At 43.4% G+C, this 71,203-nt stretch overlaps 1 protein-coding gene and 2 long non-coding RNA genes across 6 annotated transcripts; 1 reads left to right on the top strand and 2 right to left on the bottom strand.

Moving 5' to 3' along the window:
• Nucleotides 1-19,160: 19,160 nt before the first annotated feature.
• On the bottom strand, nucleotides 19,161-27,792 carry LOC131582915 (uncharacterized). 2 transcript variants are annotated; one of them, XR_009278410.1, is made up of 3 exons: nucleotides 27,659-27,792; nucleotides 26,597-26,894; nucleotides 19,161-25,132 (listed from the first exon to the last, which is right to left on the bottom strand). It is a non-coding gene; the product is annotated as an uncharacterized LOC131582915 (long non-coding RNA). The 2 variants fall into 2 exon arrangements; XR_009278411.1 differs by having other exon boundaries at nucleotides 19,161-23,163.
• A 5,251-nt stretch (nucleotides 27,793-33,043) lies between these two features.
• On the bottom strand, nucleotides 33,044-46,364 carry LOC131582916 (uncharacterized). Of its 2 annotated transcripts, XR_009278413.1 has the most exons (4): nucleotides 46,237-46,364; nucleotides 38,354-38,387; nucleotides 37,682-37,844; nucleotides 33,044-33,176 (listed from the first exon to the last, which is right to left on the bottom strand). It is a non-coding gene; the product is annotated as an uncharacterized LOC131582916 (long non-coding RNA). The 2 variants fall into 2 exon arrangements; XR_009278412.1 differs by lacking the exon at nucleotides 33,044-33,176 and having other exon boundaries at nucleotides 33,401-37,844.
• On the top strand, nucleotides 45,455-60,315 carry NR2F2 (nuclear receptor subfamily 2 group F member 2). 2 transcript variants are annotated; one of them, XM_058846507.1, is made up of 3 exons: nucleotides 45,455-45,598; nucleotides 53,365-53,892; nucleotides 57,127-60,315. In XM_058846507.1, the coding sequence occupies exons 1-3, from the start codon at nucleotides 45,556-45,558 to the stop codon at nucleotides 57,399-57,401; spliced, it is 846 nt and encodes a 281-aa protein (XP_058702490.1). In that variant the 5' UTR covers nucleotides 45,455-45,555; the 3' UTR covers nucleotides 57,402-60,315. The 2 variants fall into 2 exon arrangements, with proteins under 2 accessions (XP_058702490.1, XP_058702489.1); XM_058846506.1 differs by lacking the exon at nucleotides 45,455-45,598 and adding an exon at nucleotides 49,907-51,535.
• The last annotated feature ends 10,888 nt before the right edge of the window (nucleotides 60,316-71,203 follow it).

Here is a 71,203-nt window from a genome sequence, read left to right as displayed (position 1 = left end):
CACAGCAGAACAAACTTGGGGGCATCTGAGTCTTCTGTTATTTTAAAATCTTGTGTTGGCTTAAGCCTTGGCTTCCCTTGTGTAAGCACCTGACCTGGAAACCTAAGCTCTCCCAAAGTGTCTAACTGTGGATGTCCCATCCCTGGCAGTGCCCAGGGTCAGGTTAGACAAAGCTCAGAGCAATCTGGTGTAGTGGAAAGTTCCTTGGCCACAGCAGGGGAGATGGAACGAGATGATCCTGAAGGTTTCGACCCAAAACATTCAGTGATTCTATGGCTGTAGGAAAGGACATTACTTAGAAAGTTACAGATATATAGTTAGCCACACTAAAATAGGTAGATTGCTTTATAGAACCAATAAACACTGAACTTCTGACAGTCACAAATAAAATTTTAGAGGATTCTTTATACATGGAGCTCCATTGTACAGATGAGAAAAGTAAAGTTCAGTGGGCACATTGCTTTTGCCTGGTTTCACAGTCTTCCTTTGGCAAAACTTGAGCCTGAGCTCTGGCTCTTCTACTCCCCAGTGCTTCAAGAACTCAACCATTCTCTCCTCAACTATACAAATAAAGACCTTAAGTGATTAAATGTAAGTACTGAAGCAAAGCTCATAGCAAGCAAGAGTGAATTGGCATGAAATGCAAACACAAGCATGAGAAAACAATCCATGTTTTAACCATAAATGCCTGTTTTCTACAGGAAAAGCTGTGTTCTCCCATAACATTTACAAGCCATCTTGTCCCCAGCAAGGATTAACATTTGGCATCGAAGTACTGATCTGGCAAAGGGCTGCCAGTAACGTAATCTTTTTTACAACCAACAACATGCTTAAAGTCTTGACAGACTTGACCTCTGCCCATTGCTAATCCCTAACTTTCTTGCCCACTCAGATATACATCTTTAAAGAGATGGCACCGAATGTATAGCAAACAGCTAAACTTTAACTGATGGTGAAACAAGAGCTGCCCAGGGAAAGTCACTGGGCAGAGGGAAACCCAACTGTGGCTTACCCAGCCTGGCTGGGATTTTGGATCCATGGTGGGTAGAGGTGCCTGCTCAGTTATACATTTGTGGAGACTTTGTTGCTGCCCAGATGGGAGAACACACCTTTTGGCAAGAGAGGATGTCATGTATTTTCTTGGATTAAAGGAGAGCCCAAGCTGTAATCAGACTCTTTGTGCTCAGACAGTCTGAACAGTCCTTGATCCCAAAGGATAAAGCTAAACAAAGCAGATGAAACTCCCTCACAGAAAAATGAGATATAAAGAGACCTTATATTTTACTGAATCAGTTTCTCAACTCCCAGTTCAGGCATCTGGTTGAAAAACCAGAGTGTTAGATTTACATTATATTCACAGAAAATAACAGTCAATCCAAAAAGATTCCAGCTGTCTTTTCTTTCATTTGTATGACAACCAGTCCTGGGACACATGCCAGCTCCTCAGATATTGCTGCTCCACAGTCTAGTTATTTTAACTTCTGGCAACTGGTTATTTGACCTCTTGGTGGCTTGTCATTTTAGTATCACTTTCTCTATGTGGATAATCTAGTGGGAATCCTTCCTTTATAAGGGAACGTGGTAATTGGCCAGAACACTGAAGTATTGTGCTGTTAAGTCCAGTCTTGAGCTACAGCTGAGGGGCTGTGGCTGGGAAGCACAAAAAGTACATTTCAGTGTCTTGTTCATGAATTGGTGGTCATCAGACACTGGGAGAAAACAGATTTTTTCTAAGCCATGTGTTATGTATCAGCTTTGGATGACTCCACAAAGCCAAGTGATAGCAACCTCCTTCTCCTGGCTGAGCACAGCCTGGGCTCCAAAGGACACACAAGGAGGAGATTTTAACAGCATCACCCTCAGCTTTCACTGCCTTGAGAATGCTGAGATAGATCACTTTGGTGAGAGAAACCAGCCAGGTGTAAGAACTGATCTATCCTTCTCTGCCCCACTGCCAGAGGTTCCAAAGTGGCACAAAAGCCATCGGAGTTCTCCGTATCCCACAGACATCCTCCAGTGACATCAGCACTGTTGGATGAGGGTTGCTTTTCAACAGTTTCCAAAGCAGCCTGAAAGCACTTCAGAAGAGTCTTGTGTTTGTAAACAGTCTCATCTTCTGATGAGAAAAAGCTGTGAGAAGTGTAAACAAAAGAGGCAGCCATATATCCTTAATTTAAGGCAATATTCCTTTGTCCACCTTGAGGAGTCAAAGCACAGACATAGATTTTTCCAGTAGTCTGGGAATGGGATCTTAGAAAATGGTGTACTCAGTCTGACATGGACTTAAATAGGTTTCAGAATAATCCATTATGCATCAAGTGTTTAATTGACATAATTAATATTTTTAAGGGGACCCATTTACATTGTAAGTTCTATACACATTATTTACAATTTCAACAATAACAGTTAATGCTCTGTGACAAACTATATTGTTTCCAGCTTGTTATCCATTCATAACAAGGTCAATCTATTACCATTATTTTTGTGAATGTGGCTGTTACCTTGAGGCAAAAAGTTAATTGTAAATTACAGAGGAGGGATTATTGAGTTGTTTTTTTAACTGTATTCACTGCAATGTATGGTAATGCTGCTATTTTATGAAACATTTACATTTAAAGGCATTTTGTTATTCATATCACGAATGCTGGAAAAATCCACTTTTAAACTTTTCAAGAACTTACTCAATGGGAAAGGAAGAGCCATTTGGTAAGATCCAGCTGAACACTTCATAACCACTGCAGTTAAAACCAGATGGAGCTTCATCTATTTTCCTCCTTTCTCTGAGGTTGGTCCCTCTGCCATCACCATTCAACACAACCCTGAGAAGTGCTTAGTGCTCTGAGGAGCAGGAGCAGATTGGATTGGAATTTAGAGTAACATCACAAAACTGAGCTGTGAGAGATGTATCTGCAGATTTTGTTCAGCCCCTGACACACAGTAAGTATGCAGGGCCACTCTGATGCCTGAACTCTTCTCCTCCCTTCTTCTGCACAATTTCTGCTGCACTGGTTGATGCCCTGGCAGGCAGAGTTAGGTTTTATATTTACACCCTGCCTTGTTTTCTCCCACCTGAGCAAAAGGCAAGGGTCCATAGCATTGCTGCTTCCCAGATGGCAGTAAAATTGTCATTCAGAGACTACACAGAAAAGGATGGAGAACCATCATAAAACCTGTCTTTCCCACATCATTTTAACAATGCATCTCAGGGCAAAACCCATCAGCTTTCCATTAGATCATGGACTTGCCCATCTTGATGGAGAGCTGATACCATTTAACTCCAATCTAGATCTGCCTGCAACGTTGATCTGCACTTTAGCTTTCTTCTATATTGTACTTGGAATTAGGTGATTTATATAATCCCATTCTATTCTGGCTTCAATTAAAATACTGTCATTTTATCTTCCCGATCACTTCCAGAATAAGAGAAGACAAACTCATAAACACTGAATATTTTGAGCACACAAAAGAATGTAAGAGACTGATCAGATTCAGAAATGCATTTCCAGTCACACAGAAATAAAAAAGCATGTTAGAGTTTTATCTTCCTTTCTCTACTTAAGAGCAGGCAGGTGAGAGTTGTCGGGATATTTCCTTAACCAACCTGTAAGAGATATGTTCTAACTTCTCAGTGATGAAATTTGTGTCATATGCTGAGGGTGTTTAGCTGAAATTTTATAGAGAATAATTTAAGTCTGTTAGAATCTCAGTTGCCCACTTGAGAAAATTCATTCTTTTTTTTTCCTCAAGACCTAAAGAAAAATAAATTTGTCAGGCTTGTGTCTTATATTTTGAAATATTTAATGTGCTGTATCAGTCCAAGGCTTTTTTGTACCTCATGCTCTCAGAAACTTCAAGGCATCATCAGGTATTAGCATATCAAGCTTGGAACGGGTTAATTAACATTATTTCTGTGGTCTCCTTTGCTGGTAGCATGTTCAAAGTGCACAAAGCTCAGGACATGTGCATTCTTCATCCAATAACTTGTCCAGTAATTGGTATATTGATTGCTAATGTCATCATGTTTTAGTATATATAAACCCTCTCACTCTATCACACAGCCGCCAACAATCCAAGAAGTCATTGTTTATTCATTGTAACTCCCAAACTGGCCGTGTCAGATTCTGCTTCAGGCCTTGCTGATAAAAATCAGCAGATGATTGGGCACACACATTCTTGACATGGCTGACCCATGACATCTTAGGGCCAGCAGGGAGCCTGTCATTATGTGTACAATACTCTTCTTTCTTCCCCCTTATCTATTCCCAGATGACTTTGAGATTTTTATTAACTCATTAATGACTGAAGATGTCATTAAAGAAAGTGGGGAGGAAGGGGGAAGAAGGACATTGTGTTTGTTTGTTTAAAAGTGGGGAGCAGAAAGCCATTGGCTCCACTTGGAGAAAGGTGAGGAACCTTAAAGACAAAGCTGATGTATATCCAGAGGAAAAGGTCATTAGTTCTTTAGGATAACTAAAGCCAATCTTTGAAGAGAGAAAAAAAAAAAAACAGTTCATCTTTGAAACAGAACTAAAAAGGGAGGGATTAATTTCTCCACAAAAGTAGCAAAAAGGGCTGGTCAGGTTTATTTAGCGCAATCAGGAGCCCTTACAAGCACAAAAGGATGTGCCCCTGGCACTGCCTAGGTGTTCAAACATTCAGTCAGAAGGAGTTTTGTGTTCAGGCTTATAATTTTATCATGTCTTTAAAAGAGCATCACTTTATACAGAGAAAATCTGGGTTTATGGTGGGTTTTTTTTTTAATTTTCTTGTATACATGTCAGTTGAAAGAACACTGAAAAGCATTAAATAGTAATTACAGCTGAAGTTTTTTCTGAGGGGCTTTTTATCCTAAGTTTATGAATACTATCTGTAAATGTAGAAAACTACAGCATATATAATTTTTCAGATTTTTACTATATTTATATATATATGTACTTTACTAATCATATATATATATTTACTAATTTTATTACATTCAAATATATATGTACTTAAAGTAGAATTTTCTTGTGAGTCTGTTGACAGACTATTTCTGATCCTACAGCACTTGGTCACAAAAAATTCAGGGCAACCAATTAGTCCCACCTTATAGATTTTTCTTCCACTTGAAAATATTGCTTAAATTTCTTAATTTCTCCATGAAACAATCTCAAATCTGATACTTTATTGGAAGCTGGATTCATATGACAACAAAAGCAGCCTTTTCCTCCTGAAATTTATGTGTTTCCTATCATTGGAGAGTCCTGTCAGTTTAGAACCAAGGACTTAATATTTAAAAGATTGCAATTATTTTATTTTAATGATTGCCATTTGTGGGTTGAGTGAGGGATAGTGAATGTTTTCCTTTCCTGGGCAGCTGCCCTCCATATGGCTGTTGATCTCAACCCAGAAAACTGCTGTGATTCCGTGGTACTGGGTGCTAAAGTGACACAGAGCTCGGTGTCATCTGCACTGGCTGGCCCTTGATATTCCTTGTTTCCATGTTTATCTGCTCCATGAGGTGAGTGGAAGAAAGATGAGCCTGTTTCCCAAAGGGAGCTGCAAGTATTGGAATAACTAATATTCCAAATAATAGATATGGATATATAATATCCATATATAATAATAATATATGGAAATAATATATGGAATAACTTCCGTGGATTGGGCCTGTGAGCTCCTGCAACCAACTCTAACAGGAATCTGCTTATTCCATCATATAAACTACAGATAATGGATCAGATGTATCAGTCTGATCTTACAGACTGAGTACAGTCAGTTTTAGTACTCCTAATAGGAGCTAAATTAAAATAATTTAATTAAACCCCATTGTTTGTGGCAACTCTCCATTCTCTCCACTCAAAAAGTGATCAGATCACCTGGGTCATAGGGCAAACATTTATTCTCAAGAATAATGATAATATTTGCTGTGTCCTGAGTCCCTGTGAAGACAGTGGACATTTTCTGCAATATTAGATGTCATTTCTGGTTTGCTTCTTTAAGAGTGATTTCTATTCTTCTTTTGTCTCCCGATAATTAACATTGTATTGTAGTGGGAGCTGGAGTTCTCCATCATAGGTCACAGACTTGTGGAAAATGCTGTTTGGGGCTTAAAAAAAACTGCACATACATTTATTTTTATATATCTGTAGTCTCCAAAAGGACACAGATGGGTTTGAAAAAGAAAAATAAAAGGCAAGCATTTGCTGGCCTAATCAGCAATGCCCTGATTAATCAAGGTGTGTCATTCCCCAAATGCACCTTCCTGAGAGGAAGCTTTCCTTTCTCCTCCCTTTCTGACATCCAGCCTCTCCTCCATCGTGTATCAGAGTGGGAACCTGTGATGAATCTTTGGATAATGGACTGCTGCTTTGACAAACTACTCCTGGTGAAACACGTGCCTGTCTTGGCAACAATAATAGCAGAGTGCAGATTTTGTGGAAGAAATAGAGGTTTTGAGGGCTACAGCGCCAGACTTTGAGTCTATAAATTGCTGGCCTGGGATGTTAGATGCCTTTTAATATTTTCAAGCATCCAGTAGAGTAATGAAAGAACTGTAGGACTACCCTGATGTAAGACCTCGGGAGAGTTGTTTTCAGAGATCGTGGGAGCTCACAACTTGTTGAAGAGCATCAAGTCCTATCCAAGTAATAGCTGGAAATAAGTTGCTTGATTCTTCTATCCCTAAAGACAAATTCTTGTAATAGCAAAAGTATAAAATCCAACAAAGAGGGGCATGATACTTTCAGATACTCCAGCCACTTCACAGTGGGGGGAGGGAAAAAAAAAAAAAAAGGCAGACTGACAGTGAAACTATTTGGGGTAAATAATGAGAACAGACTTCTCGGAAATAAACTGGTTTGGATTTGGCCATGAGATGTCAGATTCATAACTTGGGAAATGAAAGCCTCTATATAGTAGAGAGCAGGCCCTAGCCCAGCAGTGGCAATTCAGCCTTCTGAGCCACAGGGATTTCTTTATAAGCAGTGGTATATTAAATGTGGGATCGGGTAGGCCAAAGGGACAGCAGTAAAACAGAGACAACATGCAGTGACCAAAAATGAGCTAAAGCCAGACACTAATTACTTCACAGTAATTTTGTTTTCCTGTAGAGTTGACTAATACTGCTTGCTCCTGGAAAGTAAATGCTTTCCCTATCAGTCAGGTTTTACACCTAGCACTTTTTTTTTTTCGTTTAAGTGAAACTGGGGAGAAAGCAGGTTTTGTTTATTTATCTGATTTTGTGCCTTTTTTCATTGTGAAGATGAGGGGCGGATTGTTACACTGTGCACATAGCTGGAGTGGGCTGAGGAGGAGACAGGCCTAGGTCAACAAAACAGATTCATCCATCACATCTGCCAGAGTGGAAAGATAGTTGTCTGGATGCTCGGTCAATCCGAGAGCGTTCTGCTGAGTCAACTGACAAGATTGCAGATACCTGTGACAATGAGGACACTTAGCCACTAGTAAGTGGACTGAAGACCACCAACACGTTTGGCGGTGGGTCTTCAGCTTGGGAAGCTCTGAACTCCTGAACACCACCATTTGCAGCCCTCCTCTCCTGATCCCCTGAGTACCAAAAACTAAGATGGAATAAGATAAAAGAACAAAAGGAAGGGATTCTGAGGTGCTGATGGTGGAAGGTGTGAGAGTGGGTAGAAAGTACAGTAAAGAAAGCCATGACAAGTCATGATAAATGGGTCGTTATAAAATTCATGTTTAGGCTGCACCAGTCTGGGGATAATGCCATTCGTCATGGCAACACTGGGGCACTAATGAGCCCTCATTGCATATTCATGGCTTTGGCGCCTCTCTCCTCTCTCTGCCTCCCTCCCACCCCGAACCAATGCCTGGTAAATATCTCCACCTCAAGCTGAAACTCGACTTAGGCTGCTTTTTTTTTTTTTTTTTTTTTTTTTTTTTTTTTTATTTGTTATGTTGCAGCAATTACACTGTAAAAGTGCTGCACAAGATTGATTGCTCTGATCTGTAGTTCAATTGTAAATTAGAATACACATCCCCCTGGGGACACACGGCCCCTATTTGTGATTAAGAAAAAAGCCCCATAATAGACTAATAGCTAAAGTTCTCTCTCTTTTACTTTCAGGCAATTAGCTTGATGAAATGGCCTCTTTTTGTGTACCCTGGAAGTGTAAACCGATATCATAATGAAGTATATGATGTTTATTCTATTATTTTCACCTTGCCATGTATGCAGGAATGCATAAATAATGGCTGCTTTGTCTAGTACATTTACTGATTCAGGAGTAAACTCTGTCTTAAAGATGCAGCCTGTGATCCTGTAGCCTTCTGTTAAGCTGGACACTGTGACTAGTCCCTATAAAAACTCACATTCTGCCCAAAGAAGTTGGAGACCATTTTTAGCCAGGTGATTAAATACTGCTTGCAAGACACTTTCATTTATGATGAACCTTAATTGGAAAATCCTCCTAATAACCTTATGAGGGAAACAGGGTATGTCCACTTCACAGAAAGGAAAAGTGAGGGGCAGATGCTGAACGTGTTACACAAGGCCACACAGGACCTTAATAAGCACTTAAGAAATCCTACCTCCTTGAAGGTTTTTTCAGGCAATCAGAAGCTCCCTTTCCTCTCTCTTGTAAAGTTATTAATGCTGTCCTGGATGGGTCATGGAGTGTCTCTGACCTCAGTCTTCCTCAAAGACGCACAACTGTGGTGGTTGCCTGCATTCCCACGTGGCACACACGGCTAAAGGCCCTTCACCTGAAGCCAAGGTGGGTACGGTCATGCCCATTCTCAATGTCATGTGCTGGATGTTGGCTTTCCCAAGGCTCAGTTTCAGCTGTCAGTTTGAGCCAAGGAGTGGTGTTGTGCAACAGCGCTGTAACCTGGGGATGGTGTTCGTGCAGTTGAGCTCCAGATAAATATCTGGGAGGAAAACTGCCGTGTGATGATAGCTCTGGGCATATCTGCCTGGTGAGGAAAGGTGCTTCTGTCTTAGCCTTTCACTTTGGCCCAGGAGTGCACTTTTGAAGAGAATCCTCCAAATAACCCTGCTTACCCCATCCCACCGGGCAGGGCAGCCTTGGAGCACTCAAATGGAATTCTTTTGTGTGGAATTAAAGCAGGTGATGTGGTCTGGGAGCTGCAGCAGCTAACGGGAATTGTCCACAGGGGCGTGCTAGGGCTAGTCTGAGTAAACTTCTGCCATGCAGTGACCTGGGGTCAGTCCCTGCCCCTCAGAGCATGCTGTAGACAAACCTTCCTTTGCCTATTTCTGGGTGGAGCAGGGTTCCTATCCAAGGAGTTATGACAAACTTGGATAGTATGGCAGGGAGGACGAGTGAAATGGCCTGAAAATCCTGTCTGAGGAAGTGCACTGCTTTATGTATAACCCCACTGGTTTGTCTGCAATAGAAATGTATCCATTTAGTTTGAATTCTGTATGAGAGAGGTTCTGTAGGGGAATATAACAGAGTTTGGAAACATTTTTCTAAGAAGCACTACCAGTGCAAACCTTCAAAGGGTAACTCTGTACATGGCTACAAAACCATATTCTGTTTAAACTTGTTCATCATTGTCTTCTTGCATGACAGCCCTGGCATTTAAAATATGTTAGGGGTGACACAATACTTTCACCTGGTGCAGACATATATCACTGGAAGGATGTTCTCATAAACAAAGTGCTGCAGGCTATGATCTTATCATTCTCCTCTTCCTTCTTCTCAGCTCAGTTCAATGACAAACACGTATTTCTCTTCTTTGCTCCAGTTTCTGCTCTACAGGAGCCTGGTGTTGGAGCAACAGGTGATGTTGCAAATCAGGAATGACAAGCGTTGGTGGTGGCCTGGTGGGGGGAAGCATCAGAGGGGGCAGAAAACAAATGCAACACATTTTATCCTGGTCCAGCTGCTGCAGCTTCATGGCAGGGGCAGAAGTGCGCTCGCGTGCGTGCCTGCACACGCGTGGGTTTTTTGAGAAAGACAAAGCAAATTAGAGTGTTCATGTGTAATTAGCTGACTATTAGTGTGGTTCAGCCAAGGCAATAGGCAGACAGTTAACTTGAAGATAGCTCGCAGATAAAAAGGCTGGGGAGGGTGTTCTGGGGAAAGCTGGAGGTAATAGTTCAGAAGATAAAATCCTGACAAATTGAGCAGGCATTTCAGAAGTTCTTTCCCCACACCATTAGCACAGTGAAGCTACACAGGCCTTCCCTCTCTGTCCTACAAAGCTTAACCCTTCACCCCATCTGGGGCTCTTTATCCTTGGATAGCTCACTTATAAATTATTTAAGAATTATAATTTTCTGTTTAAATGCATTAGTTTGAAATAAAACTGTGAAATTTCCTGCTCGTGCTTCCTGTCCTCTTTCTTGTGCTAGCATATGAAACAGAGATTATTGCCCCTGTAGAGGTTGGGATGCCTCCACCTCTTTACCTGAGAGTGTTGGTGACCAGGTCTAGTAAAAACATTAAGCATCACACCTGGGGAGAAACCAAAAGTGTGTCCGAGTTCAAGTCTTTGCAACTTCTGTGAAAATGTGGGTGTTTTAGTAAATCTCTGTGCTAAATGAAAATGTCATTATAATTTTCAGTCATTTTACAGCTGACAGGGAAGTGCTTTTTTCTATCCTTTGGGAGTTTTCAAGATTTCATTTTTTTTCAGCTAATTCTGTGGCTAACCAATAAGCTGCTAAAAAGTGAAAAAACTAACTGAGCCGTTTGCTTTAGTAGTTTCAAAATATTTCATTTTTTTTACTTTCACTTATAAATTAAAAATTAAAATCAAAATATATTTCGAAGCAAATATATATTCACTTAGAACAATATATATTGGGACATTTGCAATGATTTTGAAAGGTCTTTAACATCTTTTTTTCAGTGGAGAAGCTTCATGAAAACTTCATTATTCAGTTCAAACCTTTTTTGCTTGTTTGGCATTTTCCAGGACAAAGTTCTCATGGAAAACCCTAGACATAATCCACATTTATCATTAATTCAGTATATCAGGGTGTTCTTGTTTAGGATGACTTCCAAGAAAGAGTAATTGAGAACTTCATGCTGAGTTGATCCAGCAGTGAAATTCTCAAATACTGCTGTAATTATCCATACTTCTGAGTATCCATTCATGGAAAACGTACTTTTCTCAAAGGTTTATATGCCTTTGGCTCCTTCCACTCCTCTCAAACAGGATTGATTAAAAGTGCTTCTGTTGAAGTAAGAGTTTATCATAGGTATTGCACGACTTGTGCACTATTTTCTTTGTCAGTGTGTAAACTCTGTAGCAAAACTGTCAGAACTGTTTCCTGCAAGGAAAATGCACTCAGAGTATTTCAGATGAGATGTTCTCTTCTGTCATGCCAGACACAGAATTCACCAAACAGACTGGAAAACCTGCACTCTTGGGGTGGGAAAAGCCATGTTCACTGAAGAACATGCTATTTTTTGTAGGCAATAAATCACCTCTCAGGGTACAGTTAGCAACTTTTGGTTCATAGATATTCCTTAACCCCCAAAAGAAAATTCCCACTGCTACTTCTAATGCTTGTTTGTCCAAGCCTTGTGCAGGCATTTGCCACGAGCAAAATTTGGAGTAAATTCGCTACAGAAGAAATGTGGAATCAAGAGCGAGCAAGACTGTGTTGGTGTTTCTGTTCATCTTGAAGGAGGGAACCTTCTGCTGCAGATCTCAAGTGATGCTCGAGGGGAAGAACAGCATGTACAAGGAGGAGAGCCAAGAGCCTGCCACTAGAGAGAAACCCTGGGAACAGTGTCAAGGTAAGGGCCCTCACCAGCCACTCAGCAAATGTTTTCTTTGTGACTTTTGCTGCCCCACTTACCTTCTTCCCACGTCCCAACGTTTTCCTCATCCCATTTTGCACAGTGACAGGAAAGCCTGAGGTTTTACACAGGTTTCTGGAGACAGGAGCAAGCTTTCCAACAACTGCTTACCTTGCCTAGAAACAGCAGCTGGCTCACAGCAGAGGTCCTGCAAGCCCCTCAGCATCTCCTCTGGGGAGCAGCTGGAGGGACTTGGGGTGTTCAGCCTGGAGAAAAGGAGGCTCAGGGAGGATCTGATCACTGCCTACAACTCCCTGACAGAAGGCAGCAGCCAGGTATGGGCTGTCTCTTCCCCCAGGTAACAAGCAATAGGACGAGAGGAAGACTCAAGTTGCACCAGGGGAGGTTTGTGTTGGATATTAGGGGAAATTTCATCACTGAGAGGGTGGTCAAGCATTGGAACAGGCTGCCCAGAGAAGAAGTGGTCACTATACCTGGAGGTGTCCAAGATAATGCGTGGATGGATATGGTGCTTAGGAACACGGTTTAGTGCTGGACCTGGCAGTGTTGGGTTAATGGTTGAACTGATGATCTTAGAGGTCTTTTCCAGCCTTAATGATTCCATGATTCTACAGCCCCTGTGGCAGAAACTCCCAGAAGATATAGAGAAAAATGTCACAAGTCAAACTAATTCTTCTCATGAAGTATTTTCCAGTGCATTAGAGACTGGCAATAGAAGTTGCATAAAACAAGAATGTTTAATGGTATCTTAAGTTGATTATATTTTTGGTATTCTTTTGGCAGAAAGTCCTGCAATTTAATTAACTAATTGTGCTGCATGATAGAATTTTATTCACTTTAAACCTCTTTTGCTCCTTGTATTAACACAGTCTATAAATATTCCCCTCCTAAGAAGGTTGTCCATAACATTTGCCATGGAATAAACCTCAGCCACCTCCTTCCAAAGAGTTCTAAATTTATCTAGTTTATCCTGGCATGGAAGCAGATACATACAATTACTGACAAGACAACCACTATCAAACCCAACTGTTGTTACTGAGACTGAAATGCTTCCAAAAATTAATTATTTAAAATAATCCAAACGGTGCAAATATCCAAAGATCAGGCAGATCTATAAAACTTGCCTGTAGCAAAATCATGCAATTAGAATCATGCTCATAAGTGTTGCAGTCTTAAAACATTAATGGAAGGAGTTATTAAAATTGTATTTGATTTGCATTATTACAACACTGAATGCACTATGGAAAACTGAGTCAATGAGTGAGGTTCAGCACAAACCAGAGTCTTTTTATCTGAGTTGGAACTTTAAAATAGACCGTGCTCAACAGTTCTGCCTGGATTTTCTTTAGTTTTATTGCTCTTCTAAATTGATGAGGACTCCTATTTTTATATTAGAAATAGAAAATCGGGAGGAGGATAAGAAAATAGTTGTAGATAAAGACTAAAGAAAAGCAATTTGAGAAAAAGAAAATCCTTCCCAAAGCAAGTAATTTTTATCAGAAATAAGATGTGTTGTTGTGATCATAACTGCCATCAAAAGCCCCAAGAATTGCAGGGTTTCTGTAGACAATCTAGGAAAAAGTTGGCCCAAATGTGGAACCAATTATAAAGAAATTCATGACTCATAGTAAGAATTCCTGGTTTTATTTCCATTACAAATAGACTGTAATTTGTGGATCTCTATCTGACACCTTTTTATTGGGCACTTACCCTCCCTGACATGTTGATAAAATTACCTGTTTCATTAGTGGGACATCACCAGCAAATCTGATGCACAAATATTGCCTTTAATACAGTAGGAAACAGAGTTTGTTAAAGTCAATGTAATCATTTCAATAATTTCCAACAAAATTAGGGATAAACCTGTGAGGGTTAAAAAATATATATATTATATATAGCCACTATTACGAAGTGTAAGAAGGAATACAGGGAATTTTCTTTGCAGCTGAGATATTTTTAGGTTTTTTATTCTTTAGAATCCCTGTACAGGCACGTCCCTCATGCACAGTTGTCAAAAATAGTGTTTAGGCATTTAGACTCAAGTTGATTTAATCCAGTACAGAAGTGTGCTCTAAATTTTTCAGGGCAGTGAAAATGTGTAAAAATGGTGTCTTCATATTAAAAAGCTCCATTTCATTTAGAAGAACTGTGCCAATAAGTTAAATAAATGAGAGTATTGCTATTAGAAATAGAAATAGTGTCTTGTAGAAAAAAATACTCTTTCTTCTAAACTTAAAATATATTTTAAAATCCAGTATTCAGATCCTTAGCAGGTGTAAATCATCACAGAAATTATGCTGTTAAACTTTACATGATATTACCAAATTGTCTTGCTGGTAATTAAGAACACCCTCTATGGAATAAGGACCAATGACAGGAGAAAGTATAAGTTGATATTGTCTCAGCACGCATAAGTGGTAGACAGAAATATTCATGTGCATAATCTTACACCTTCCCTACATGATACCCAGTGGGCTAAAGTAATATGTGCAGAATTATCTTGGAGAAGGCAATTCTCAACAGAAACTAAAAAATCTTATGAGTTGTGTGTGTTTCTCATAATTATACATGGCAAAAAATAAAGATAAAACTAACTGGCATGCTCTTGGAAAATGTTTCTTTAAAAATGTTTCTTTAAACTTTCGGCATATTATACTCAAATGTTTTCCAAGCCCAAATTTTCTGTATTTCATTCCAAGAAAATCAGTATCCCTTTCTCCATTTCTTTTCATGGGTCTTTTATGTCTAGAACGTACAGCCCAGGGAAACCAATGCTACTCCTATTACTCAGGAAAGCAATGAAGCTGTTCAGATCAAAGATGAAATTTCTGAATTTCTGGTGCAAATTTCAGGGGAAAGGCCACCTCTGAATTCAACAGACGCTTCCACAAAGAGACAAACAGCCACTCTGTCTTCTACAACAGAGCATTTTCCAGAATCTAACTTTTCTTTAAAATGCAAGGGCTCTCCTTCCTCAGTAATAAAAAATAATCTCTTCTGATTCCTGTGAAAATTATTTTCAGCAGCTTCCTTAAGGAGATGTCCATTATGAGCAGCAGAGGCTCAGGGCTGGAATTTCAGGTGTTCATGGAACATGCTCTGCCCTATGTGCTCAGCCCATGGCTCTCCCCAGTATGCTTCGGGCTTTAGAAATCACTTTTCTTCAATTCTGGCTAAGTTACTGTGAAGATACAAGGTCTAAATTCAATGTAACATGATGTTACAGCCATGTAACATCAGCACACAGCTGATGACCAAGTCCCTGTTTTCTCATTTTGGATAAAAAGCGCAATATTGTTTTTACTATCACCTCCCAAAAAAATTTTGAAATACTCAACTGAGAGAGGATAATACAGTACATAGTGGTGAATGATGCTTGGAGGCAAGTGTTTAAAAAGTCTTATTAGGGCAGAGTAACCAGAATCATGATGTCATAAACATATGACATATATTTATAAAAGGCCAAATATATTAAGACCAAAAAAATATTCTGTATAGATTACTTGTGGGCATCCTTATGGCAGATACTGAGGCATATTCTAAATTCTAGCAGGAATCAAGAAAGAATTAGGCATATATGTATATATGGGACGAGTTTTGATCTCATATAAAACGAAGAAAACATAAAATACTGTGTATCAGAGGTCCCCTGAGCAAGAACTATTATCTAGGCATCAACTGCAAACACATTACCATCGGAAGACTCACTCCAAGGTATGAAAAAAATCCACTAAGAGCAGGAAATAGAAACATTTGAAAGCTCCTCTGGAAGCCCTCAGAACCGAAGCAGGATGCCTCTGTGTGAGGCAGGCTCCAGCAGCACGGTCCCTCCAGGAGCTCTGAGCAGGCACTTTCCTGATCTTCGTGTCTGCACACTCCAAGCAGGGACATGCTGAATATTAGCATCTTTCTGAAGCTGCTTAATGTGTGAGGCTCTTTTTTAACCTCTTGGTATCCATCTCCTCGTGGAAGAGTAGTTTTTTCCTCATTAATATAGAACTTGCAAGTAAAACATCACCTGCTGTAATGCAGGAAGAATTTTGTACAGAGGGGACATTCTGTGTCCTGCCCACTAAATGACAGGCACAGGCAGTTCCTTCTGCATGCCCCCAGTGATCACATCCCATTTTGTGCACACTGGAGCTTTTCAAATCTCCAGAGTTCTGCGTTTAGCAAAGCAGATGTGCAAATGGAGATCCGGGTGACCTCCCCTCTGAGAAGCAGGCCTTTGACACACATTACTCCCCTGCTGACAGCACGAGAAGTGTGGATCAGTTGGCATTTCACACCTGCAACTAATGTAGAAGTTGTAACAATATGAGTGAGCATTAGGGAGAGAAGGGATCCTTTGGACATAAACCAGCTATACTTAACAGGAAAGGTGCAAATCCACATTATGACTCAGGATATGTATTAGCTGCAGCCCTTCTTTAACCTAGAAAGAAAGAATTATGTCCAAGGGAACTTACCTCAAAGAGTTTCTCTTTTCTCAGGAAGAAGTGATGATTAGGCTAAAACTGGTCATTTGTTTTATCTCTGGGTCGGGAATAGACATTTAGACCCTGCAGCTTCAGCTGTCTTGGCTCAAGATCCTGATCTACAATAAATAGCTCTTCCAATCAATAGAGCACTGAACTTGGAGTAGAGCCGAGGACCTTTCCCGGCAACTTTGGCCTGGACTGAGCTGACCTGGTAAATCTGCAGGGTTTGGGGAGAGATCTCACTGAAGATCCCATGTTCTCCAAGTCCTCTCTGCCTTGGGAACTCTGTGCTTCCAGTTAGGCTGCTGGGGACAGGAATTAGAACAGCTTTTCACAGGCTATTTTCTTGTTGGTGACAGATGCTCTGCACTGCTCCTTGGGCTTTTTGGACTTTCCTAATGCTGCAGCACATATCCTACAGCTCTCATCACTGCTCAGGGCTCTCTTCACTGAAGCAACTCTAACAACTGCAGAACATTTGGGGTTGAATGAAATCTCCCATTTAGGAGCAGCCAATCTTGTTGGGTGGACAGAAAGGTACCACCATCCTTTGTACCAGCATGGTGTAGCCCTGGGAGCTCATCTCCTCTGGGTGAGTTCTGGAGGTTTCTTTGCCATGTCTAAAGGTGGCTGCTGTGATCCCTCCCTACAGCCTGGTGCCCTCTGCCTTTTCTCCTGCCTGAGAAATGTCACAGCTGTAAATGAGCAGTTTCAGTTCCTCTTGCCAGGGTGGGAAGGGGCTGCAGCAGCACATCTCCCCTTGAAAAGGCAGGGTGCAAGCCCCACCAGGACGGGCCCCTGGGCTCTTACGTGACATTCAGCTTGAGAAAGGAAACCGGTTTGTCACCTCTTGCTTAATGGTGTCACCTCAAGGCAGAGCTGAGGAGCACCTATGGGCACGAGAGATAAGATTGCGTTATTAACACTGTGTTCATCTTGTTCTGAAGATCATAGAATCATTGGGTTGAAGAAGACCTTAAAGATCACCTAGTTCCAAGATATTCTACTTTCCAGCCTCAGAATGTGATACAACATTAAAAATGTGGTGAGAGTCTCACTTACATAAATGTCAGTTTATAGATTCTCCTACCAAAGAAAGTAAAGCATCTCTCCCAACTCATCTCCCTGGTTTCTCTTAGAAGATACAGCAGCTCCAAAGGAGATGAGAGCTGTCACCATCCATGACCCCTTGGCCTGAGAACTGTATGAAAGCACAGAAAAGATGTTCTTAATCCAGAATAACATAAACTGCAGATGAAGTATGTGTGAATACTTTTGTGTCAGGTGATTGTGTGTATGGACTCTGCAAAATGCATTTTGGATGTAGTTCAGAATAGTAGTGTATAAAATTCAAAGTTCCCAGGAATATTAAAACAGCTGGGAAGGGCACAGAAGAGACAAGGGAAATTGTAGGTAAAGGCAGGAAAAAAGGAAAGATGATAGATGTGGAGACAGCTAAGAGGATGACAGGTGTGACAGGCAGGATCACAAAGGACAAATCCAAATGGTTCATAGGATGGAAAAATGCCTCTCTAGCACTTCACCTTTTTTGTTTTTCTGCAGTGGTGTTACAGTTCTTTTTCTACTGCTACTACAAATGCAGCACTGAAGTTCTCCTGATTAGTTTTTTCCCCCTGTGTAAGATGTCCTTTATGCTGTGATGAGATCATTTGTGTATTAGTTCATTTTAATCTTTTCAGAAGGAATCCAGGAACTGCGGTGAGGTCATGACTGCAGTAATGTCTAAAAGGATGGTTTTATAGAGGAGGGGAGAAATATTCTCCTCATTTAGCAAAACTGTAACAGAATTTGTGGCTCTCAGGTGTGTTGGATAAGTTAAGGTTTGGGGTTTTCTCTGTTGCACATGTTTGCAGAAGTCAGCCTGCTTCATCCTCTTGTTTTTTCCCTAAGTATTGCAAAAATCTATTAAAGGTTGCAGACAAAGCACCCTGTTAGAGCTCCACCTGAACAACCCTCTAGCACCATCCCAACCCATGGCACCTCCCTGTCTTACAGTCAAGAGCAGGGTAAAAAACCCCAGACTCCTCTGATGGCCTGAGTGTCCTCACATTAGACCTCCTGTACCACTGAGAAGGCAGATGCCTGACTGAAAACATCCTTGTTCCCATGTCTTTTAAGGAGAAAAGTCCTTGGGGCATCCCCCAGGGCCATGGTATCACTCTTTAATATGACCTGTTTGTGCCTCATGGATCAATGGAGCAATGTCAGGCATGAATCTGGACTATGACATTTCAGGCAACGACCCAAAAATAAAAGTGCCAAAATTTCACTGTTACTTTGATTTTCACCTCCAGTCTTTTCCACTCTCTGTGGAAGTGACAAGACTTAGTGATATCATTCTGAAAGGTCTCTGGATGGATTCAGCACTGGAAAGAGACATGTGGACCAATGGAATCAAGTGCCTTGCTTTGCCACGGCCAATGTATTATATTTTAATGTGTTCTAATGAACTTTAAAATCACTCCCCAGCATGCATTGGTCAGAGGAGTTTTTCTGAGTGTACCACTGGATCCTTGAGATCATTCCCTCTGGATCTGCTGGATCAACAGCAGAATGGTGATAACAAATACACTGCTGCTTTCCCCTCTTTGCTAAGTGGATTTGTGCAAACTAAGAGTTACCCTGCTCCTCTTTTAGCAACTTCAGGGCATTAGCAACGTGCTCAAAACCAGTTCCCCTTTCATATCTAGAGACCAAACATCTTGGATGATCCATGTGACACAGCAGACGCCACAGGCTTAGTTTTGCTTCAAGTGTTTAAGAGATTGAGTTACCCAGAGAGGAGTGGGAGGTTAATGGTGCTGGTTGGTGGTGACAGGGACCTGTGTGCTCCAAACCCCATCACAAGCAGAGAAGAACCCACCTCTACACACTACTAATATGCATAACTATGCATATTAGTAGTCTTTTAAATAAAAAAGACTAATTAATAATGCTTAGTGGTCTAGGTGTCTAAGTATGAATTGTCAGGGATTTCTGCAGGCATAGGGAGGTGGGGAAATGGGTTAACATCGCATTGTTTCAAATTACAGGGTTTTAGATTGTTTCAAACGAGAGGCAGAGAGGGTTTCCACGCCAGATTTCAGATGCTTGTTCTCTTTTATTTGCACTAAAATTTCGGCTTCAGCTCACATTGTCATTCTACCCAGGCTGCTTCCCAGACCAGCTAATTTGTCTACCTGTGTCCCATTTTAGGCCTTGGTTTTAATTTGAGGATGATTCCTGCTAATACCAAAGACTGGATAGAACATCCATTAAAAGTCTACACAGCAATTGAAATGGAAAATTCCAAAAGAAACCCTATTAGAGTTTTTCTCCATCAAATCAACATTACAGACTTCTTATGCATTTCTTAATTAGACATTGATATTAACTGGACTGTTGCATGATTTAAATCTAGCTCTTAATCTCAGCTATTCTATGCTGCTGTAGTTTTTATGACATCCAACTAGCGACTGCTTTATGCATTAATCTATCTGGAAAACCACCTTCACATTTTTTTTGTCTTTTTTTAGAAGAATAAAGGCCCCAAGAAGGAAATGAAAGCTTTTGGGTTCAGCCATTAGTAATTTTCTGCTTAGTATTTGAAAAATTGCTTATTTTAATTGCTTCATAGAAGAAAAAGATATCAAAGCTAACGTTCTTTCTCTCCAAACTTTGTAATTATTTCTCTCAGACTCTTATTTGAAATGCCTTGAAAGGATTTTCATTGAAATGTAGATTTCTTCTCTTTCAAAAGTACTTTTATTCCCCCGTGCTTCTTTCCCTTTTTTTTCCTAGTGACTTCCTCTCTAGATTTAGAGTAAAAACATAGTCTCCAATGTCTGGACACTGCAGCATGTGTCACACAGATGTCCCTAAAGTGACATCTTCTTTAAACCTAACCTTCCCATGGCCTATAGACTGTGCTGACAATTGCCTTAGGTCTTAGTCTGCTACCCTTGGGTTTCCTCCAGGGAGAGTGAAGAAAAGTCATAGGTGTTATGGGGGTTTGCTCTATCAGCCTCTACTCATTCTGAAAAGTGTTGTGTGATTTGCTAATTAATATCACCACCAAAATTAGGAATCTAACGGAAAAATTCCATAAATACGAGTGAGGGTGTCAATGAGCTGAAGCCAAGGCACAGGGTTTGTAAAGTTTTGGGTTCTGTTTCCAGCAGTGTAAATCCTGAATATTCTAATCCAAAAGGGAATTTGCTAACCAAACCCTGTAGTTAATTCTGCATTCTATTTAAATGTCAGCAGCACAAAGCCTCAGGATTGTGTTGGCCTCCACAGTAATCCTTGATACCAACACAGCAATAGTAGCAAGAAGTTCTTTATTTCACCTATACATTTTCAGAGAGCATTATTTACTAATAGATTATGATCTGGTCAAAATGATCTATACATTCATTACAACTGGAGTGGGCTTTCATAACTCACAGGACCTAAGAATGAGGCAAAACTCACATTTGTTTATAGCACTGCAATTCTGCTCAGCAAAAAAAGGTGAAGAGAAAACACTGTCCTAAGCACTTGTGGTCTGCTCTGAGTCCCAGGTGATTTCTCGTGCCAGCTCACAAATATCTTTAAGAGCCTCAGAAGAGAGGGGACCTGGCTGCTTCAGAGACACCTCAAAACACAGTTGTTCCTTTGCAAATCAGCCACCCCACAAGCCTCGTGCAGCCATGGCTGAGGTTATCTCCCAGGGGAATCTTCCCAGTTGGAACAAAACATTTGGAGAATAGAAGATTGAAATGAAGCTAAAGTATTCTCAATATCAGATTTTGCACATATTTTTTTTTGCAATTGCACAAAAGGAAGAAAGAGAATAAGAAAATGAGTTAGAGGGAGATGGAGAGAGAGATGGTCTATTAAGCAAAGCTACTTTTTTACTCTCTGAATTTACAGTCCTGATAGACATCTTTTTCCAAAATTACTCCTTTTTTTATATTCAGATCCTACGGCTCTCAGTACTAGGTCCTAGATTTGTCTGGACAGATTACCCTCTTATTTCCACAATGAAACTTAATTATCCTTTTTATGTCTTCAGATGCTTCCAGTTATTTCCTGAACTGTTTCTGGGGACAGAGAGCAGCTGATGGGTCAGTCAGTAAAGTAAATACTGTGCATCCCTACTGTTTTTAAGGTAAAACCTCTTTGACCCCAGGCCTTTTTAGAATATTTTGAGGGCTAGTACATGTAATTTGCTCAGATCTACTTTTTCTGAGCTTTTTTTTTTTTTTTTTGTGACTAGGCAGAGACTCATCATTTTCTCAGCACCTTTCTGTGTATTACTTGGAAGCATCTAAATGTGACTAACTCACCTGGAATCCATAGAGGGATATTTGAATGCGTCATTCTCTGAGACAAGAATAACTCCTCATGAAATCCAGGGTGGAAATGACTGCGTGGTTTCAAACACCCTTCCTGTACCCCTGCTGCTGCAGCAAGACAGAATGCATCTGAGTACTTAAAGTCTAAATGAATAAATAAATTGGTTCAAAGCAATGGTAGGAGCACAGAGGGGGATGGAAGTTGCTGGTATTGAATTGTTACTGGACTTTAGGACACTCTGTAGGTTTTATCTCTAAAGAAACCTATAACACTGTCACTACCTTCTGCCTGAGCAGAACTAACACAGAGCAGTCAACATGAAATGTCACCTAACCCAGGACCTGCAAGTACTGAAGAGAAAATTCTAAGGAGTATCCATTCAGACTCTGAGAGTTATTTTTTAGCTTTTTTTTTTTTTTTTTTTGAGTCTCAGTTGTTCAAATTAGAAAGCAAAGAAGTGTTACAACTAATTAAAATATTAACTGGGGAGAGAAAATCACCCAAATCATCAGGAAGTAGAGATAGAGCACAACTGGGCATGTGTTATAGAATCCTTTATGAATTAAATGTTAAATTCTAAAGGGCTGACCTGGCAAAACAACATATAACTAGAGCAGGTGTTGTTGTGGTACACACTTTACTGGGTTCAACAAGTAGTGGTCAAACGCAGTTTAACTAGGCTGGGGTGAGCAACAGACTTTGTATGGACTTTACATATTGTATAAACCCCAAATTAAACAAAATCTCTCTTACCCTGGCACAGTATTCACGCTGCAGTCACATCTCTGCATGGAAGTTTCTTCTTCCAAGTCCAACTCGTGACCCCAGCCTGAAAGCAGGAACCAGGATGGTTCAGTATCACTGAGTCTGTCATACTAAAACCAGAAATTAAGATGTCACTGTGGTATAAAACACAAGTTTCTCTGTCACACCCAACCTACATTTTCTCCAGATGAGTTCATCATACTCAGTTTCCACTATCCAGAGAGAACAGATAATCTGTTTCCTATAAACACAATAAAGAGTGCTTCAAATGATATGGCACTTTTTCAATTCATCATTTCGGCGATTCAAAATAAGTGTGAAAAGAAAAGATGCTGAAAGCAGCAAGCAGCAGGAGCCCAGAGCTGAAGGCCTCAGGAGGCTGAGTTCCCATTTTTGCTGTTGATGGATTCTCCCATCTCAGACCTGTCACCTGAACCTTCAGCCTGGGTGTATTTACCTGTTACTCCACAGGGTCCTGCAGCCCTGTGTGCTGCACAGCCAGCACAGCAATAAACTGGGTCCTGATCTCATCTCTGCCCTCACTCCCTGCGACTGGAAAAGGAGTGATAAAAAATAATAATAAGCCCAGAATAATTATGTATTGTCTTTATAGTGAAACAGGCCTTGAGCATTGTGAGCTCTCCACTGGGAGAAGGCCCATTTAAAAAATCTCCCTGGCATAAAAATGAATTGGATCCTGTTACATGAATGGCCTGCATTTACTATTCTTTTCACTTACCTTCTAGTCGTTCATTTTCTGAGCTGACCTGTGCCTCTTCCCCTGTTGTCAGTGGGAACTGGGTAACAAGAACTTGCTGGAAATGGAGTGGTAAATAAATAAACAAATGCAGAAAAAAACCTGCTGACTTGGTAGATGCACTATTACAACCATGATGTAAAACTATCAAACAACAAGTGCAACTTCTGAATGTCTCATGAGTCACATCACAGACAGTAAGGGAGGAAAGTGAAAGAGGATTTTAATCAGTGATTAGGAATTCGGAACAACACTGGATTTTCATATCATAGGAAATTCAGGGCAAGTCTGGGTTCAATTCTTGTTCTGAACCAGATATTCTTCTTCCTGAAGCCATCAATCACTGAAACCATTATCTGTAAAAAGGCAGCACTTGGACTACCCCAATAGCAATGACCACTCTACTATAACCAAGAAAATCAGTCAGCTTCTTTGCTCTGGGGTAAGGAAAATATTTGGACACTTCAGGAATACTCATTTCTCCTCACAAGAGCCCAACACCTCTAAGTGTGATACCAGGGCTACTTGATTCATCTGTTTCAATTTTGAAGCTCTTGGGAAATGTAACAGTTCACAAGTGCTGCACTGGTCCTGCCCCAAGGAGATGGACAAAACAGCAGGGCAGAGGCAGAAACACCACAAGGAACCTAAGGGATGTTTTCTTGGGAAAAGGGGAGATTAATTAAAGGGGAAAATCTGCTGGTCATTAAGTGTCCTGGAGCAACTATTGTGACAGTGAAGCAGTGAGCTTCTGTGTGGCTTTAAGACATCTGCCCTAAGGAAACGTTTGCAATTGAAACTGTGTCCTCTTTTTCCCAAGTCTCCGATTCCCATGGCCAGCAGTTGCCTTGCTAAATGAAACGCTTCTTTAGGGAGACTGGCTGGCCCCAGGGATTGGTAATGCAATATAGAGCCTTTCATCTCTCACCCATGAACCCAAGTCAAACAGAGTTTGGTAAATGGCCAATAACCCCTACCACTCCAGGGCTGTTTGGTGACCTGTGCGAAATGAGGAGGGTCATCTCTGTGTCTGTTTACTAGAAGGCAAGTGTCAACTTCACCATAAAAAAGGACACAGTTACTACTCATTATCACCCAATTTAACATTCTGAAGACAAGAGAATGAGCCTGGAAAACTCAGCCATCTTCTGACCCAACGATGGCGGTCCCAGTACATCAGGGCTTGAAGAACATTAATGAGGACAGTTGCATTGTAGCAAACCAGGCTGTGCCTCTCCTGCCAAGAAGAAATCCAAGTCTGAGCTGCATGTGATTACAGTCCTTCCCAGACCCACATGGAAATCCACAGGATTCAGTCCGGTTTTCAGGTGCATCAGGCAGTAAAGCACAACCATGAAGTTACAGAATGCAGCAGACCTCTGCAAAGCTGCATTTATGGTCTTAAATAGGCACAGGCAAACTTGCATAGGGACCAAGAATCCAGCACTGATAGAGTTAATGTGCTGAGAAGCCCTGCACTGGAAGGCTCTGTTCCCTCACCCATCATGAATATAGTGTTCTGGTTACCAAAATAGCTGTATTTGGAAGGGTTGAAGGCCAGAAGCTCACTGCAGTACCCACTCTTGCCCTATGCACTGCTCATTTTAAGGTCAGACCTTTAGCATCAGGAATCTGTTAGAAGAAAGAGGAATCGCTTTAAAAGTTGTTGCCACTCTGGGGATTACCCTGGAAGGTCTGAGAGGGTAAAGGAAAGGGCAGGGGCAGATAAACACTTGGCCACATGAAGAATCAGCTGCCCCTAAATTTCAGTACATCTGCATAAACCTCCCAAAACTTCAGCCAGCTTACACTTCCTCACAGTGTTCCCAGTCACCACTCTCATTTTGCAGCCCTTCTTATGCCACAGCCATGCTAACGCTGTCATTGTCAGCTGAGTTACTGTTTAATCCCTCCTATCTTGATTAATTGCATCAAATTGGTATACCTATGTTAATTAAACAGAAGATGGCAGAGGCAGCTTTTACGTCTTGTTCTTTTGTGTAGATCATTTCCCAAGGCTTCACAGGCTGTGGAAAAATAACAATACAGACACACCACACATCATATTTCAGCACAGCTGATAAAGCTGTTTTACTCATACAGTGGTCCATGATTCTTTTAGCATATCACAGTATAGGTTTAATTACCATACTGCTGCTGCATGGCAGCTCTCCTCGCTTTTCCTTTTTTTTTATTTGTATTATTTGCAAGTCATAATCATGTTTTCCTGTCATCCCCGAGCAATGTGCATGCGTGCGTACAGGCAAATGCCAAGCCTGGAAAGGAAATTTGATGCGTGTCCATGAATTAGAGTTTTCAAACTTTGGCTGAAGATTAGTACATGTAAACATAGCTCTGCCCCCTTCATCTTGGATAATTGGTCACAAATGCTACTTGACACTTCTCAAATCAGACACTTTACATACTTCTGAGCATAGCTGAACTTTTTTGGCAGGAATTAATTTGCTTTGCAACTTAGCTGCTCATTCCTGGCCCGATCCCTGCTCCAGTGATTTCAGGGCAATGTTCTGCCAGTGTGAGGAGCACAGAGGCAGGACAGGATCTGTTTGCTAGCACAGACGAGCCCGGCTTTGTTGACTCCCTCAGAAAAACAATTACTGCAGCTAATGTTCTGCCCTTTGCCAGCCTTGATTAACATCGGGATTTTTACCTTCAGGTCCCTCTTTCTATTCCAATTACTGAGCAAGTCGCAATGCACCAGGGGACATCTCAAAAGAATGGAGAAGGCAATGTAGCATCACCAGAAAATGCAACTTCTGACACACCAAGACCCTCCCACCAAGCTTTATGGGAGATGGTTATAGACACCATCCAAGGAGACTTTCTCACTTTTTTTCCTGCATTTCCTGCAAAGAGTGCATGCTCCAGCAGAGAAGGGAAACCCATTTCTGGAGTAGCGATGGAGTTTGAAGCAGGCACAGAATTTCATGCTATTAAAGAGCCCCCTGTTTGCTCTGACAGTAGAGCACTTTACCCACTGTGCAGCAGTGCTGCGAGAGCTGAGCAGACCATATGCTCACCTACAAGGGCTGCCAGGTCTCCAGGAGCATTACTGTGCCTATTCCAGGAGGGGTTTGGGGCTAGAATGTATTCCATAAAGGATTTCACTAGGAATATTGTATGTTATCTGGTGATTTATTTCTGTCCATTCTCTGGACTAAACGGCAGTTTACCAGCATCTCCATGTAGATCTGTAAATAACCAGTGGAAAATCTCACTTGTCCTTTATTCACTGGGATATTCGTAAGCTACAGCATATTAAAAATATTTGTCAGTTTGTTCTTCTCAGCTATCAAGTGGGGTATTTGCCACCATGCCCTCCTCACACTGGCTGTTTCATCCAGAAAATGGAGAGAAAATAATGAAACAATGTCTGTTCTAGAAGAGGGTGACCATTTACATGAGTTATTTTAGGATTATTGCCTTTCTTCTAACTAAAACTAAATCTGTAAATTAGATTGAGCTCCTACCTGCAGAAGTAGAGGGTGGAACTTTGTGCTGTGCTTAGGGTGTGGACCATGAGAAGAGCAAATCCCTGGTTGTGCACTCGTTTTGCCTTGGTTCTCAGGGCTTCATGCAGCTCAAAGCACTGATGAGGAGTAGCCAAGACAGAATCAGTCCCCACCATGTTTCTCTGGCCTCTGGTCACTTGTGCCAGGAGCAAGAGCTGAGCCACAGCCCAGGGCCAGGGAATAAGAGCTGCATCAGCCATCTCCCTGAGTGCTTGCTCCCCACACTTTCTAATCCCAGTCTTGTGATGGTTCATCCCTAGAAAAGAAGGGGAGCTCATGTTATCAGAAGTATTATATATATATATTTATATATATATTCACTGTGGAGAAGCAATAATTGCCCCAGAATTTGCCATGGAATAATTCAAGAAAAGACACTGCATGTTAGTATGTCTTGAGTTTTCATATATTTGTACCTTAAAATAAACAAATTGAGTTGTATTTTACTTCCTCCTGTTTAACTCTGATATTTGGATCACTGTGAGAGTGGTGGGTATGATATTGGCAACAATTGGCCAAGGTATACAGCACAGCTCTAAAGTCTGAGCTAAGGAGGATGCTTGGTTTCCATTACTATTATCTATCACTATAAATTTAGCTTTCAGGTCCTAGACATTTTAAAATAACATGTCTAGTGTTAGAATAGGAGACTATCAGAAAAAGTGAATTACAGGTTACAGGCTTCCAGTATTTGCAGTAAAAGAACTATTACCGTAATTACACCTGCAGAGTACTCATTTATGTTGTTATTAGGGGAAAGGGATGGTAGAATTAGGATTTATGGAAAGAAAAACATTGCAGAAGGGGAGCTAAGTTGTTTAGGTGGGACAAAGAACTGTGATGGCTCCTGGTCACACTTCTGCTTTCAGCACGTGGAGTCACCACGTGCATGTGGACCTGCAGTGTCCAGGGATTGGGGTGAAACTGCTATAAATTACCAATATCTGGTACAAATGGAAATATATCTCAGCCCACAGAAAGGCCCAGCCTCACACTCAGCCCCCAGATTGGAGCTGATACCTTTTTATACCATTCGACATCTCCATGGTCTTTGCTGGGTGCAAATGGGAATTGACCAAGTGACTCCATGAGCTGGATTCTTCAGAGACAAAAGTCCTTCCCCATCCTCAAAGATGGTCATACCCAGATTCCTGAACATTTGAAATGAGACTAGAATAAGGAAAAACAAAATTTTTCTTTTCAGGGGACAGGTGAATCTCCATTTTGACTTGTTGTTTTGTGGTCAGGGCTAAGTGGCCATTATGAGTCCATAGGTACTTGCTGGTGTAAATCCACTCCTGGATCACCTCATGGATGTCATTACTTAAAGTCAGCAAACTCGTGCTTCAGTGGCTGAAGATTTACTTGCTTAATGCCTGGTGTCATCAACAAATTCAGGCTGGCAATGACACCCTACTTGTCTAAGCTAATATACAGCCTTGCACTGTCCTTGTTTCCCTTCCCATTCAAACTTATGGCTCAGTGCTAGTGTCTACCAAAAACCAACATTACAGCAGAAGAGAATGAAGTGATGAATGAACACGAGATTTGCATGTAGGTAATTAGAAGTCCGGCTGGGTAGATCACATTATTTAATGTATCATCATTATGTTTGTATTTTAAAAGCATTTAAAATATATTGTTTCTTCTATTACTCCATCACTTCAGCGCTCTGACTCCAGGGATGAATCATGCTGTGTGTTTTGGTAGGGATTTGTTTTCTAAAATATGATGAAACCATGTGGATCTTAAATCATTGCTGTAATAAGTTAGTAAGTTGTCCCTACTTGAGGAAACTGTTGTGTCAGGAGTAAAAGTCCTTGTTTGGCTGTGCTGCAAAAAGCAGGATAATATTTAATTATGACAGTTGAAACTCATCTCCAAGTGCAGACAATATTGATTTGTTCTAATATAGAAAAGGTGGAATTAAAAAGCTAGTTTATTTAGAAATATACTTATTCCTAAAAATGTCTGTTCAGCTCATTTTTAAATTTGATTTCTTATCCCGGGTGAATTACACTGCATTTCTGAATCTCAAGAACTGCCTGTGCCTGATAACAGCTGATCGAAGTACCAGCATAATTCAGTTGTTTTGATTGTAAGATTTTTGTTTGCTGCTTTATTGGACAATGGTGTTTGCAAAAGAAAGGTTAAGAGGACCAGAGCCAGAATTACAGCTCACAGCTGGTGCATGAGACTTACTGTTAGGACAGGACCACGGTCTATAAGGTCAGTGGCAAATGCTACCAGCTAGCAGGAAAGATCAATGCCTGGTTCTGAAAAAAAAAAACAGCAAGGAAAATCTGTGCCAGTGTCCCAGCATGACAAATGAATTGGGCAAATTGAAGATAATCATGATCATTTAATATTCCACAGCTTTACAACTTGATACTCTGTGGACAAAAGATCAGAAGTCTGCTGAATCCAAAGTTTTGAATCTTTGGGTCAATATGCTTCTCATGTCTTCAACGTTTAGTTTAATTTAGGAGGAAACAGTTCTAAGCTAAGATAAGATCTGAGACAAAATTGACGTGGACTCACAACATGGCCTAACATAACAATTTAATCTATCCTGTGCTTCCCCTGAAAGAAGGCTTAATAACTGTGGTATGATTTCACCTGCTGCTTCTAACATTTGCTCATTCTTTTTCCTGAGCAAATTTGGATTATCAGATGGTGAGCAGCTTTGTTCATGGTAGACAAACTTGAATTCATTTAGGATTAATAACAATAGGTTCAATCTTGGATTCAATGGCAGTTCTTAATGAATGGAGTCTTTGGAAGACGAATGTTTGTTTGTGTTAAAAGAGAAATAATTAATTCTCCATTTTTCTGGGTATGAGGTGATTATAGTACATATCACAAAATGTTTTCCCTGTGTTTCCAGCCCTGGGTATAAGAACTGCAGGAATGTTCCCCAGGCCCCAGCATTGCAGATATGAGCCATTTTGACCTTGTCATTTCAAAATCTGAAGTTTTGCAATGAATTGTTTGGTGTGAGGAAAAAAAAATGTATCTCTTACTCACAGTACTCTCATGTCCTCCTGGTGATCTGATGCAGGGCAGTGAGGAGAGAGGAAGGTCCGCGATCCATCAGCAGTCGTGGGTCAACACAGGGTTACTCGGATGAAGGAACCAAGGCTTCCTTGATCCAAGGCTGGATCTGGATTTTGGCCCAATCCTCACCATTGTCTTAGACATGGGCATCTTCCAAATTCCTGTGGGAAATCCCACGTTCTTCACTACTGACCCTATCTCTTGGGAAGCAGCCGGAGCGCACGCGACCACCGTGCCCGGCTCGGGGAGGCTGTGCTGCCCAACACCCGATACCCACTGACCTCAGGAGAAATTAACAGGCTTCAGCAAATGTACCCTGCAGGCAGTTTTACCCTGGAAAAACATCGCCCACATTGCTAGAGTTTAGGACAACAAATTAGAGCTTTTAATATGCACTGGCCGCTTTTTTTTTTTCCCCCACATCCCTGCACCATCACCATCCCCCCTCCCAGCCCAGTAACATCCAGTTGCTTAATTCCATTTGAAATCACCCGGGTTAGGCACCTAAATAATCTTGTCCTTCATGCCTGTCAACATCTTGAGGCACCTAACCACCTTTAGAGATGTGGTGTGAAAGCTTGTGAACGATGCAATCGAGGAGGGAAACAAAAGACAAGTATCCCTATTTGCTGCCCAAGAATCCACAAAGAATGCTGCTTCAGCTCTGCTCTGATTTCTAATTAGATTATGAGTGATGTAGGACTCTGAAGCCAAGCTGGAGTTTGTGCTAGCACTTTGCATGTATGAATGACAAAGGGACACCACTTTCATATTGATTTAAGCAAGCCAGTGGAAGAATGTTTAAACATCAAGTGCTTGATGTCCCAGTTTGCCAGAGCACCTGGAAATATCAAATTAATTCCAGGTGTTCTGCCATTAAGACAGGCTTGCTGCTTTTACGGCCACACATACAAAATGTGGCTCCCAGTTCCACAAATAAAAACGGAATGGTTTCTGCTCCTAATGCCTCGATAACTCCGACATATTGCAAGTTCTGGAAAGAATTTTAATCTACACAGTTTTTTTTCTTTTAAATGGGGAGGGGAGCAAGGGGGGAAAGATTTTAAATATGCTGCATACAATTTGTGATGGTCATCTCTAAAATGCAGCTCCATTATCCTTTTCCATTTGGAATGAATGAGGCTAATTAATTTCAGGCCATACTTGATGAGGTCAGCACCATACGAAGGGTGCGTGCTAGACATTGCTAATCTCTTTCAGCTGAGAGTGATGAATTAAAGATGAAGCATTCCTTTGCAGGCCTAATTTAGAATGTATATCAAAAACCTACAGCAAATAATACTATACCCTACAACAAAGGAAAACTTGTTCTCTCAGGCTCCCATGTAGGGTTGATTTTAAAGGCATTTTCATTTCGCTTTGGAATTCCAGCTGTGGATGGGTGAAACAGTTCAGAAAATTCAAGCTTTCTCTCTTTCTATTGCTTTTATGGACAAAAGTAGGCAGGGGGGCTAAGGGGAGAGAGAAACTGGTCCATGTTTGATCCCGTATATCCTGTGATTCTGACTGTACGCTCGGCATTTAGGAAACCAAGTACCTGTGACGTGACACCCCCCGCAGCCCACACTCACATTTTTTACTGCTGGGCTGTTTTAAGTCTGAGGGGAAAGCAGCCAAGAGTCCCTTTTGGTCCAGCATCATCCCAAGAATGTTTTGTTGGACGTTGCAGGCTGGAAGCAGGATGGGTCCAGCAGTTCTGCTGGGTCACCCAGCCAGGACAGGAGCTTCCAAGCTCTCACAGAGCTGTAATTCACCCTAGGGATAAACACCTCCCTACGCAGAAAGGTCCCATCACATCTAGAAGTGCAGATAGCAGAGCTGAATGGAACAAATCACTGCGAAAGCAACCAGGTCTGGGAGCAGGACAAATTGCTACACAGCTCCCAAATTGGCTGGAGTTGAGGCTCAGCCAAGCTTTGCCACCTTTTCCTCAAGGCAAAGCCACCCACAAAGTCCATAGGGGTTTTCGCCACAGTGAGGGACTGCAGGATTTGGCCCTGTGGGCAGCAAGAAGCTGAATTGTCATTATGGTAAATCAGGGATTTAGGAAATCTTAACACAGCCTCGGAAGGAGACTACAAACAATAGACCACCGTCTTCCCCACCACTTCTCTGCTCAATACCTGGCAGTTTCTTGGAATTCTTGACAGGTTGCTGCAGCGAGTCGAAGTTCCCAACTGGTGGCCATAAGCGGCTGCCGTCTTTGTATCCCAGTAGTCCTCATTAGAACAAAGCTGCTTCGAATTAAATCCAATCTACATGCCGAATCAATCTTTCAACCCTTTGATTGCTTCTGAAAATATTTATACTTCTTAATAATGCACATTTTGTCCCAAAGCCTGTGATTAAACCCAGACAAGGTCCGGAGAAGCCTGAAGTATATGTGGAAGGGGTTATTTTGGACAGGAAAAGAAAGATAAAGACACAGGTTTTTCCTATTGTGAAACCATTAGAGTGTATAAATCTAGCAATTGCAGTTGTATAAGCATCAGAGTGGGGTTGTAATAAATACAGATTGGAGTATTATAGTAACCAAATGGAGTTTATGGATTATGTTCACTAGTTCATATTTCTCAGCTACTACAACCTAACTAGCTTCATGCTGCACTCACCTCTCTTAATATTCCCTATTAATATTCTCTTTACGTGTTGGGGGGGGGAGAAAAAAGTTAGGATTCAGCTGCTGCTCTGTGTAAAACAAATATGTTTAAAGAATCATGCCCTCCAAAGAAAAAAAATAAACATGGGGATGCTGCAAAGCGACTGTGTTCGAAGGGCACAGGCTGTGGCTGGCTGAAATCGGCCCCATTCTGCTGAAAGTTAATAACTTCCATCTGAGTGGAATCTGGTCCTAATGCAGAGCATTCACTGCATAAAAATTGGGGTGTAAAAATGAAGAAAATAACTTCTGCTACCCCTTATCCTGGTAAATTTTTAGGGTGGTAAATAATAAGCTTTGGCTGGAAATGAGAAGCGCACAAAGGCTTTGAAACTGTGCTGTGTGGTAAGCAGCGTATTATTCCCTTCTCAAAAAAAGCAGCGTGCAGCACAGGTGAGATATGTGGAGATGAAGGGAAGGATGCATTCCTTGGCTAAGAAGTAACCCTGATAGGGCAAGATCCTCCAGAGTGGGGATCTGCCATCGATTTAAAAGGTGGTGATGGTGGCTGGGGACGCAGATCAGATAAAGGCTCTGTACCTGTCTCCCTCCCTAAACACAAATGACTGCCCTTGTCTCTAATAAAAGGGAAAAACTGACGTTGGAAAACACGCCATGATAAATCTCCTTGGATAAAGTATGCAGTGCCTGGGTGAGAGGGAAAGAAATCCTAGAAAGTAAAAGTATGTAATGCTTATTTAATATCATTGTCTTCAGCAGCATCAGATGGTAAACGCAGGTAATATTCTTCAGGAGTGGGCTGGTAAATGCTTGTGGTAGTTTTGCTTGTGACAGTTTCCTCTTTCATAAAGGAGAGAAAGAAATAATTCTCAGTTAAAATATTATTCATTGACTCTTTCATCACATAGTTCATTACATTAAGCTGTAATTTCCTAAATATGTTGGGGGGTGGTATCATTATTACACACATATCCTGAGTCATGATGACTGTTTTGCACCAATGTATTATTTGGATGCTCAGTCCTTAAGGTAGAGAGAAGGGGGTGGGGGGTGTTGATCAGCACCATAAATAAGGAGAGGGCAGAGATTGGAAAAAACCCTCGTAAATAGGGATGGAACCAAAATCTAATGATATTTTGGATCAGACCCCCAGCAGAACTCTGTATTATATAACCAGCATTTTCTGACTATCTTCTATTGTTTGACAACCCAGGTTTCACACTGAACTTGGAGTTAAATTCTGAACAGAGGGTTTTTGTATAGAAACTTTAAATCATATCCCTTCGTGAACACACACACACCATCGAGGATATTGTCTTATTAAAGAGTTTAAGCCTAAAGGTGTATGCCTACTTTTAAAAGAAATTTTCTGATTGTAGATAACTGCTCAATTTGATTTAGTGTCCAATGATAGTGATGGGGTTGATAACTGAGCATTCATCGGTAATTCATCTTGTGCTAGTAGAAATTTACAGCAAAGCAGTGCTTTCCCAACACTGACAAGTCCTATTAATCTTCTTCAGACACATTTCAATAGGTGTCTCCATCTGTGCCCAACATCTAAACACTCTGGCATCACTGGGGACTTGGAGACACCTTCATTTCAGGTTACACTAGTGAAAATGTGATACTAGATTGTACTCTATTTTTAACCTAATTCTCTCTTTTCATTCAATTAGCCTTTCTTGCCTGCATTTTTCTACTCATGTGTAACATCCTTTTCCCAGGAATAGCTTAAAAATGAGATTTAGTTACTTAAAGAGACAGAATCTGCCAGGGCAAGAGCAACCAAGAGCTTAGTAGAGAAAAGCAGAATAACAAAGCTCAGGGAGACGGTGTGGAGACCGAATTGCCAGTCACCAAACGCGTCCTGAGCGGCATGCCCACAACATTCCCCTCCTGATGCACCTCTTACAGGCACCACTGGGTTAGGACAGCTCTGAAACTAAACACCCCAAAACTGAAAACAACTGCAGGGTGTTTGGGTGTTAAAATCCCCAACACCTCTGTCTGCTCATGCTGCACAGGGATCCCCACCATCCATCCACACTTCGTTTTACATATACAACTAATGCATGAACAAACACAGAGCAGTCAAATTACAGCAATAACATTTATGGCTGGATTATGTTCCAACTTCCTCACTTATTATTAAAAGCGAGTAAATTGTGAAGCACATGGAAGAGGTAGGGTGCAAATGCAGGCGAATTTCCACTCTGAACCAAATGTTGTTTTTTCACTTTCAAAGCTGCGATGAGTTTGCGAGCAGACGCAGCACAGCTTTAAAGCTTACTCATTCAAAAATGTGTGTTTGGGTTCCTTTTTTTTTTTTCTCCCCTCCTTGCTCCATTTACGTTTGCCTTTCAAAGAGGAGCAGATGCACACCATTTGGGTTTGGGTGGCTCCTACTTGCTCTGAACTTTCTTCTGAAAAGAGCAAACCGTGAGCCGTGCGTCTGCTCCGCGCCTCAGAGGCAGTTTCAAACTTTGTTTCTGGCTTTATGAAGTTCTCTCGTGAGTCGTATTATAGATCTAAATGACCTTATTGTAGGTGGCAAGTTTAAATGTGCCATATTAATAACTTGTTATCCAAGACAAATTAAGTCCTTATGTGTCAAAAGCACTCTGTTCTGGATTACCTACAAGACAAGTATTTATTGAATAAACGTTGGATCCAATTTCATTTTAATGTGACTGACTGTATGCTGCAGCCCCTTAGAACGAGATAAAAACACTCAAACCTACAACTGTGTTGCAACATTACACCTAACTTGTCTATTTCTATTATTGTCTTTTTAACATGGGATCTCAAAAGTGTTTGGGGGGTTTAAGGATTTATTATTATTATTGTTGTTATTATTTTTTCTGCAGAGCAAGGAGAGAGATAGAAAAAAAGACTGGCATTCAGCCTAAAGAGAAATCATTGAAACAAATTAATCCTATGCCGTTTAAATTGACATGGTAATCCATCATCAGCAAAGGGAAACTCTGAAAGCAATCTAGAATCTGCAGTGTTCTTTCACTGGCCCTCAGGCACAAAGACAGATAGTAAAAGAGGAAAGGGGAAAAAAAATCATAAAAGTTAGCAGCACCTTAGCATAGGAAAGGGCTAGAGAAAGCAGCTTTCACTTTTTTCTGCTTCCAAGCACCCAGCTCAGAAAGCAGCTCTGATTAACCTTCAGTCACTGCTTGCTAACGTTTACTTGTGTGTCAGATCATCCTCAGCTGCTGGGATAGGAGTTATTTCAAATAGTGCAGAGCCCCCGTCCTGTATAAACTCCACCATTGAAAACTCTGCCTAACATCAACTTGGGCATTTCTGCTTACAGAGGGCCTTTTATTAGCCTAAACTTGATCATTCCAAATGGACAATAAATTCTATCTGCACAGTCCTGGAGAAAAGAGCTGTACTATCCTTGGGAGTTTAACAGCCAGGATTTTCATAGAGCTAGCATGAAAAATACTGGGGGGTTTATTTGGGTTTGCGCTCCGGGTATTTTTTTTGTCTATCCCCTGCTTTCTCAGTGGGGCTATCCACCACAATATATGTTTCCCAAGAGATTTTTTCAAGCTAGTTTTAAATATCTAAAGTGATGAGACTTTGTGCACCTTTAAAATTTTATTAGGCTTATGGTCAGAAGAAAACATAAACCTCTTGGGCCTTGAAAGCCCATTGCAATACAGCCATTATCCCTATAATGTCAACAGAGCCACAAAATTCTCTAGAAATAAACCTTTTAAGAACAGCTTTCCCTGCTTCATGTTTTCTTTTAAGGTCAGTGGTGCATCACTTTTTTGGAAAATGTTTCCCCTCTCTGGCCAGGTTTAGCAATGTGAAATAGAATGTATATTACTAAATGAATAGGTTTAATTTTAGACACTGAAAAAATAAATAGAAGAAGAGAGCCAGGGCAGGAATAATACCTTTCAGTTAGAAACAGACATAGTAGAAAGAAAAAGTCAGAACTTTAGTGCCAGGGGCAAAGGGGTGAAAGGCTGGCTAATATGAACCATATCCAACATCTGCCCTATTTTAATTTAGCAGGGATAAAGTTTCTTCTTTTTTATTATTAAGAAAACTTTATGTGGCAGAGAAACCCATGAGCTATGTTATCAAAACTGTTTTATTGTCACACTGAAACTTAGAACTATTAAGAATTGGTGGGGCAAAGAGATAAAAACTCCCCTTCTCTCTCCTTTTATACTCTGTGACAAGCCTGGGCTCAGGTCCTGCTGACTGGGATGTCCTTTTCATGTCTTTATAAAGTACTGCACTTGGGGCTGTAATATAAAGGGGAGGTTAATTGTTCAGGATGGGTCCAAATGATTGATTCTCCATGTTAAAAAAAAAAAAAATTAAATGAAAAATCTGAATATTTAAAACAAAATCCTGTCTCGGTGGTCGCCCTCGGAGGTGAGCGATGGTCGTGGTGCACAACAAGTGTAAAGAAGGGCTGGACTGGGGACCTGTGTGAGAAACAGCCCAAATTTCCAGGCTGGAACATGATCTCATTCCATCCAAAAGTTTTCCACCTCGCTGGTGCAAATTCCACTATAAAATAACAAAGTATACCAAACCACATGTGAGTAGCTGTAGGAGCAGGAGAGCAAATTGGTTTCTGACAAAAGAAGGATGAATACCTTTGGATAATCTAAAGTTAAAATTTGATTGAAAGCATAACATTCCTCTAAGCATCAATATGCTTAGGATCCAAAATATGGTTATTTTATTACCAGTTAATACTTAGATCAAAGCAAAACACTGTAGCTGGAAGGGACATTCTCTCTGGAAATAAAGTTCCATGTAATTATTTCCTATTAAAAACTAAAACTGGTCTTAGATTCAAAAATTTGGGCTTCCTTACATGTGATATAATGCAAGCTTGTCAAGAAGGAGCAGATGTACCATTTTTCACTGTTTGCTGGTATCTCTTTGCTTTAAAGTTTTCGGTTTAGCTTTAACCCTTTGAATGTGAAAGATCCTCATCCAATTTACCTCGATCACACCAGGGGGACTGTTTTGGATTATACTGACTCATTTCTTATGATAAGAAATTAGGATTTGATATAATCTGACATCATTTTAAATAAAGCCTGCAAATGTAAGGAGGTGAAATCTAAAGAAAATGATATGGCGATGGGTAGGCAGCTGAAAGTTAAATATTAAATTGTAAACAAGGGCTCTACTCTTGGGCAAAACAGCTCATCTTAATTCAATTCAAGACATAGAGTTTAAAATATGCACTCAAAATACTTCCAAGAAAGCTGCAACCTTTCAGAGGAGAGAGATAAGAACGTATTTTAATTATGAGGTTATAAATATGCGATAGATTTAAATTTTTTTACCAACTCCTAATGTGCCACGTAACATTGTTCAGATGCAGTTATACATTTATCTGTCTGTCTCTATTCCTGTCCAGGGTTTTGCTTTTATTTTATTCTTTCTCCTTTTTTTTTTTTTTTCCTCCTGATAGCTCAATCTCTATTTATGGCATCGCTGAGGCAGGCCCTGGGAAAATAGAAAAAAAAAAAAAAAAGAATCTATCCTTCTGTATTTATAAACCACCACAGAATAAATAGGGAATGGTTCCTTTTTACAACTGAAGGGCTGGTATTATAAGTAGCAATATGAAATATTTAGACACATTATTGCAAGCTTCCCGGCTGTTTCTGATTCTGCTAATTATTTTTGATCTGTCAGTCAGAAATAAAAAAATAAATAAATAAAACTTTAAAGAGTTCATTAGGACTGCAGAAAGCAAGAAGAGTCAGATATAAGGCAGCAATTATAATTTGGTTTTAACATGTTTTTTTCATTTTTTGCTGACTCCTCAGCTACATTGTTTAGTAGAAGGATGGCTACAATATACTTCTACACTAAAGCCTGTTAAATAGGGAAGAAGCTGAGACATTCAGCTGGGATATTGTTTGCTAGCTCAATTAGTATCCCAAGAATTTGAAAGTACAATAAATGTATCTGAAGATCATATCTAAACATACTTACCAAAAAGTACCCACCTCTCTCAGCAGTTCACATATTTCTGCCTTCTAACTGGGAGGGAAAAAAAAGAAAAAAAGAAAGAAAAAAGGCAGTTCGATGTGTAGGTTAAGATTGGCGTGTGGCAAGGTTTGTGCGAGATACAAAGAAATCTGTATTTCACTCAACAATTTCATTGCTTAAACATATAGTTTAGAAGCCTCTTTTCCTTAAACATGTGGTTCAATAACATTTTCTTCAAAGGAACAACTCAGTGTGTTAAAAGATTTAAGAACAAAGAATGTGCTGCAAAATGCAAATTCCTCCAGTGTTATAGTGTGTATGCAATTATGTATGTAGGCAGATAGATATAATTTGAGTTATTAACTTTCAACATCAATGATGTACCCTGAATCAATACAATGTAACTACCTATTAAAATATAAACCAGGTGTGTTCCCAGGCAAATACAGTCTGAGAAGCTTTTCTAGATTTTTTTTTTTTTCTTTAAAGATTACAGCTCTACTGTGGACAAGAAGCTCAAGAGATTGGTGCTGGTCCTAAAGATGGAGATTGCTTTGCTTTTTGCTGATGGTTCTAGAATGTTTCATTTCCTCCACGTTTGAAGAGAAAAAAAAATAATTTAAAAAATAATAAACAATAATGAAATGGTGTAAAGGGGATGAATTGCCTCACAAACATCCGTACATTTACGCACCTCCGGATGCATAGGAAGGAGAAAAATTCCCCTATTTCCATATTTCCTTTGGCTGAAGGGAGGGAATGAAGGGAGCAGAAATCATTTTAAGCCTTGCCCTCCCGTCGGATCGACCCCTCTTGCAAATCCCTTTCTCCTGGCCGCCCTCCCTCGCTCCCCCGAGCACACAGCCCGGCGCAGTTAACCTTGGAGCGGCGCCGGGGAGGGAAGGGTTAATGAAACCCAGCTCTTTTCGACCTCCAGGGTCAGACTCTTCCTATCTGCAATCTAAGGAATTAGGTAAGGAGGTTATAAGATTATAGTGAAAGGAGTTATAGGCCCTCGTAGCCTCACACCTGAACATATTGGGCTAATCCACTGGGATTCTTAAAAATCGCTTCAGCTATGGAAAACTGTTAATTAGGCTGGGTCTGTCCCGAGGTTTCCTGTTGCATTTGTGATCCAGCCGAGCTGCCTGCGCTCCATGGGCTCTCATGGAACGCTCTCAGTGCGCCTGTACTTTGTCCCTTCTCCACAAATGAAATCAGCATCAGCCCCATGATTTCGGGTTAAAAAAAAAAAAAAAAAAAAACTAAAAAAAAAAAAACCAACAAAAAACAAAGCTGGGGGAAAATTCAGCCCGAGAGATGAACAAAAGTCAACCCCCTCCGGTCCCTGAGCCCTGGGTGCCCGGCAGGCTATTTGCAGCTGTTTCTAACTTCAGTGTTTGTTTACAGTAGCAAAATTAGCACTTGGAGGAGAAGTGAAAAGCTGTTTTCACATCAGTTTTACTCCTCGGTTCCTAGCTTGGGATGTCTTTCCTCCCTCCCAGCAATCAGCATCATTTAAAGTGCGGTTCAAACTTTCTCTCGCTGCTCTGACTTAGCTCTCTGCAGTCGCATCCTATTTTCTGCTAAAGAAAAATACGCGGAGAGAAGGTAGCATGTGAACACGGGCCAAGCATCACGGATTCGAGGCAAAATAATAATAATAATAATCCCGAGCATCCCCACAGAACGTATTTTAACGTCGCATGGCAAAGCCCTGCCCTACTCCCAGCTTTCTGCCCTTTGGCACTCAGATATTTGCTTGTCTCCAGCAAAGTTTTCTTTAATCCGCCGAGACACCCCAGGGCTGTACCTGAGCCACGGCTAAATTGCTCTCTTCGACCGATAAAATCCTGCAGCAGCAACTCCCCAACTTCAATACTTAAAGCGAGGGCTGATTTTAGTCATTTTGTCATTTGCAGAAATGCTGCATTATTTTATTTTATTTTTTTTAATTTTTTTTATGCCACTTGTGGTCACCCTCGAATGGCAGTAATCTGTAGATTACATATTACGAGCCTTGTCATTACGTGGATAAAACGAGGTGGTTAAACGCTAAAATCCATTTTACTCACCACATTTGCTTGTGGGGAGGGAGGGGGGCGGGAAGGAGAGGGGAGAACAAACTTGTAGGAGAAGGATTTAAACCCCTCGGATGGGAGCTGGATGTGCCCTCGCTTCTGCTGTCAGAGCCCTCTCTGCCTGGTGGCTACACGGGCTGGGGACCCCTCAACTTCACCTCCAAGGCAGGCGCCCGGTTACTCCAGCCCTCTCCCTCGCTTCTGAGCCTTTTGTCCCCATTTTCGTGGTATCTCAGCTTTGCTCCACAGAGGCGACTTTTCTCTGCCTCTCCTGGATTTGCTCTGTAGCATTTCTAGGCTCCTACTCTCCAGCTCTCCCCCCGTTTGCCTCTTTCATCTGTGTCCCTGATCCCTCTCCAGCTGATGTGATTCTTTAGAAATGTGGGTCTTATCCCGTCCCTACCTTTGCCGGCTCTGATTAGATATTATTTTTTCATTGGCTCTGCTACAATGGGTTCCTCCCTTTAATCTCTCGGTATATTTTCCCCCTCCCGGTATAACCAAATCCATGAAATTCACAGCCTCTCTCTTTGACACGACTGGTTCGTCTAATCACTCCATATCGATTTCCCTAACTCTTTTCATCCAGCTGAAGACACATTTTAAAACACTCCAAGCCAGAGTGTGCTCTTTGCTTTATACACACTAATAAAATGATTTACCCTTCTCTCTCTGCTCTCCTCACAGGAGAAAATCGTTCAAGTCGCGGCTATTTGTGTGTGATCAGTAAATATTTAGTGTGGCGACATCCTCAGCTCCTCTCCTGATCAATACGCAACCCAACAGGAGGTGGACTATTGTCCGGGTAGTGACTTGCTGAGATCTCCTTTAGATGAATTCTTTGCCCCCCATACTGTCTGTTATGATTTATCCTCGAAGGTGACCAATAAAGAAAAACTGAGTCTTTAAAAACGTCTGTTTCTAACCTGTTTACCGTGCCATTAAAGCACCTAAGCAAGGAATGGCTTATTCATCCCCGTCTCCCACATCCCTGGGATGGGCTGGCACACGCAGAGCGCTGCTGGAAGATGGGGCTCAAAGCGAGCAGCCCCCGCACGGCTGCTCTGCATCCCCGAAACCCCCGAGCCCCTCTTGCCCGACCCCTCCAGCCAAAGCCCGTCCGCTCTGTGCGCTGCAGTGTCACGGCAAAAGGGCGATTCCCCGCTCGCACCCTGCAGCACCTTCGGGCACAGGGCTCGCTCCACAGCTCAGCCTCAGCCGCTGGGAACGGCGTGGCCAGGGATGGAGGGTGCCCCAGCAACTTCCAGCCCTCCTCCCCCCTCCTCCCCATCGCATCCCGCCGCTCTGCCCGTCCCTGTCCCAGCACCAGGCTGAGGCAGGGCTGGGGGCTCAGGGGTTTTTTGTTTGTTTGTCTGGGTTTTTTTGTTTGGGGTGCTTTTTTTGAACGACATGGAAAATCTGAAGTGAAGGGAAAAATAATAATAATAATAATAATGGAAATGGAGAAGAGCTTAAAGCCCGTTTCCTGTGGTTAACCATAAAGAGAGCTTTCCCAGAGTGATAAAATGGGCAGCAAGAGAAGTTGGCGTGTGTATGTGTATGTTTTATCCTGATGTGCTATTTCACTCCTGGGAAAGCCAGTGCCTCCCCTTGCAATTAGCCCAGGAGTGTGCTGTGCCCGGTGAGAGGTCCGAGACAGCAGTGCTGCTGTGTGGGTGCCTCCACACAATGGCTACACGGTGAGATCTGCATCGTCTGTGTGTGCTCACTCACACCATGTCCTGCAGCCCACAGAGGTGCCCAGATATTTATTTTATTCCCGTGCGTGTGCGTTTGCACCTCAGCTCTAGGTCGAAGGCGTTTATCTCTGCAAATGGACATTGCCTGCACAGGCGCTTCATAAATCCAGGGCTGTGTATTACAGATGTGCGACTGTTATTCAAATGTAAAACCAGCTACATCCACCTGTTAACTTTGTTTAGAAACCACTTTCACTAATGGCTTTTCGCTAACTTATTCAGCCCGTTACTGGAGTATAGGAGGCAATGGAGGGGAAAAATCCATATGAAACCCTGCTCACAGCCTCTCTTCGAGAGGACACTTTCCACACCTTGCCTAGACAGGGCTCCTATAGAGCGCTTATCTCTCGAATATATCTTTATACTAATGCATACTTAATTGGTCTGTCTTGACTGTCCATATAAAACAATTTAATTAGGGTGCTTTCTGCTTTGGAAAGAAAGAAAAAAAAAATCTGCCCAGCATTTATTGTATTTAGCACCAATACAGGCAGAAAATGTTGCACAAGTTTTTGGTTGAAAGAGCACCTATGTGTCCATTGAAGGGCGTTGATCCGAAAAGACAGAGAGGACAAGTAAAATCGATTTGAAGCAACCCTCTCTGTCCCTTTCACACCATTCAGACACTCCATTCCTTCTAAGACAAAGACCCAGCGCCTTGGGAATGCTGGCAAGGGAGGGGGGGGGGGGGGGGGAGAAAAAGGAGGAAAAAAGGAAAAAAGAGGAAAAAAAAGGAAAAAAGCTTCAATCCCCCCAAGCAAAAGGGAGAGCTCTGAAATTCCTTCATATTGCTGTTATTTACCCCCGAAGATATGTTCAACTCCAGGATTTTCTTCAATTCGAGGTCTAACACTGCTGCTGCGAGGAATGTCCCTGGAAGGGGAGGAGGTAATTATGGCTATTAGTGCTGCGAGCCCAGCCGCAACCTTGGTCACTCGCAGGCTTTTAGGGTTAAAATAGCCCTCACCTCTGACCCCTGAGGAGCAAAGTTGTAGCTATTGCCACAAGTTGGGCCAAAGTTTTCAAATCCAGGGCTGGGCAGCACCGGAGGGGGCAAACTTCTCCCTGGAATTATTTTTGGTTGGGATTTAAATCATCTTTAGTCTATTTAATTGCCTTTCCCTCCTCCTTTGGCCAAACAATCCCTTTCGGAGAGGTGGGGGGGATTTCAAAATGCCATGCTCTCGCTACCTTTCCCACTGCTCTTTCCATTTAGGTTTAATTTGGCAGATTGTTTTCAAGCATGAAAATGGTTATCATCAAACTGAATTACTGGGTCAGCCTTTCATCCAGAGATCTCAAGAATAAAAAGGGGGGCGGGGTGGGGGGGTCGGTCAGGGGGCTCCCCCCTTTAGGCTTTCCCCGCTATGACCCATCCAGCTTTACAAAAATAGGAACATTTGGAAAAAAAAATGAAGAAAGGACAAAAAGCTTGGATTTGTCTCCTGTGCTTTCTGCACACCTTCACGATCCTCCTCTGCAAGGGGGGATTTTGGAAGGAGGGCCGGGGGGGTGCTCAAACTGAGGAGGGAAGGGAGCCCACAGATGTAAGTACCCCTCTGGCAATAATAAAAATTCATTCAAGTGGGCTATGTCTCCATCTTCCATGTACTGATTAGACTTAACAAGAGTGGAAACTTGTGTAGACCATATTTATGGTATTAACAAGCAGTTAAAAGATTTATCCTTCTTCTGATCAATATTGTTCGTGGCCGGTCCTTCCCCCCCCACCCCCCGGGCCCTCCCCGAAGGCTGCAATGACAATCGCCTTCATACTTTTTCATCACCGATCGAGGTGGCAAAACCCTTTTGTAATTTTCATTAGCCCAGTAAACATGCAATTAACATGCAGCACTGTGGTTAACTTAATTCCTGTTTTAAGGCAAGGACAAGCAAGAAATGGAAGAGCGTTTGTTCCATTTGTCAAGTATGACACACTCCCTACCCTAACAGTTTCTTAAAATAAAAGCTCGGCTCCCCACCACCACGACCACCACCCCTCTTTCCAGAAACCCCCCACACTGATACACACACATACACAAAAAGGAGCAGGAATCCATTAGTTGGAGAGTATTCTCCTGCCAAATGCGGTATAATGTATTCCAAATTTTCCCAAGCCCTCACTGTACCGGGGTCCCGTTCCCCCCACTCCCCCCCTCCCATCCCGGGGAAGGGGGCTGACTCGCTGATATTTCTCGTGGGTGAAAGATTCAGCCTTTTCCTAACCGTATTTTTTTTTTTTTTAATAAAATAAAACTAAACGTGCTTCCCATGACTAAAAGTTGCCATGTTTGTGAAGGGGGTGGGGAAAAATGTCTCCAAGGGTTTCAATTAGCAACAAATGATTATTGCAACGGATTTTTGGTAATGAAAAAATGTGGAGTACCTCTTTCGAGCTGGGATCTCAGGGGCAGTGAGAGAGAGAGAGGGGGGGAGAGGGAGAGAAGGAGAGAGAGAGAAAGAGATTGCTGATTAGCTCGGATTCTTTCCCAACTTGCTTTAGCGTGTGCTTGCGTTCCCTGCCGACCCTACACAGGACACTATATATTTTTTCCCCTTCGGTGCATGTGTTGATAGTCCAGCCTGTAGTTGTTTGCGGTTGGCTTTTTTTTTTCCTTTTCGTTTTTTTTTTTTTTCCTGCCGGGGAGGGGGGAGGTGGGAAAGGGGGGAGGGGGGGCTGAAATCAGTCGCATCCATCCTACCCCCACAGTCATTAACTTAGGAGATTTCCCTCTCTTATTTTTTTTTTCTCCCCAATTGGAAGGGTGGGTTGTGAATATTTTTCCTTTTTTTTTCCTTTTTTTTTTCTTTTTCTTTCTATTTTTTTTTTTTTTTTTTTTTAAGTCTCGCCTTTCCAGCTCCAAACAAGGTGTAGCGAGACGCTCTTCCTTCTAAGGAATGAAATGAGACAAGGATCACTCAAAGACATCTCCTACCTTGGGCTTGGGGATTTTTTCTTAAAGGCAAGGCGCACATTCCTAAGCAGCTGTGTACAAAGCCCCCCCTGAAATCTTGTCTGTGTAAAGTTAGAGTGTGTTCAGGGTGTTTTTTTTTTTCCTCTCTCTCCCAAGGCTGATCGCTAATAATACATCGAAAGCACTTCCCTTTAGGTTGTGGGAAATCTATTCCCTTCACCTTGCTTCCTTTTTTTCCCCCCCTGAAGGCTGTAACTTTACTTTTTTTTTTTTTTTCGCTCTCTCTGTTTTTTTTTTTTTTTTTAATCAGTTTGCACAATCGCTTAGATAAACACCAAGAAGGAGACTTCTCTTTAATTACCCAACGCACATCTTTCTGGGGGGCAAACAGCGGTCTGATTTTTTTTTTTTTTTTATTTGTTTGTTTCACCTGCCAAACTAAAGGAGAGGTAGAAAAAGGAAGATGCAAGCGATTTGGGACCTTGAACAAGGCAAATATGGTTTTGGTATGTTTACTTATAGTTTTTTTTCTTCTTCTTTGACACTTTTTTCGGGCAATGTGTTGTGATTCTTGTGTTTCTCTTTTAAGGAAAACAAAAAATCCAAAAAAGCAAATGTTAGCTAACGTGCGTCTTAAACGATCGTTTCTAAGGTTACGTGGGTTGCTCTAAGGAGGGGAAGAGGGGAGGGGGGCAGACCCAAGTATGTGTAATTGCAGCACCATCAGTTAGCACGTCCTTTAGCTAAATAAAGCAAAGCAGCAAACAAACAAACAAGCGAACAAACCCAAGGAATGGACCCGGCTTCCAGGTCCGAGGCAAAGCGCCTCCAAGTCATTTCCCCAGGAGCAGCGGCCGGCGCTGCCGCCCCTGCCCGGCGCCGGGGCTGCTCGGGGGGAGCGCGGACAGACCTGCTCCGGAGGGTGGGAGGGCAGGACGAGGCTCTTAACTTAAGTGATAGGTATTAAACTGCCCGCGATCGCGTCGCCGTGTGCAGCTGGCAGCGGGGATTTTTTTGGGGGGGAGGAAGGGAAAAAAAAAAAAAAAAAGTCGGTGGTGAAGGTAGAGCGCCGAGATCCCCTCTCCCCCTCCGGTCCCTTCCCTGGCTAAGCAAGTACAATGGAAAGAAGCTGGAATATACTCACCATCCGAAGGTGTGGTTGGCAGTTCGGCTGAGGCTTTAAGGCAATTATTTATCCTTTTTTTTTTTTTTTTTAAGTATTATTGCAAAAAACGTAGATCTGACTTTAAGCAGCAGAAGTGTTTTGCTCTGACAACAGCAAGCGAGGCTTGGATCCTCGTTAAAAAAAAAAAAAATCACAAAACAGGATTCCCCCCCCCCATCCCTTACCACTATCCCTTAAAAATACCTATTCGGCACAGCTCTCGCAGAAACCCTGATGCAGAAATCTTATAGTCCGGTCTAGGAGTGCCCAAGCCAATTAATTTTAAATCCTTAGGAATTAATCAGATTAAAATGTACAGAAGTTTCATTCTCGTATGCATACGTGAGCCAAAAGTCGTTTCCCTTTAAGAGATCCTTTTCTTTTAAAGTTGAATTTTAGGCAGATAAGAGACTTACACTAGGGGGCAGCCAGATACTGTACTTGCTCCAATCTTAAGCAATTTTTTTTCCTCTCTCACAGCATATGCTCTGATTTAGCACTGTAAATTTTTCAGAGGACCCAACTCTGACAGCCCCTGGTGATTTTCAAAGTACCACAAGCCAGTGGTTAAAAATTGCATTGACTTGGAAGTTCAGAGGCACACAATAGGAGCCACTTTCCCTATTCATGGAACTTCAGTGTGGTGGAAGAGAAAAACACACACATACTACATTGAGGGAGAAGAGGAATTCATTGAATTCTGTTAGACGTAACTGCTTTCCACTGAGTTCAGAGCGAAACTCGGTATTTGTTCGATGCTGTATTCATATTGCGATTTAATCTAGAAAGAATTAGAGGACTGTTAGGCAGCTTTCTGCCAGGAAAGCAGCTTCCCCCTCCTTCCTCCTCTCTTTTTGAAACCTAAAGATTTACACCGGCTCTATCCCCAACTCTATTTTAGCAAAATAAATCCTTCCACTCCCTCTCATTAAAATAAATTTACATCTGCAGTAAAATGGCAGGAGGGATGCGTTTGTTTATTTGGAAAACCAATACGGTCTCACTTTTAAACCAGAGCATTTCTATTGTCATTAGCCTCAGAGAAGGACAGTGGAGAATCTCCCCCTTCCTTGCGAGGCGCTCAGGTTTCGAGAATTATTTAGCGAAATTAGCTGCAGTTCATTTTTACATTCATCTCTTCTGTCTCAACCCACTCGCAGGGGTGTTTTCAAATAAATAGCAAAGCATCTAATGGTGCTAATAGATAGTTATATCGCTGTATCCCTCGAAGAGCAAATAGTTAATCTGGGGCATTCTTCATTAATGCTTGAGCAATCAGCGTATACGGCGGCTTTTAAGCGTGTATCAATGGTTTTTCATTTTTACGATCATACGTTCAAACTATTAATATTGTGCGCCCTGTTAAAACCGCTTTCTCTTCTGATCTCTGCATTTGTTAGGACGGCGTTTATGTTTTTTCATATGGTGAATTAATCCTGTTTACTTTGTCAGATTCGAGACAGGAAAGGTTGGTGTTGGGTTGTGGTTTGGGTTTTGGCTTTTATTTTTTTCCTCAGGAAATTCAACATCAGCAACAATCTGTGACTATTCTGCATTTTGAACCCCCACCTTCTCCTACCCTCCCCGAAAGGTGACCTCCTCAGCTCTGGGTTGTTTGGAAATCCTAAGGCAGTTCCCCACATTTTAACCAGGAAAGATTCCTTTCCCACTTTCTGTCTTCCCAGTCCCTCCTGGTCACTGTTTCGGGTAAAGGTTATTTTTTGCTCCATGAGGATCAATGGGAACGCTGCAGCCTTGTCTTTGAAATTGAGTCGCAAAAACATCTTCGCCCGTGGGGTCTGAACACACCGGGTTTCCAGGCAGGACACCCTCAAGTCGAGGTGCTTTTTACAACTTTCCAGCCACCTCCGCACCTGCGGCTTTAGCCACATGTATTATTTCTGCGGCAGAAGTATGTGGGCATGCGGCAACATGAAAAAGTGTGTGTGAGGTGGTGAGGGGCAATTCATCCCTCACAGAGTTGTGCCCAGGTCTGTGTCCCCGCGGCCGTGCTTGGTGACCGGCTGGGATGTGAGCGCCCTTAGTCGCGTGTGTTCGCAGAGGAGGAATGGCCCGGCCGGGCATTTTTCTGTCTATGTTGACATGTTTTCTATTTTATCTCTCCGTCCCTTCGCTTGTTCGAGCGTCTTTTGGCCATTTTCACCGGGAGAAGGACTCGAGTCCCCGCTCCGCCGGCCGGTAGCTCCATTCAGCGGGAAATAAACACGTCCCCGTGCTTAGCTCTGTTACCTGTTTGCGGTACAGCACCGAGGCCGTGTTACAGCGGCGGGGTACGTGTGGTCATGAAACCCCCGAGCCCGCAAAACCCCGAAATAAAGTTAAAGGGGTTGAGGCGAGCGGCGGCGCGGCGATGCCGAGCGAAAGGCAGGGCTGTCACGCTCCGCCGAGCGGCGTGCCGGGCTTCGGTGCTGCCTGGAGCGGAGCCGCGGTCCCCTCGCTTCGGGGCGAGCGGGAACGAGGAGCGCTCGGGCGGAGCCCCCGCGCCCCGCCGGGGCCGGGCTGTGCGAGCGGCCGGTCCCGGAGCTCCGGGCGCGGGCAGGCTCCGCTCGGCTCCGCTCGGCTCCACTCGGCTCGGCGCAGCCCGGCCGGGCTCGGCGCGGCTCCGCGGGCGGCCGGGGCACGGCTCAGGCGGGCGGCGGGACACGGAGCGGCCGCGGCGAGCGCAGGTGCCCGGAGCGGGGCCGGGGGGCTCCGCCGAGAGACCTCCGGCGGCCGCCGGCCCGCACCGCGCTTCCCGCCCGCTCGCGGGGAACCTGCGGCCGCCCCTTCCCCGCGGCGGCGGCGGCGGCAGCGCCGGGGCTCGGCTTCACTTCATTCCGTGGAGTTTCACCTCGCTTTACCGCCCGCTTTCCGCTTTGCACCCGCCGCCCCCTCCGACCCCCGAGGCCGTGCCCCGGCGGGCAGCCCCAGGTGAGGCGGCGGCGGCGCCGCGCTCCGCACGCCGGGCTCGCCTTAACCCCTGGCCCCGGCGGGGCGTGAGGGCGCGGGGCGGCGGGCGCGGGGCGGCGGGCGGCGCTAGGACCGCGCGGGCGGCGGCGGCGGCCATGGCGGGCCGCGCAAGGGCGGCGCGGCCCAATGAGGGCCGGGGGGCGGGGCGCGCGCTCCTGGCCAGTCAGGCGCCGGCCCGGTTGCCTTATAAGGCGCGCGGTCGCCATGGCGACGCGCGCTGAGTTGCAGCAGCCGTGTCAAAGTTCACTCTCCCGCCAGCGGGGCGAGCGGCCGGCGGGGAGCGCGCTCGCCGCTCCTCGGCCCACACGCCGCCCGCACCGCCCGCCCGCCCCGCCCCGCGCCGCCCCTCCCCGTCGCCGCGAGGGGAGGGGAGCGGGGGGGAGCCCCTGCTTCTTTTTATTTTGGGGCGGGGGGGGGGGGGGGGGAGCGCTGGCGCGCTCTCCCCGTGGTGATTTTTTTCCCCTCCTCCCTCCCTCCCCGGCTGAGGAGCGATGCTGCGCGCTGGGTTATGATCCTTCCCTCTCTCTCTCTCTCTCTCCCTCCTCCTCCTCCTCCTCCTCCTCTCCTCCTCCTCCTCCTCCTCCTCCTCCTCCCGCTCCCCTCTTTTATCATCCTGGCTGGCTGGGCGCTGCTGCGCTGGCGAGTTGACTCCTTCCCTCCCCCCCGCCCCGCGGCCCCCCTCCCCCTGCCCGCGCCGTGAGCACCGGCGGCGCGGAGGCGAGAGCCCACTTGCGAGGCGGCAGAAGCAGCATAAGGCAGCGCGGCGGCGGCGGCAGCGGCGGCGGGAGCGGCGGCGGCGGGAGCGGCGGCAGCAGCACCCGAGCGGCGGCGGGAGCGGGAGCGGCGGCGGGGACGCGGCGCGGCGGGAGCGGCGAACCGGCGGAGCGGGGCAGAGCGGAGCAGAGCGGCGGCGCCGGAGAGGAGGAGGAACAAATAAACAATCATAATAATAATTCATAATAATCGTAATCGTAACGATAATAAGAATTTTTTTATAAAACAAAAAAAAAAAAAAGAGAGCGAGGAGGAGGAGGAAAAAAAAAAAAAAGCCAACAGCCCCCCCACACCCCCGAGCCCAAAAGAGGGAGCGAGTGAGAGCAAGAGCGCAGCGGCCGGGCGGAGCGGCGGAGAGGAAGAATTAAAGCGAGCGAAGGAGGGAGGAGAGACAGAGCAGAGAGAGAGGAGGAAAGAGGAGGAGGAGGAAAAAAAAAGCCCACAAAAACAAAGCGATCGCAGTTGATGTTGCTGCTGCAAGCTGGACTTCCAAAAACTACGGCGAGACCGACCGCTCTCCGCGCCGAGAAGAGTCTCCTCCGCTGTGCGTGTTTTTTTCCGCTGTGTGTGTAATCTTTAACCTTTTATTCATTCTTATTTTGATGGCTTTCCTGAATGGCTGACTGCGAGCTTCCCTGGACCTGGCCCCCAGACACCCGCCTCTCCTCCTTCAACTACTCTGCTGCAGATCAGCTCTAAGAGAGAGAGAGGGAGATCTTTGAAGAGATTTTTTTTTTTTTCTCCTCTCTCTCTCTCTCTCTCTCCCCCTCTCTCCCCCACCCCCACCACCCCTTTACTTTGCTCTCCTGGAGCCCAGACAATCGACTCGCACCTCGCCCCCCCGCACACACACCTCCATCGCCCCGTGCTTCTGCACCTTCGCCGGTACCGGGAGATCCCCCCCACCCCGACCCTCCTGAAAAAAAAAAAAAAAAAAAAAAAAAAAAAAGGCAAAACAACAAAAGAGAGAGAGGGAAAGAGAGAGAGAGAGAGAGGGGAGGACAAAAAATAAAAAGACTGCTGCAAAGCTGATCTGAAAAGCAAAGCAAACAAACTTTGAAAATAAAGGGGGAACAGGAAGTTTGGCAACGGTGTCCAATAGATATGGCAATGGTAGTCGGTGCGTGGCGAGACCCCCAGGACGATGTGCCCGGAGCTCAGGGAACGCAGCCTTCGCAAGCCCCGCCGGTGCAGGGACCCCCGGCCGGGGCCCCGCACACCCCACAGACCCCGGGGCCCGGGGGCCCTCCCAGTACGCCAGCCCAGACCAACCCGCCGAGCCAGCAGAACCAAGGAGACAAGCAGCAGCAGCAGCAGCACATTGAATGTGTGGTTTGTGGGGACAAGTCTAGTGGCAAACATTATGGCCAGTTTACCTGCGAGGGTTGCAAGAGTTTCTTCAAGCGGAGTGTAAGGAGGAATCTCAGCTACACTTGTCGTGCCAACAGGAACTGTCCCATTGACCAGCACCACCGCAATCAGTGTCAGTACTGCCGCCTCAAAAAATGCCTCAAAGTTGGCATGAGACGGGAAGGTATTGGGATTTCATTTGTTTTGCAATTTTTTTTTCACTCGCTGCGTTTTGGGGTTTGTTTGGTTTTTCTTTTTTTATTATTTTTAAATAATATATACAATTACTCTTAGTATTTTTAACCTTCCTCTCCAAACCCCAAACCCAACCAGAACCTTTCCTCCCCCCCAAACACCCCCCTCGAATAAACCGGCCAGAAACTTTCTCGTAATGAAAGAAAGCGGTGTTGGGGAGGGTGGGCAGGGAGGCAGGGGCTCTCGCATGCTTTCTCCTGCACTCGTAATTGATTTGTGTTTGTTTTGATTTTGCTGATGGAGGTTTATTGAAAGTGGATTTTTAGTTTCACGCTGCTTAGGAGCGAGATGATGATTCTGACGTGTGGTTACTTTTCCTTCGTGTTTCCTCCTGCATGCTCAGCCTTAGCCCCTGTCCCCCGAGCAGCCCTGTGTGTGTGTGTGTGTCTGTGCGTGTGTGTACACACACACACACGGAGCCTCCCGAGATGCACACACATACACACACACACACACACACACACACACACATATATATATATCCTCCAGCACCCTGCCTTAGATTGCAATTTTACACAGGCGGTTCAAATTACTATTACAATGGGACTCACCCTACCGAGGCTCTACAGCACTCCACTGTGGATTCCCAGCCGGATTTTTTTCCTCCTTTAAAAATATATGTACACACACACATCTCCACGCGTGTGTGTGTGTATATACACACTGCCGTGTGCCTGCCTTTCCTGGTTGTTATTACCTCACTTTTCTCTTCTTCCTCTTATTTTCTTGTTCCTCCGGGAGAGGCAGGAAGGGGTAGAAGGGATGGGGTGGGGGGTGTAAGGAGCAGTCCAGAAGTAAGTGTGGGGTGCTCGGATCTCTGCAAGTGGAGTCTTTGTGATATAAAATTAGACGGGAAATGTGAGCCTGCAGTTTTCCAGTGCGTGCTCTGTGTCTGGACGCTGCTATGTAGGTTAAGGGTGAGGGGGCTTGGGACTCGCCGGGCTCCTCTCTTTGTGTTTCTGCAAGAGTAACTAACCTTGGAATACAGGCGATAACAAATATAAATCAAGCACATTTTTAGGCGTTCTCCCTTCTTGTCGTCTCTCTGCCTCTGAGCCCTTTTTCTCTCTCCTTTTTCTCTCGCTGTCACCGTGTAAATTTATTAACAAAATGAAAGGCCCACTTTCCATGGGCAGCGGGGGAAGGTGCCTTTGGATAATGCCCTCAGCCTCACCAGGGGACCTGCCGGGGATGTTGTGGGGTGATTTTGCCTCCTTTGGTATTTTTTACGAGAGTGGGGGATATATAATACCAGCAGCAACAATGTATTCAGTGGGCGAGAAACGCGTGTGGGACCAGAGCCGGGGATTTCGAACTGAAGTGTTTCTTCCTTCTCCCCTCCTCCTTCCCCATCCCGCTCCCCCAGCCTCAAATCAATGAACTGTTTTAGGTGTAATGGAGAAAAACCACACAAAGACGTATCCTGCATCTCTTGAAGGAGGGGGTGGCGGTGGAGGGGAGGGGGGGATAACTGGACTGTGGTGTGTTTTGGGAAGTGAGGAGCCGGGCTCTCGCAGCAGCCCTGGCCGAGCCCACAGCGTCCCTCAGCTTTTATTGTTGCTTTGACTTGACCCGAGAACTGCGGAGCCTTAGAGCGGGGCTGGGGCTGAACTCTGGCTGGGAAAATGCATGTTCCCCCTGAAGCTGGCCGGGTCCGGGGTCACACAGGCACGCACAAGCACACAAAGCAGGCTGTATTTGAACCGATGGTCGCAATTCAGATATTAATAGCTGTAGTTTCTTCTTTATTTACTGCAGCGGTCCAGAGGGGCAGAATGCCACCCACACAGCCAACTCATGGTCAGTTCGCCTTGACAAATGGGGACCCTCTCAACTGCCATTCCTACCTATCCGGATATATCTCCCTTCTTCTGAGAGCAGAGCCCTACCCCACCTCCCGCTTTGGCAGTCAGTGCATGCAACCCAACAACATCATGGGCATCGAGAACATTTGTGAACTGGCAGCTAGGATGCTCTTCAGCGCGGTGGAGTGGGCCAGGAATATCCCCTTCTTCCCAGACCTCCAGATCACAGACCAGGTGGCCCTCCTGAGGCTGACCTGGAGCGAGTTATTTGTCCTCAACGCTGCCCAGTGCTCCATGCCCCTCCACGTAGCTCCGCTCCTGGCAGCTGCTGGCCTCCACGCTTCGCCAATGTCTGCTGACCGAGTGGTCGCCTTTATGGACCACATACGAATCTTCCAAGAGCAAGTAGAAAAACTGAAAGCATTGCATGTCGACTCTGCAGAATATAGCTGTTTAAAGGCCATAGTCCTCTTCACCTCAGGTAGGCGGCATTTCTTTGCTCCTTTCTTTTTTCTCCTACCCCGGGCCCCCCTTGAGAAGTGCTTGCTCTTGCAAAGTGTTATTGCCTGCACCCCATCCCCGCTCCCTGCCCCCCGAGAACCAGCGCGGTCTCTTTTCCTTTTAGGAAGCGGTGCCCTGTGCTCTCCCCTGCAGGGCCTCGGATCCGAGCATCCCATCTTCCAGGGATTGCAAATCAGAAACAAAATGAAATAAAAATAAAACACACACACACACACTTTTTTTATTATTATTATTTATATTTATTTTTTTTAAAAAAGAAAAAAAACAGCCAAAATACACCCCAACCCTAGCTGAATAATGCTGGGGACTGGGAAAGAAGGGGCCCGGGAAGAGGCACCCATTCGCCACGAGAGACTGCGCTCTTCCCATTGAAAATAATATTTTATTTAACAGTATAGCTCTGGGTTGTTGCATTTAATGACACGCATCCAAACAGCAGCAAAATCTGTTTGATGTTGTTAAATACAAGTCGTCCTATCAGTGAAACCACTTTAAAAAGAGGATCATTTTATGGGCAGCCAGGAAGGGAAAAAAGCCCTGCAGGATTAAAAATTGAATTAAAAAAAAAAAAAAAAAGTTAAATGCGCAAATCTGAGTTTAAAATATGTTCCCTGCCATCCCATAAAATAAAATAAATCAACTTTGCAAAGAGCTGTCTCTGATTTAAACAGAATGTGGCAGTGAGCAGTTCTGTGTCATTTAAGCTAAGGGGAAAAGTTTGCATTTATACCCAGCAGGAACTGCATAGTCCAAAGCGAGCAGCGGGTGCGAAAAGATCATTACCATAAGTAGACAGGGATAGTATGGAAAAGTAAGAGGAGGCTGAAGCTGCCGCTCCGCAGTGTAATTCCGGGGTGGCACAACCATGACTCTCCCGAGGAAAAGACCTCGAGGTGTTTCTTAGATAATCAAAGAGGGGAGGGGGGGGAAATATGTGTCAACTTTTGCTGCCTAGAAATAGTGCATGAGTTATAAAGCAATAATTGAGTGCGTTGTGAAATCTAATTAGCTTGCACTAGAGTTTAACCTGGGTGAGTAATAATCCTGATATTAACTCTGGAGGCTAAATTTTTTTTTTTTTTTTTTTTTTTTTCCTTCTGAGAGGGGAAAAAAAAAAATCTGCTTGCTAATTTGTGCAATACGTTATCTCAGATCACTAACTTTGAGGCTGCACCGGCAACCCAGTGTGCTGGAGCCCTCGAAGTTTGGGGATTAAATTTAAAAATACATATATTTCGCCTGTAACTCATTTGGACGCTTGGGAAAGTGGCCACGCGATAAACATATGAATGGAAGCAGGACCTGCAAAATAATTACTCATCAGAGTTTTTTAAAGCCTGATATCAGGAAACAGGAAAAAAATGTAGTTTATGTGGGAAAAGAAGGGCTCACAATCCGTTCCTTGTTGTGTTAAAGGGGGTCTGGGGAACGAAGTCATTTTCTGGACTTTGTCCAGGTTCTGGGTCGTGACCTAAACTTCCTTTTATATATTATTGCTTTACACATAAAAAACTTCTCCTTTTTTTTTTTTTTCTTCCCCCCCCCCCCCAATTACTCATGCTAAATCCTAAGGTGATCAATGAGCAGGGCACATCTAGCCACAGGGAGACAGAGATCCCAAGTGGGAAGGGATGTCCGTGGGGTGCTTATTTTATTTTTCTATCGTTTTTCTAGAATGCATTTTCCTCTCCCTCGCTCAGCCGCTCAGCGAGGATCCCACACACGCTCACATCCCTCCCCAGCCCCTGCCCAGCTCACACCCACACCAAGGAGTTTATTTCCAATCCTGCCTTTTCTCCCAAATCACTTTTTTTTTTTCTTTTTTTTTTTTCTTTTTTTTTTTTTTTCCTTCTGAGAAAACAATCGTCCGATCCTGTCGTAACTGTTTAATTTATGACTATTTTCAAAATGGGAGGCCTGGCGTGTAAATTGCCTCCCAACTAGATAAACGTTTCTTGTTATCTGATTCTGGGGAAGACAGCCGCATGCAAAAAAATATAGGGTGATGCTTGCAGCTTCTGCAGCACCCCAATAACCCTCCCTGATGTAAAGCAGACGCACATAGATGCATATAATGTTTGCTGCAGCCTCTTTTAAGAGGGAGGGGGGAAAAATCTGGGTTCTAATGACTCGCAGAATATGCATGTGTTAGCCCTGTGCCTAGGAAAGCCACAGGGAGGTCAGGTCACAACCTGTGCTCTTTCAGCACAGACGTCTCTGATTTAAAGGGAACTTATTGTATTTTAGCGTATCAGGAAAAAAAAAAAAAAAGAAAAAAAAAAAAAAAAAAGAAAAAAATGTCCAGACCCTATCAGGGAGTTTTCTTCTTGTAAGGGCCTTTAGGTTTAAAAAGAAGAAGAAGAGGAAAAAAAAAGAGGGGGGAGTGGAGGGGGGGGAAGAAAGAAAGAGAAAAGAAAAGAGGGGGGAAAAGAAACAGCTCAAATGAACAGAGAGATCACAGTTTGCATGGCTGCCTCTGAATAGGCTAAACTGACAAGATCAGTTTTAAAGGGCCACTTAAATCAGTTTCAAAGACTGAAGAAAAACGCGTTGTCTTCTTTGGGGGAGAATCTGTTGCTGGATCCGGGGCGCCATTATCTTTGGCTGGGCCAGTTTTTTATTATTATTATGATTTCTATCACTCTGAGTAGTACTCCTTCTCATCACAGGGTTAGGCTCTCCCCAATTATTTTCCAAGGAGGGGGGGTGTGGAGAAATAGTGGCTCCCTTTCCCCCCTTTTGACTCAAGGCTTCCCCGCCCCCCCAGCCTTTCCCCCAGAAAATACAGATATATGAAATTAGGCTTGGCCAGCACCTCCTTGCCAACCCCTCAGGTCTGTCGTGCCATTAGAAATCTCGATTCTGGGAGCTGAGCTCAGTCCTAAAGGAGACCCTCTAGAAGAGAGAGAAATACAAACACACACACACACACACATGCACAGAGAGATTGTCCCTTTTGGTAAAACCCACTTAAACTCTGGGGGGCAAGGTGATGGCGCACGATCGACTCTTAAACCTAGGCATTTCAAAAAAAATAACAAAACAACCCAAAAAGCATCAAATTAAAAATTTAAAAAAAAAAAAAAAAAACACAAACCACCAAAACCTTTTTAATCTGATGATTGCTTTCTTTTTTTTTTTTTCTTTGCTTTCTTTTTTTTTTTTTTTTTTTTTTTAATACACTTTCTTCTAGATGCCTGTGGTCTCTCTGATGTAGCCCATGTTGAAAGTTTACAGGAGAAGTCACAGTGTGCTTTGGAAGAGTATGTTAGGAGCCAGTATCCCAACCAGCCAACACGATTCGGGAAGCTATTACTACGTCTCCCCTCCCTTCGCACTGTCTCCTCTTCTGTCATAGAGCAATTGTTTTTCGTCCGTTTGGTAGGTAAAACCCCCATAGAAACCCTAATCAGGGATATGTTACTGTCTGGCAGCAGTTTTAACTGGCCTTACATGTCCATTCAATAAAACATTCGAGAGAGAGGGAAAAAAATAAATAAAAATAAAACAAGACAAAAATTAAAAAAAAAAAAATTTCAAAATTGAGAAGGGAGATGAGAGTGAAAGGAAAGCAAATGACATTTGGGTTCTGGTTGTTTCTTAAATTTCCTTCTGCTAAGAAAGGATGTAAAAGGATGTTACAAGTTTGCTAAGAGAAGACAGGAAAAAATTAATGGACTGTGAATTAAAAAAAGAGACTGTCAAATGAACTTTTACAGAATGCATTAAAAACTCCCGTGTCGTTCAGAAAAAAACTTGCTACTTATCATTTTTTTTGTAAAAAAATAAAAAAGAGGGAAAGAAAATAAGAAAGAAGAAGAAAAGAAACGATGGTGGGCTTTTTCTTTTTTTCTTTTTTCTTCTTTTTTTTTTCTTTTTTGGGGGTAAACTTTTTAAAAATCTCGCTTAAAGTGCATTTAAAGGAAATTTGGAGAAAATTAGCAGAACGGAAGAAAGTAAGTCTTTTTTTTCCAAATTATTAATTGTCCTATGTGTCTATGTACCTATAGCTGTTCTTTTTTGTATTTTTCTGGTTTCAAACCAGTTTATTCTGTGGTTCTATAATAATTTTTGATATAACCTTGGCTTCTTTAAAAAAAAAAAATAAACTGTGTATCCTTAAAATATATGTTCTGAAAGAATTAAAACTGAGTCCACGAAAGTATCATAGGAAGAAAGGAAAAGAGAAAAAAAAAAAAAACCCTCAACAACACAATGATGGAAGCGCACTTAAGGTGGTGACCCAAAATCTAGCTTGAAGCTGAGAGAGCTATAATTATATAGACCCGAATGAACCACACGTGTCATATAACTCCCCCCAAATCTAGGTTTTTTGATATTTCGGACAGAAAATGAACTGTGGGGATTTATTATAGGTAGAAGGATTTTGTGTCCAAGACACACTACGGTTTTGATTTAAAAAAAAAAAAGCAAAAAAACAAGCAAACAAGCAAAGTGAACTTTTGTAATTTGAATTGGGTTCCACATAGTTCATCATGAATTGTTATTAAACTCCTCTATCTGTTTGTATATTTGCAAGCCCTTTGTATTATAATAATTGTTGATATTTTCCCTTTTTAAAAAATACCATTGAAATCAGCATGACAAAATAACACTGTTGGCACTTATAGATAACGTGATTGATTCAGTATCTTAGAGTTTACAGTTTTGTGTTTAAAAAAACTGAAGGTTTTTTTTTTTTTTTTAAGTGCAACATTTCTGTATACTGTAAAAGTTATAATAACTGAACTGTTTGGTCGAGTCTTTGTGTGTTATATTCCAAGGAAAATTGAAAGTATTCAGAAATTAAAATATTATTTGATATCTGAAACTTGTTTGGCTGTCATAAATGTCTTTCAGAAACCACATTACTTCTCTATAGTTTGCAGTCATTTAAGTCCATAGGCGATTGATTTGTTTACTTGTCACAGTAAGTTTGTAGCAGATGTATTGTAGTGTATTTACCTGTTTAATTCCGGGATGGGGGTGGAGGACTTAAGTTCGTGGTTTATCTCTGGTTTTAGGAAGTACTATGCTGAAATGGTAAACCATCAACCCCCATTCATCTAATCCTCCTGTTAATTAAAAATGGATTTTCTGGAAAAAAAAAAAAAAAAAAAAGGCCCTTATTTTTGTCACACTTAAGTGCCTGCGTAGGAAAGGTATTGTTGTGAAAAAGTATTAGAAATCTGGAGATCAGTATCTATTTTATGATCAGAATGGGGCGAAAAATCTTTTGTAAATGTCTGACATACGCGCACAAGATCATTCAAGCAAGGTAATAGCAGTATTGTAAATATAGGTCAGTTGTTTGCAATGAGTTTTCTTTAAGTATGTGTGATTTTTTATAATACTCCGTAGTTGCCATCTATCGTTGTCATTGAGAGGTCTTCAAATGGAGTGGCTTTAGCTTCTAGCACTGAGGAGTCGGTTTTTAATGTATATATACTCTCAAGTGGATTTTTTTTTTTTTATTATTATTATTATTTTTTTTATTTTTTTTTTTTTTGAACCTTAGACTGTGAAAGCATGGCCACAGGTCATCTCTCTCTTTTCCATATGGGCTATATGTCTGTGTGTATCCTGGCACACAGACACGCGTGGGCGTCCCTAGATGTCCCCTGTGGAGGCACAGGGCCCTCTCCTGCAGCCCTGGCACAGGCGCAGCTCCCACCGGGAGTGGGACCTGCACACCACTGGGGAATTGAGTGCTATCCCGAGCAGGCAGAAAAACACAAAATAACCCAACCCAAACCTGATGGAAGGCAAGATGATGTGGTTTTTGCAAGGGGTTGATATTTTATTTCGCGTGTGTGTGCGTGTCATTTATTTTTTTTTTTTCTTTTCTTTCTCTCTCCCCCCGCCCGCCCTCCCCTTGGTCTATAGCAGATGCTTTGTATGTGAAAGCTTGCAATTTTGTTCTTGTCTGAGGCTTCCCCCTCTCCCTTTTTACCACACGTAACTACACCATGTTGTGGTTTCACAAAAAGAGAGAGAGGGAGGGAGAGAGATCATTCTGTAAAGTCGATTAAACCCTGATCTTTAGTGTGTTCCAGTTAGACACATCTGTACTGGGGGCTGAGGGGCGTATGACTGTGAATTTGAGCAGAGTTTTACATCTGAATCATGGCTCCTTTTCTATAAATATATAAATATATATAAATATATAAATATACTATTATTGCAGGGGAATTGCTGACCTCTAGATTTAGCTTTTTCTATTGCAAGTGCTATCCATGTGAGTGTGTGTGTGTGAAGTTTTTATGCTTACTAAGAACACAGGATCTTGACTTGTTTGTTTTGTGTTAGTTTATTGTAAACAACCATTTGTTGTAAATTGTTATTGGCATTAAATTATAATTTATGATTTTCAAATCCAAAACATTCTCTGCTTTTTATGTTTTAAAGCCTGTAAGCTATCTCTGTATTTATAAGTTTCTTGCAGCGAGCTTTGGTTCACAGAGAATAATAGTAAACAGAAAATGCACCAGGGTTAAATAAAAACACACACACACACACACACACGCACACACACACACAAGCCCCGTGTATATATGTTTGGAATGCTCAGAGGAGGATTTGTTTAGGGACTTCAGTTAGTTTTAAGTTTATAGCATTTAAAGAAAGTTTTTCTTTTCATGCTGAGTTAGAACAAAAGATCTATCCAAAGATTGAATTGGACAAAAGAGGAGGGTTGGGATCGAGAAGCTTGTTCTATGTTGAATTGAGGAGATCCTTTTTTTTTTTTTTTTTTTTTTTTTTTTTAAGAAAAGGGAAAAAAAAAAAACTGCTAAACATGGCGACTCTTTCCATCTAAGTCTCTAATTTATTTTTTTTCCTTGCGGTTCTCCCCTTCCCAACCCTCCCTTTTATTATATTTTCTGCTTTAATCTGATCTCAGCTCGCTCTATTCCTTCCCCCCCACCCCTTGCCACCGGGACTGGCGGGGAAAGACCCAAAGGCGACCCGGAACGACAGCGAGAGCTGCGGAGCCGCCCGCGGTGCAACCCAGAGCTCGGGAAAGGTCTTCTTCACCCCCCCTTCCTCTTCCTCCTCCTCCCCTGCTCCGCTCTCCCCTCCCCGCCGCCGCTCTCCCAAACCTCCCCCGGCCCCGCGGGGCGCGGAGGGGGCGCGGGAGGAGGCGGCTCCCCAAGTTCAGACAAAAGCGGGGGCTGGGGCCGGAGGAGGCGCCGGGCGGGCGGTGCCAGCCCGCGAGTGAGCGTGTCTGTGTGCGGGAATGAGCGTGTTAACTGTGTCTGTGTGCGGGAATGAGCGTGTTAACTGTGTCTGTGTGCGGGAATGAGCGTGTTAACTGTGTCTGTGTGCGGGAATGAGTGTGTGACAGTGTCTGTGTGTGCGGGAATAAGTGTGTGACAGTGTCTGTGTGTGCGGGAATGAGTGTGTGACAGTGTCTGTGTGTGAATGAGTGTGTGACAGTGTCTGTGTGTGCGGGAATGAGTGTGTGACAGTGTCTGTGTGTGAATGAGTGTGTGACAGTGTCTGTGTGCGGGAATGAGCGTGTGACAGTGTCTGTGTGTGAATGAGTGTGTGACAGTGTCTGTGTGCGGGAATGAGTAACTGTGTGTGTGTGTGCGTGATGAGTGTGTAACAGTGTGTGTGTGAATGAGTGTGTGACAGTGTGTGTGTGAATGGGTGTGTGACAGTGTGCGTGTGACAGTGTGTGACTGTAACTGTGAGTGTGTGTGAGTCCGTGTCTGTGTGTGACAGTGTGTGACAGTGTGTGACAGTGAGTGTGTGAGAGTCTGTGTATGTGTGTAACTGTGTATGTCCGTGTGTCTGTGCCATGAGCGTGTGCAGCTGTGTCCGTGTGTCTGTAACTCGCTGGCTCCGTGTGCGCGCCCGCGCCTCCGCGGCTGCGGAGCCGTGCGCGGAGCTCTGCCGCGGGGCCGCGCCGCCGCCGGCCGGGCCGCTGGGAGCTTTCCGGAGCTTTCCGGAGGTTTTTTTTGGAGGTTTTTTGGAGGTTTTTGGAGGTTCGGCGGTCTGCAGGAGGAGCGGGGGGCGCGCTGCGCTGCGCGGCCGCGGGGGCGACGCGTGGGAAAGTGCGCGGCGGTCCCTGAGCCCAGCCAACATGGCGGCCCCGCGGAGCGCGCGCCACCCGCGCAACCCGCGCGCGACCCGCGCAGCGCTCCCGGCCCCGCGCAACCCGCGCAGCGCTCCCGGGCACAGCTCGGGGCCGGGGCCGGGGCCGGGGCCGCGGCCGCGGGAGGCGCTTCCCCCGCAGCCCGTATCCCATCCGCATGTCAATGACCTGTGGAAGCATCTCCCCCGTGCGAGCGCGGCGCGGAGCGGCGGGGTCACACCGACCCCGGCTGGGATAGCGGGGTCTGCGCCCGCAGGGAGCGCGGCATCCTCGGGATGGGCCGAGAAGGGAAAGGGGGGAGGGGGGGGAAAAAAAAAAAATTAAAAAAAAATATAAAAAAAGAAAAGGGGGAGGATAAAAAGGGGGAAAGAGGGATAGCGAGGAAAAAGGCAAGGAGAAAATGGGATGTTTCGAAGCGCTCCGTAACCGCCGCTGATAACGAGCGGGATGTGGGAATGGAGATGGGTTTTATTTTTATTTCTTTCTCCTTTTTTTTTTTTTTTTTTTTTTTTTAATTAAAACTTTAGTGGGTCCTGGGGATCGCGCTCGCTTCGCTTTGCTTTGTAGAATGGAAAGAGATACACGGAGAAATGCAGGCCTTGTCAGGATTTATTGAAGTTGGGTTTAAAAAACGTGCTTCAGATGATTTTTCCCATTTTCTCAGATTTCAAAGGCTCCCCGCAGTGCGGCTGCCTAATTAATGGTGAAATTCAACTAAATCTAATTATGCAGTAATTTTAAAGCAGTTAGTCCTGGGCGCTGCTTTGTAATAGGAACCCAGTTTTTAAAGTTTGCTTAATGTGTTGGTTTAGGGAGCTGGGGAGGAGAAGGGTGTAAGGGACAGAGCTGTGGGGTTGTTTTTTTCCTTTCCCCCTTCTCCCCTTCCCCCCCCCCCCCACCTTTTGTAAAGCAAAGAAATGCAAAATATAAACCCAAAACAGGCAGCGCAAGGCAAGGAGAGAGGCTGTGTTATCCCCTCGTATGTGATACGGGTATTGAGTGAGAAGCACCAGCGAAAGTGTAAATAACACAGTAGTTAATAGGGACCATAAAGGTATTCCTGGCCTGTGGATTTCCAAGTGCCGAGCTGTTTTAGAGAGGATCTTGAATCCTGCGGTAATAAAGGGGCAACGGAGACACACAGCGTCTCTTCTTGGGAAATAGAAACCAGATTTCTGCTATTGAACATCTATTGTCATTAAGAGGAGAGGCTTGTGCTCGCGAAGTTATAAATCTTATCACCCTTTTGATAACACAGTTGTAATCAGTTAGCATCGCATTCAAACCCAATTGTAAAACTGCCTAATTTAATATGTCATACATGTCATTAAAACTTTATTTTTCCCACTTCTCTTTTTTCCCCCCCTCTCTCTACCCATCCCCCCCGAAGTAAAATGTCAACAGATCTGGCTGGTAACGTGCAGCAGGGAGAGCCCGAGGTGGCTGCGCTGCTCCGGGGGCGAGCCCGGTGCTATGATGAAGAGGGTTTGCTTTCTTCCCATCTAGGTAATCGGAAGCGTTTCTATCATATTAGAAGTATAGGGGAAAAAAAAATAATAAAACTAGAGGGGGGTGGGAGGTAAGGGAGAGAGGAAAATGAAATCTTTCTCCTTCCTTCAGAATTGCCATCGCTCAATGAAGTTCTTTGAAAGAAACTTGTCTTATGATTAGCTAAGCAAACACATCTGCTTTCCTAGTTTGGGCTTAGCTAATTATCAAAACAAAGGGGCCGTTTCTTCTTCTACCTTGCTGGAAAGAAGATGTTATTTCAGGAGTCCTGTCCCTCCTCCCCCCCCTCATCCTCACACACACGCAGCCCCCGTCCCAGCCCTTCCCAGCGAAGCACCACGCTCCTTTTATTGGGATTACCGATGGGGAAATGAGTTTGCGCACTCCTCTTCCTAATGCTAAGCTTTATCATTACCTTCCTTGGAACAATATTTTTCCAACCAAATGTCCCTGCGGCAGGGCGGAGGGTGGAGGTGGGAAGGGGAAGGGAGGACAGGGAAGGTGGTTTTGAATTGCGGACCAACTTCGCAGCTATTTGAATCAAGGCTGCACTCGGTTGATTTTAGTTGACAGAGCGTGTGTTGAAGCTGAACTCTATAATTTGCACTTCTGTTCTTTTATTAGACTTGGACAACGAACTAATGAGCTTTCCCCCACCACTGTGTCACTTGTATTTATTTTCTTTCGGAAAGTTTTAGATAGAAGAAGTGTTCTCGCGAAAGGGCAGAGGTGGAGGGAAGGTTTCTCGTGGTGGCTACTTATTTATTTATTTTCCTGGAGGTGCAGGGATCAACTCTGTGCTTGTGCGGCTGTGTGTGTGTGTCTCTGTGTGTGTGTGTCCCTGTCCCCGGTGAAAGGCGACCCACGGGGTGTTAGAGGAGGAGAAGCTCCGAGCTCCATGTGTTATCCGGGAGATGCTGCCCTTGGAGTGACTCGGGTGGTGGGAAGGTAACGCCGAGGCGATCCTTGCAAGACGCCCGGAAAAAAAAAAAATATAATAATAAATAAATAAATGCATGTATATGTGTACAAATCATTGGTCCTGAGGCAGAGGCTCCGCGGGGCGGGCGCGCTGGGGAGCGGAGGGCAGCGAGCGGCGTGAACCCGAATTTGATCAGATCTCCGCAGGAGCGGGTGAACTTCATAAAAGCGATAGGTGGCTTTAAACCTGTACCTGAAAGACGGTGGAAGGAAGGGGTTTGAAAGAAAATAGAAAGGTTTAAAATATACATATATATTTAAGAAAGGGAGAAAAAGCCCGAAGGAAGGGTTTCCACACACACAAAAAGGAGGGTGAAGTGTTTGTCACTACATGCCCACCAACGCATGAAGCCGTATCCATCGCTCGGAGCCTGCTCCATCCGTGCGAGTCGTGAGATATTTTGAATTTTGATTCCAGCGTGTTTTCTTTGAACTGGGCCTTTCGGTTTATTAAGGCAGGAAGAGGAACTCAGCAATCCTCTTTGAAACACGCTTGGTTTAACTATTTTACACAAGTTTGCCCAGGTCCCTGGAGATTCTCCAGTTGAAGAAGATTGAAATTAGAGTTAAAAGCTGGCGGGGGGGGGGGGGGGAATGTGGGGGGGGGGGGAATGTGGGGGGTGTAAGAGGGGTAAGGGGGTGGAGGGCGAGTGTGGAAGAGGGTGATGAATCTATTGTAAATGCTCTCCTGTATTCTTGTGTGTTGGGGAATGGAACAGAAATCTGCGTCGCCTTGTTTGATCCATACGCGCGCATCTGCGTGTGCGAGTGCATGGCTCATCCTCTGTATGGAGACATGCACACACATCTATAGGCCACGATTAATATTCCCAGAAATGCAGAAAAAAAAGCTGGTATTTAGCGTCCATACGGAGAGGCGCAGGCTGCCTGGTTCCCAGCAGCTTCACTCCCAAACTTTGCCTTTTCTTTTGTTTTCTTTTCTTTATTCTTCTTTTTTTTTCCCTCCTTCTTGTAAATTGCTGTTAACGTGTGTCTTTATGTTCTGTCTATAACTAGGATGTAATCAGGCGCCCCATGTCTCTCTCTGAAAGCATTTAATAAATGTCTATTAAAGCGCTACAAATGTAAGATAAATTTAGTGGCGCTGCTGTCTCCCTGTATCCAAACGGTAATGATGGATTTATCAACAGGGATTCGCCTTCAGCGCGGTGAGAGAGATTTACTCAACAAATAAGTCGGAAAAGCACCCACCCAAATACAATCATTTATACGGAAACTGATTTCTTTACAGCACCACACATTCGAGGGAACATACAGCTTATTGCCTTTTTTTTTTGCTTCGCTTTTTCTTTCTTTCTTTTTTTTTTTTTTTTTCCTGTTTTCACCCGTACTCCTTTTATTTCCCTCCTTTTTAACATAATCAGTGGAGCTGGGAGCGTGTGTCTGTCTCTGTTTTGGGAGTGTTTGCCTGCTTATTGCTGGTGGAAGCTCCCAGATTCGATCAAACCCGGATCAATGCCTAATTTCTCGGCATCACCCTCTCCCTTCTCCCCCCTACTTTCACGGATATTTTTTTTCCTTCAGACCCAAAATATCGAACATACGTGTATTCGGTATCAAAACCCGTCGAGTTTCGAAGTCCAAGATGAATAATAAAAGGGGGGTGGGGGGAATTGTCCCTGAATTATCTGCGTGTCGCTCCATAAATGCTTGCGAGCGGCTCTCAGGAGCCTTTCCACCTCGCAGAGATGCTGCCTACCTCTGCTGAAATCTCTCTCTCCTTTTTCTTAGCCTTTGCTTTGAACCCTACCCGATAGCCTGTACACAAATAAAAGGAATGAACTCAGAACGAAGCACCATTCATTGTTGGATTCCAGCACTGTCAAAAAAAAAAAAAAAAAAAAAAAAAAGAAATACTGAAATGCAGCCACATAGCGCCCTTAGGATTATTTCCCTTTCCTAGAAAGTAGCTCCTAACCTCAGGTTTCTCCCCCCTCCCCCTTCTTCCCTGGTTTTATTCCCCCCCACCACAAACACACGCACACACCCTTGACCACATCTTTCTCCGATTCGCCTTGGAAAAAAAAAATTGCATGTGCTGATGTGATGGAGCCCTTTAAACAACGGGCATGTGAGAGCTGTATTCATTCTGAAATATTATCCCTGCTTTCTGAATTTCCTTCCTTTCAAATAGCTGCTCGTATCTTACTATCCTGGATCCCTGATTTAAACATCCTCGTATCTACCATCCTGTTAGATACATCTACATTTTAATTTAATTTAATTTAATTTCGGTATTGTACCTAAAACAACAATAAATAAACCCGAGAACTTGTGTTTTCCTTTGCAGAGAGTTTTTTATTCTTCTCTAGAAATTTCATTGAGATGTCTCTGTACTTTGTTTGTCAGTTATCTTTGTTCCTTTTAAATAAAGGGCTTTTAAATGGACTTATTGCTCCCAGCGTGGGTTCTTCTCTCTAAATGTTAGAAAATTGTGCCATCTACCCGCTATTCTAAGTACTGTCACACTCGGAGACCTCCAAGGACCTTCCAGCCCCAACTTCAATACGACTGTGTCAAAGGGTGCCTAGTAGCGAGAGGAGAAAGGTTTGCGTGGATTTTACAGATTTCCAGCCTGAATCGCTGTCTGAAGCGCCAAAATGATCTGCAAAGATGCAGTTGGCTTCCTTTGAAGGCTGGCGCTCCGGCCCCAGCTCCAACCCAAGCCTTTGCTGGAACTAATGAAGCCTCCCTGCCTTTAGCTACATCGCACTTTCTCTCCAGTGCATAGTTTTCCTGCTAATTTTAGACACGAAAAGTGTGGGTGTGCAGGGAAAGGGGGGAGGGGGCAGTCAGTCTTCTGTCGTAATTTTTTTTTTTTTTTTTTTTTTTAAGAGAAATAGTCAGATATTTATAGCCACGGCCTCTAATGCTGAAAATATAGTGTTGTTAATTGAAAAAAAAAAAGTTCGCTTGCTGAGGTTGGTTCTGGCTGATTAGCTGGGGCTGTGTTTCCAAGGGCGGGATGAGCAAAACAGAAATGCGTATAAACTTTACCGGCCTTTTTATCACCACCCCAATACTTTGCACAGTAACCCAGTTCTACCTCATTAGCCCAACTGGAACATTAGTGTTCAGGTTTAAAATTAGATTTCAAAACCTTTTTTGCTAGTGGGTAAGTAGAAATAGTTGGGAAGGTGTCTTAATTTTTTTTTTTTTTTCTTTTCCCACTAAAACTTAAAATCAGAAGTGCCTTCTAAATCAGTTTAAATGGCTTATCAATTTCCAGCTTTCTGTAATGGTGTAGTTATACGTCTTGGAAATTATTTTTGCACCTCTTAGGAGTATCAGGAGAGAACTGAGGGTGTTGGACGAGTCTGTATGTGAGGGGAAAAAACAGTGATACGCTTTATGACTTTTACGACTTGTTTCACACAGTTCGAGAAATGGAGTTTAAAGCAATGTACAATTAAAACTATATTGTTCTTTGGACAAATTCCAAGAAACTTCAGAATCAATTAGTTTAAATCCTTGAATACTTGTTGCTAATACACATAAATATATATATATATATATCTACGATATCAAAGAGCAAGAACGACTTGCCAAGTACAGCTCTGCTCCAGATGTAATTTTGAAGTCCCTGCTATATAGACCAGAGAAGCTGCACAGAATCGCTTCTCCGATTTCTCATTTTTCATTTAGTCATGTCAGAATATTTAGGCATCACAGAATCATTTTTCTCTCCCTTTTTTCCACCCCCTTCCCCCCCTCTCCGCCCAATCCCCTCTTTCGTGCCCTTTTGAGCTTTCCGGGCAGTTTCGCGATTTGGTTTTTTGTTTGTTTGTTTGTTTTTCCGTTTAATACTTCCCAGTGTCTTTTTAACCATTCCCGTGATTATTTCTATTTGTCAGGTACTAGGGTTAAAACTTTATCCTTGGCTACCCACAAACTACCGCCCCGCAGGCGAAGCCACATTCAGCCACTCTTAATTCCCAGCTTTAAAGATAATCCTAATTTTAAAAGCGGCTTCACCAGCCGCTCTCTTCCCTTGATCACAAACTGTTTAGTCATCTTAAGTGCGATTTTTTATCCTTCTCCAATTTTTTTTTTTTTCCCCCTTGCCCCAGAGCCTTTTCCAGACCACATTTCTGCTGGCTGAGGTTGGCGGTGGGAGCAGAGCTGCTCCCCACCCTCTGCAGGGCTCTGGCGCTGGGGCCGCAGCGGCTGCAGCTCCGCTCCGGGCATCCCAAATCACCCCAGCTCCTTCCTTTTCTTCCTTGGACATCACTGTCCGTCCCTGTTCTTTGAAACGTTTCTTTTTCTGGACGAGAAAGTCGTCCCCCGTTGCAGATGTAATGGATTTCACTCGCAGGTTTTCCTTCCTGGAGAATCTCATCTCAGCCAACAAGTTTCTGCCTTAATTCCTGCGTCGTTATTAGTGAACGACCCCTGGAAATTAACTGTACAGTGACCTCCAATTTCATCCTCTCGGCAGACAGCTTCAATTAGCCTTAAAAAGAAGCTAAAATTTTTTAAACTCGCTAAAGATAATAGTAATAATAATAATAATAATAATAATAATAATAATAATAATAATAATAAACAACTCTGACAAAAGCATATGCAAAATATCTTGAGGATAAAGCCTTAAATGAGACATTTGACATCCAGACTAGTTTTTGCATTGATACTGCATGAGGCTCAAAGGAGGAGTGAGAGGAAGGGCTGTCATCCAGCAAAGTTTGCTGGACTTTATTCAGATAAAACTCGATCTTTCCCTCACTGAAGCCAATGGTGAACTTGTACAATAGGAGGCAGGTCAGAGCAGATCACACGGCCCATATTGTCCTCTGAAACATGGGAAGAAGCCTGCCACCTTCCTCTGCTGCCTTTAAAAAAAGATATTTTTATTATGTTCCACGCCTGATAGACACCCCCTCCCCGCTCGTGTTTTGTATTTCCTAGTCCCTTTATAGGGGGATGATTCATTTTGCGCTGTCACTATTTTCAATTTTGTGGGTTTACTGATGTCTTACTAAAAAAAAAAAAAGAAAAGTACACTTTTCCTACCCCAAAGGTCTCATTAGCCTCCGCTGGCTGCTTTTTAGACAGCAGCTCAGTCTCTCTCCTCCAGCTGAATTTGTCCAACCCCTTCATCTTCTCATGTTTTATTTCGAGGTCTCACTGAAAAAACCCCATGAAATCCCCAAAAGGTCAGCGTCTGCCGGCTCTGATATCCCCGCAAGGCTCCCGCAGCCCCGAGGTTCCGTCCCTGCTCCCGTTCCGGTGCCGTTCCGGGGATGCGGCGGGGCCGGGGAGCGGCGGGGCCGGGGCTCCGGGCGGCTCGGGCTGCGGGCTCCGCACCCTCCCCCGGGACAACCCCGCCACCTCCCGCTCTCCAGCTCCTCTCTCGCTCAGGCGAGACCTTCATGGTGCTGATTATATTATTATTATTATTATTATTATTATTATTATTATTATTATTATTATTATTATTATTATTATTATTATTATTATTATTATTATTATTATTATTATTATTATTATTACTACTACTACTGGTACTGATATTCAAATGGGTGCCTGTTTGTCCCCGGCACCAGTGTGTTTCAGAGCGATTATCTCATATCTTTCCTGCAGCAGTAAGCTATCCTTCAGCCCCGGGTCAGGCATTGATCTCTCTGCAATGTAACAAACGGCCGGGTTAATTTTCCCTCATTACCATTTCCATAGCTCAGGCTCCACACACAGGACGGAGCCGTCCAGCCCGCAGCCGCTGTGTGCGGCTCGGGGCGCGCACAGCCGGACAGACGGACACGGGGCCATGTGCGGTGACAGCGCCCCAAAGCCTCCCCCGGCAGCGCGGGGCGCGCTCGCTGCCTCTCTCTCCCGTGTCACCTTGCCTGACCCCCCGCCTTTGTACGGATTTGGGGTTTTCTTTGGGCTTGTATTATTTTTTAAACGTTGTTCTGCTCGCTATAAATTAGAAGGATTTTTTTTTTTTTTTTTGCTCACCCCGTTTACTTCTTAATCTTTTTTTTTTTTTTTTCTTTTTTTTTTTTTTTTTCATCGAGTCTTTTCATTCACTGGTTGCAAAAGAAAAGGGGGTTGGTCAACACCAAAATGGCAAAGTTCAGCTTGGAGAAAAAAAAAAACAAAAAAAAAAAAACCTCCAGCTACCTACAAAGGAGCTCAGGGCTTTGTAATGGCAGAAAGAAACAAAAATGAAAAGAAAATTGCAGTTGAGGCTAAAGTGTGAGAGTGTGTTTGTGTGTATGTATATCTGTGTGTATTTTTAAAGGTTTCTTTGAACTGCCTTTGTGCTGACTAGGCAAAGCTCCTTGCCAATGCTAGTCACGGTTTAAGGAACTTTGAGTTAACCTCTTATATCGAATGAATCTTTTCATTTGGAAACCAATAAATCTCAATCTCTAGCCACCTTTTGTAGAACAGGCTGGGGCTTACCAAGGCGAGGCTGAAGCTTATAATAAAGAAGAGATAAAGTTTGCCAAAGTTTGGGTTGCTTTTTTTTTTTTTTTTTTTTTTTTTAATCCTTCCCCTCCTTCTTCTTCCTCTTCTTCTCTTGTAAATAAAAGTTTTGGAGATGGCAGCATTTGGAAGCAATCCGGAGAAGGACTTGGATCTATGCATTGTTTCACAGTAAGCCTATTTACTTAAATAGAGTCTTCAGGGATTGAAACACGAAAATGATTTA

The sequence above is a fragment of the Poecile atricapillus genome, chromosome 11 (assembly GCF_030490865.1).
Source record: "Poecile atricapillus isolate bPoeAtr1 chromosome 11, bPoeAtr1.hap1, whole genome shotgun sequence".
Taxonomy (NCBI): Eukaryota; Metazoa; Chordata; class Aves; order Passeriformes; family Paridae; genus Poecile; species Poecile atricapillus.
This window is presented reverse-complemented; position numbering and strand designations above follow the sequence as displayed.

Coding starts and splice junctions, on each gene's coding strand:
- NR2F2 (XM_058846506.1), top strand. CDS start 51,106: ATGGCAATGGTAGTCGGTGCGTGGCGAGACCCCCAGGACGATGTGCCC. Junction 51,536..53,364: donor AGTTGGCATGAGACGGGAAG/GTATTGGGATTT, acceptor TATTTACTGCAG/CGGTCCAGAGGGGCAGAATG. Junction 53,893..57,126: donor CATAGTCCTCTTCACCTCAG/GTAGGCGGCATT, acceptor ACTTTCTTCTAG/ATGCCTGTGGTCTCTCTGAT.